General features: G+C 47.2%; 3 protein-coding genes and 1 pseudogene across 3 annotated transcripts in view; 2 read left to right on the forward strand and 2 right to left on the reverse strand.

Annotated features, from left to right (window-relative positions):
• LOC136460669 (protein FAR1-RELATED SEQUENCE 5-like) overlaps window positions 1–1020 on the reverse strand; it is a 1041-nt pseudogene extending 21 nt beyond the window's left edge.
• Window positions 1021–24744: 23724 nt separating this feature from the next.
• LOC136456111 (DCD domain-containing protein NRP-B-like) lies at window positions 24745–26862 on the forward strand. Its single transcript, XM_066455894.1, has 4 exons — window positions 24745–25550; window positions 25743–25843; window positions 25925–26008; window positions 26537–26862. Exons 1-4 carry the CDS (start codon window positions 24857–24859, stop codon window positions 26690–26692), a joined length of 1035 nt encoding a protein of 344 aa, XP_066311991.1. The 5' UTR covers window positions 24745–24856; the 3' UTR covers window positions 26693–26862.
• A 1317-nt stretch (window positions 26863–28179) lies between these two features.
• On the reverse strand, window positions 28180–36237 carry LOC136456112 (F-box protein SKIP8-like). The gene is made up of 3 exons (XM_066455895.1): window positions 35503–36237; window positions 33933–34129; window positions 28180–28751 (listed from the first exon to the last, which is right to left on the reverse strand). Exons 1-3 carry the CDS (start codon window positions 35896–35898, stop codon window positions 28490–28492), a joined length of 855 nt encoding a protein of 284 aa, XP_066311992.1. The 5' UTR covers window positions 35899–36237; the 3' UTR covers window positions 28180–28489.
• A 30310-nt stretch (window positions 36238–66547) lies between these two features.
• LOC136458361 (ubiquitin carboxyl-terminal hydrolase 7-like) overlaps window positions 66548–72089 on the forward strand; it is a 7125-nt gene continuing 1583 nt past the window's right edge. The window contains exons 1-11 of the mRNA XM_066458310.1: window positions 66548–66675; window positions 68466–68611; window positions 68709–68744; window positions 68860–68967; window positions 69460–69560; window positions 69643–69769; window positions 70576–70635; window positions 70718–70782; window positions 70957–71010; window positions 71495–71603; window positions 71995–72083. Coding sequence (XP_066314407.1) covers window positions 66666–66675; window positions 68466–68611; window positions 68709–68744; window positions 68860–68967; window positions 69460–69560; window positions 69643–69769; window positions 70576–70635; window positions 70718–70782; window positions 70957–71010; window positions 71495–71603; window positions 71995–72083 — 905 coding nt within the window. The 5' untranslated portion in view covers window positions 66548–66665. The remainder of the gene's footprint in view (window positions 66676–68465; window positions 68612–68708; window positions 68745–68859; window positions 68968–69459; window positions 69561–69642; window positions 69770–70575; window positions 70636–70717; window positions 70783–70956; window positions 71011–71494; window positions 71604–71994; window positions 72084–72089) is intronic.

A 72089-nucleotide genomic window follows, 5' to 3' on the forward strand; every position in this document is an offset into this window, starting at 1 on the left:
TAAATTAATGGTTGAATGTATGATATTAATCGATTGTAACTTACCACAAGAATAAGAAATTCCCTTCAAATTGCCTTCATCACAAAATTGACATTTGACATAGTACATCATGTCTCCTTTATCCTTCCTGCCAACAATGTACTCACTCATATTATCGCCATCTAGAATGTCAATCGAAAAACACTTCTTGGCTGCCTTTATGCTGAACTGCATCGTGGCAAAAACTGTTGGAGTGAATGATTTCACGGCTTCTATCTCAATAATTGAAGCATCTGGTTCTGTGCATGCCTCAGATTGCAATGCATCAGTGTCCAACTTTGCCTCATTTGTGCGTAGCCCTGAAAGGCAGTGCTCCATGTGCTTTACCATGTCAAGCAGTGTCATTTTACGATCTAGACGCATATGAAGCCTAGAGGTTAGGCTCTCACTCCGTTGGTTACTCCTCAGTCCTAAGTAGCACTTACTAGCATGATACGAAGCACACTAGATTTCCCTCATATCATACATCTGATACAACCATGACTCCTTATTTGTAACCTTATGCTTATCCAAAAATTCCTACCATTTTCTCTCGGTCTCTTCTATGGACCAACAATCATAAAGGAAACTCCTGAATTCATCCTTGACAACATCATCCTTAAGATTACACATAATGTTCTGCTCAATATGCCATATGCAGAGCCTATGCGATGAATTCGGCCACACCAGCCTGATTGCTCTCTGCATAGCAAGGTCTCCATCAGTGATCATGGAGATTGGATGCTTCTGAATCATGGCCTCGGAAAATGTACTCAACAACCACACATATGACTCAATATTCTCATGAGAAATAATTCCACATCTAAAAATAACTGTGCTTCGATGGTGATTCACCCCAACAAAAGGAACAAGGGGTAGGTTGTACCGATTAGTTTTGTAGGTGCTATCAAATACAATGACATCACCAAATGCTTCATAATCAAGCAGACATTGACTATCACACTAGAATAGTCCCTTCAGGTGTCCTTCTCCATCAACCATGTGCTTGAAAAAGAAATCAAGATCTCTACGCTGAAGTTCCGTCAGGTAACTGATGACTGTTTGAGCATCATCGGCAGCAATTGTCTCCGCCTTATAGCGATGGCAGAAATTATACAAGTCCCTTGTTGTACACCCAACCTTATCATACCCACCATACTGCATTTCCAAAATATCCATTATCTTGTGTTTGCGGATCCCAGAACTCTCCATCTCCATGTGGCAGAACCGCCCAAAATAACACACTTACGGAGGCGCTCGTCTTCCACCAGACACTAAGCACCCCGAAAGCAAGCTATAGCGGGCGGTATCCGTCGAGCACACCCCAAGGGAGAACCCGAAAGATCCACATTTTTCCCAAGGATCCAATAATGAGAACGAGTTACAATACTTATCCATTTCATACATCAGAGTTTCTTAAAAGTACATTATTACAATACCAAATATCAGAGTGCGGAATGATAAACAGCAGAATTTAAAAATAAACATCTAGCGATAGGGACGAGGATCCGTCTGAGCCCACCAGAAGAATCCTCCACACAAGGTACTTCTCATGCATCACCTGTAACAGGGGTAAATAAACCCTGAGTACACAATGTACTCGCAAGACTTATCCGACTAGTGGGAATAATTTCCCGACTCCAAGGAATATGATAAGCTATATGGCTTGCTGGTTTCTTTTGGCAGAAAGAAATACTAATAGTGAGTCCTTAGTTATGTATTATTATTATCAGCCGTATTAAGTTATCATCTAGCCAGTCTATATAAGCATCTGTTCTACTTTCAAGCAAGAGTTGAGCAATCAGTTCCATTTCTTCTCCTTTCACTTTCAGTTCTTACTACGGTGCTAAACACGAGACAAGCCGTACCGGATCGCCCGACGATTCGCGAATCAATGTGCCCAGCTAGGTGCCCCGAAGACACACGCCCCGCTTGTACCCCAGGCACAAGCAGGACTAACCCATTACTCTCCTGTCCCGGGTGTCTAGGTCCCCGCCCAAACTTGGACTCCAAGCCCTCACATCATGAGTCCCGGACTCAGTGTGGTGCAAGGACCTCCACCACCTCCTCTTCCCATCAGTCGGTCCGGAAAGAGCTGGATCCGCGACAAGAGAGTAACAAGTCTTCCCTTCGCCCATACCCAATTATGCGCTCGAGACAATAAATCTGTGACTTGCCCACGATGCCTTATGCAACGACCGGTCCTTAATCGACATGGACAGGGGAAAAGTGTAACCGAGCTTTGCCCTGTTGGCCGCAGGACACAACCCTTTACACCCACCAAAACCCAACCATATTCCTGCCCGGTCACCATTTTCCTTTCTATCATTTTATCATGAGTGATCATATTTATCACCTATTTGCGAGTAACGGCAGGTTACTCATGCTACCGATATCCTGAGTGAAAGTGCATCTAGCCCTTTAGTGAGTTTTGGATGATTGAATGACAACGTGATTAAAGAACTAACCTGTTTGCTAAGTGTGGACAGGTAATAGGTTATCTCACAGGTACTTAATGAAAGCCAAAATGATGTGTTATTGTGTAAACAATCTAGTTCAAGCACAAGACAACAATGCAAATAGAATTCATGCAAAGGCTTATTTATTGTGGGATTTCCATGTTCTATGTGAAAGCAAGCTTGTAAGAATTAATTAATGAGACATAAGGGATTGCATATGGATTGGTCTCATATTTGAAGCTTGCTAAATTGAAATGAAAAAGATAATAATACATATGAATGAATGATTCAACACAAGATGTGACTTAATAGCTTGAGATGGTGAAGATAGCAAGCAAAGGCTTCGAGGTACTAAGCAAGGGTGAAGGGCAAGCGATGGCTTGGCGGCCGAAGAACCTAGCTAGGGTGAAGAAGAAAGTACTTGCATTTAGTTGAGGTACTAATCAAGTTAAGATGGTCATATTGATGTGAAGGATCAAATCTATATTGGACAAGTTGATTAAAGTGACTTGATGCATTTAGAGTTATTCATATTTGATGAATAGAATCAAGTCACATGCTCAAGATGGCTATGCTCAAGTGAAAAGATCAATATTGACATGTTGGCACCCTCACTTGATGAAGATTGAAAGACACGGCATCAATTTAAAGAAGATCAACTCAAAAGGTTTAATTTTGTTTTTCTTTTGATCTTGAGTTAATAGGTATGCCGTACTATTAAGAGGGATGCAAGTTTAGATGGTCTGAGGAAGATAGAGTGCTCAAGCATAATAATTAAATCAAAAGAGAAACACTCTAGCACTTCACGAGCACATAGAATAATTTTCTGTGACTGTCGGTGTCGGAAGTCCCGACGTAAGCCGGAACTCCCGACAGTCGGAAGTCATGACTCTTGCCGGAAGTGCTGACTCCCAGTCACTGCTTGTGCGATGACTGTGGACGTCGGAAGTCCCGACGTGAGTCGGAACTCCCGATAGTCGGAAGTCCCGACCCAAGCCGGGAGTCCCGGCATCGATGGTTCTACTGACCTGCTGACTGTGCATGTCGGAAGTCCCGACGTTCGTCGGAAGTTCCAACCGTTGAAAGTCCCGACGTTCGTCGGAAGTCCCGACGTTGGCTGTCTCGAGTGGACTTTGACCTCGCATGAACAGTGTTTTCTTCATACGTCGGAAGTCCCGAGATCTGCGTCGGAACTCCCGACGTAGATCTGAACGGTTAGATTTTGCCTTGGAGTATATATACCCCTCTCCTCATTTCTAACCGTTGCCCACTCATTTCATTGCAACAAACACTCGGCCAAAACAGCCCCCAAGCATTCTAGGCTCGCCACTCTTCTCTCCTTTGCCTCCAACTTCAATTCCTAAAGGGTTTGAGTGATTGGAGAGTGGATTGAGTGAGAAAAACACTTTGAGCAAGCTTGAGCACTTGATTTCTTTGTCAAGCCGGTTTGATTTGCATTTGTTACTCTTGGGGATTTTCCCCTAGCCGGCGAGGCGTCGCCCAAGAGCTTCCATCTTGTGGAAGAGCCTTGGGAAGTTTGTATTACCCTTGTTTTCTAGTGAAGAAACTCAAGTGACCTTTGTGGTATCCTTGAGTGAGGCAAGGAGGTGGAAGAGACTCCGACCAAAGTGGTCACCTCAACAACGAGGACGTAGGAGCTCCTTTGTGGGGCTGCCGAACCTCGGGATAAATTCTTGTCTCCCGCGTGCTTGTTGTTGTTGTGATTTGCTCGAAATTACTTGTATTTGGTTGTCTCCCTCTCTCTAGCTATTTCTTAGGGTTTGGGACTCGATCTACGGAGTGGTGGCTTATCAACATCAAGAGAGTGACCCAACACCTTACCTTACCACTAGGAAGTGGGTTTGTAAGTCATCGGCATCACAAAGTTCATTTTAGCACTTGTAGTTCATTTCCCGTAGGGGTCGGAAGTGCTGACAGTTTGCGTTGGAAGTTCTAACCTAAACTGTCGGGACTTCTGACACGTCGGAAGTTCTGACCCAAACGTCGGGACTTCTGACACGTCGGAAGTTCTGACCCAAACTATCGGGACTTCCGACATTAACTGACTAGTGCATTTTGATTCAACTCTTTGGTTGCCGCTGTTTGGCTCCCTAAGTTTATCTAGTATCTTTTATACACTTTGTGGCTAACTTGTGAGGGGTTGTATTACTCTAATTTGGAGTTTCCATTTTGAAAACTCCTTTTACTAATCGTTTCCGCTTTTAAAGGTGTTGATTTTTTAGAAACGCCTATTCACCCCCCTCTAGGCGACATCCTAGATCCTTTCAATTGGTATCGGAGCAGGTTCTCACCTAAAGCTTCACCGCCGTAAGAAAAGGATGTCGACGCCTATCGAGTTGGAGCCGATGCTTCTCCAAAATGATGGTTCAAACTTTCTATCTTGGTCAATTCATGTACTCAATGCTTTTAGAGATATTAGTCCTCTTGTTGAGCATATTGTGTTTGCAAGCATACCTCTTCCTATAGTTGATTGGAGCAACTATAAGAATTTATCAAAAGAGGAAGAGATATGCGTGCAACTAAATGCTCAAGCTATTAATATCATTTTGAGTACATTGAGTGCAGAGGTTCAAGATGAGGCAATATTCAATGGACAACCACCTCCGGAGAGTGCTCATCTCATTTGGACCAAACTCATTGAGTTATATGGAAAATCCAAATGCGATGATGCACTTGAGGTCGAGTCAATGGAAAATATGTCCATTATGTCTTCATGCAGCGAAGAAGCCTCACAAGATCTCAAGAGCGCCGAGCCGGAGCAAGAGGTGCAAGCCGAGGTGACTGTGCTGTCTGCAAGCGCATGCCGGACGTGTCTGGTATCCCTACCAGACGCGTTCGGTATGGCTGAGGCAGCCGGACAGCAGGCAGTCTATGATGATGAGGCTCAAGCCCAGTGGCGACCAAGTGATGAGTCAACCTCAGTATCTCATGATACTCATCACTTATGTCTCATGGCCAGGAAAAGCAAGAAGAAGGCTAGCAAGAAAGATCAAGCCAAGGAGATAGCACGAGTAGATGATCAAGAAGAGAGTGATATTGAAATTGAAGATAGCTACACTCTTGATCATCTAAGCAACAAAGACAAGCTCATTCTCATGAAGCTAGTTGAGAAGAATGATGAGCTAGAGGAAGAGAATGAGAAACAAGAGCAATCACTTCAAAATCAAGAAAAGTTTCTCATCTCCAAATTGCAAGAGCTAAAGGCCATAAATGAGAGGTATGAAAAATTATCAATTGAGCATGCTTTAGTTACTAACTCCTCTTCTAGTGTTTCACAACTAGAGAAGGAAAACTTTGAGCTCAAGGCAAAATTAGATGAACTCTCAAGCAAATATAATGTGCTACAAGCAAACTATGTTCATCTCAAGTGCTCTCATGAAGAATTAGTAGAATCAAGCATCATGCTTGAGGTGGCTCATGAGGTTGTGATTACAATGGTAAAATCATCTCAACCTCCTACTCACACACTCACTTGTACACAATCTCAATTGAATATTTCTTGTGCTAATGAGTGTGCTTCTCAAGCAAGCCAATCTTCGATTGAGCAAAAATTTATAGAAAACATAGAGCTCAAAGAAGAGGTGAAAACATTAAAGAAAGATGTGATTCGATTGAAGGGTAAGGAGAAAGCACAACCTTCTCAAGATAACCGTGATAACATGGTGAAGAAGCTTGAGAAGGGTTCAAACCTTGCTTCCTTCAAAACCCAACAAAGGAATCACATTTCAAGCAAGGCCAACACAACCAAGAGCAAGAAACATGGAAAAAGTATGTGCTATGGTTGTGGATTGTATGGACATGAGTGGGCTACGTGTCCACATAAGAATTGGGCCGACAAGGTTGAAGCCGCCACTCAAAAGGCTTCAATCAAGGAGGCCAAGCAAGTGAAGAGTGATGGACAAAGCACTTGTCTCATGAGCAAGAAATTGGGGCATCCTACTAAGAAATGCCCAATATATCAAGAGTCAAGAAAGGTAGCCCAAGTTGCAACAAGAAGATGCTATGGATGCAATGAGATGGGCCACAAGGTTGATAGATGTCCATACAAGCAAAACAAGCATAAAGCAAACAAAGGTCGCATATGCTATGCTTGTAAAAGAAAGGGGCATCTAAGCTATGATTGCCCAAATGGTAACATCCCTAAGCCGAACACATTTGTTTATAATAATATGCTTAGGAAGACCACAAAAGGAGTTAGCACTAGCAAGGTGATGTGTTCACCACAAACTAGTACTAAGGCCATTTGGGTGCCTAAGCACTTGTTGACTAACCCAAAAGGACCCAACAAGAGTTGGGTACCAAAATGTGCTTAGGTTGATAATGTAGGTACTTGGTGGTGAGATGAAAGCTTCGGGATGGTTGAGCAAGTAAATTGAAAATATTCACTCAATCTATCAATCAATTCTTATCATAATCTCATATATGGTTGACCCGAAGATAAATCAATGACCATATCATTTACTTCATCTCTACCATTGGTAACAAGTACCTAAAGACCTTATAGGATAGCCACTTTGTGTTTAGTGCTCAATGGCTCACAAATAAGCATATTTGTGAAATAATTAGAAGTGACTAATTAGTTTTATTTAATCATTATCATATTTGCCATGTGATGCTTTTAATGGCTCTCTAGTAGAGCAATGCATTTGTTCAGATGCAGGCATACAAGAAGTACTAGAGCTAAAACAAAGAATCACAAGCAGCGCTTCAATTGTTTCTGTCCTGCGCCTACCAGACATGTCTGGTATGGCCAGGGTAGAAAGGAAAAGTGTTTATGTTCTTCACATGCCGGACGTGTCCGGTATATCTACCGGACGTGTCTGGTATGGTAGGAACCAGAGCACTAATTGGGATGCAATTGAGGTTTGATCCATATGATTTCATATATCCTTAATTTGCTCAGAAGCTTGTGATCTATCAAACCTAAGTGGGTTGTGAGTATGTCTCAACGAAATTTAAATATGGCAAATTACTTTGTGTTGGTCAAAATAGAAAATTGACTCCCAAATTCTTAAAAGAATAAAGTGCTTGTTGAAAGTCAGTCAAATTACTTGTGGTACTTATTTAGGGGGAGCTCAGTTTCTATTTTGCACCATTGTGGACTAACAAATTTATCTAGTATTATTTGTAGTCCTTTGGATGAAAATTGATTTCATATATGGTATGATTATTTGGCAAGTGAGGTCAACATGATGTTGTCATGCCATGTATTATCTCAGTGGTGATATTGTGGACTAACAAATTTATCTAGTATTATTTGTAGTCCTTTGGATGAAAATTGATTTCATATATGGTATGATTATTTGACAAGTGAGGTCAACATGATGTTGTCATGCCATGTATTATCTCAGTGGTGATATTGTGGGCTCAAGACAAAGGTATGTATTTACATACATGCATTGTAAGTGCATCTAAGGCCCTTTATATGCTAGTGTGTGCATTTGTGTGATATAGGATAGATGTTTTTCAAAATCCCTAACTAGCATGTGTAGGTGGTGTGGTTTTTGAAAATCATGTGATTTTTGGGTCTTTGTGACCTAGTCATGTCATATTGTGATTATTGCTACCCTTGGTTGATTATTTGCCTAATCACATGTGACATGGTTCTCTTAAGTCCATAAAACTCCCTATGTCCGTCTAAAATCTCTCTCAAGTTTTTGAAAATCATAATTTTGCCAAATATTCAAAAAAAGAGAAAATCAATTCTTGGCTAATTCATGTCCCCTAAGTGAGAATCCTAAGCCTATTTCAATTGATGCAAATATTATGCCTAGGAAGGTTTGTTATTGTACCTTATTGGTTAGTATTGCAAAAATTCCGCTATTCATACTAAGGCTATGCCTAAGTATATTGCGTCTAACATGAGAGGACCCAAACTAGTTTGGGTACCATCGAAAAGTGGATGATCATTTGTAGGTACCATGGCATTGGAGATTTGATTCAATGAAATTATTATTGTTCATCTTATGTTGAGTCAAGTATTAAAACCTAGTGCAATTCTATCCCAATGCCAAGTCAAAATTGAGTGAAGTCCATATGCTATCAACATACAAGTGTCATATTCAAGTTGTGGGAATTTATTGATATATTTGAATGCCTGCAAATAAGTGGAGTTGAAGCTTGCAAAGATGATCATAAGCTATCAAGGTATATCTCTTGTTGATCAAAGTTTATTTGGGTGCATATGAGTTAATTGAATTGGATATATATGCATATGTTGCTTGCTATGAGATGTTTGAATGGATTAAATGCTTAAGTAATCAAGTTTGAAGTTGGTTTGATTGGATATGTTCATAAGATTTCTTCTAGTAAGTGGTTTGAATGGACACATGTCTTGTGAGAGTATTCAAACAAGTTGATTTCAAATTTGGTTCAAATTGGAGAAAAATAGCTTAATTATTGAAATCTGTCCAATATTGAAAATCTAAGCTAGCAGTGATCATAGACATGATTAAGTAATCAAATCTATTTGTATTGGCTTGAAATTTGGTCTACATGCTCTACACTTATGGTATTAGTTGCTGTGCAAAATTCATGAGATTTGGATAAGTGATACTTCGGATTTGGAGTAGATTTTGTCAGCTATAGTACAGCAGTTTTCAGCATGTAGCAGTGTGGAAAGATGTGAAATCTGGTAGCAAGATAGAAGTCAAAAGAAGCTCAAATTTTTACAGCTACTAGAAGACTTAGTGTGTCACATCTTCACCAAAATTCGTGGTTTTTGGATATGTACTTTGGGAGATATGATTTATTCTTTGAAGAGTACAGAATCTGTCAGGAAAGTGACAATTATTGGATTGATCAAAAGTCACTTAGATTCAAAGGTCCTCAAATTAGAATCATATCTATAAGTGATTGAGGTACCTATGTTTTGGTTTTGGTTTGAGATAGAAGCATGACAAATAATGAGTACAAGACAATTTGTTTGAAGAGTGTATCTGATACACATTTGGTACTCAAGCTAGAGATCAAGACCAAGATCAAGATGAAGATGAAGTTTAAGTTCTAGTGATAATTGGAGATCTTTTGATAGAAACAAAAGGACTTAAACAAGTAGAAAGAAAATGACTTAAAGAAGGATTCAAAGTTATTCATCAAATTAAGTCCAACAATATGGATCAATCAAACAAAATCTTTCAAGTGGATCAAATGATTCTTTTTCAAGTTATTTCAAGTGAGTAACAAGGATGGTTCTTTGGAGAGAGGTCACTTCGCCCTAGGCTTGGATGGCTAAAATCAAAGTGGTAATCTAAAGGGACATTTGAGGTACTTGGTTGAAGAAAATCAAGAGATTGGTCTACAAAGCAAGCAACACCCAAAAGAGAACAAGTCATGAAATTTTAAGTGGTATCATGAAATTTCAAGTGGTATTACAAGTGGTGCATCTTTTAGTTCTCTCAAGCAAGCAATGATCAAAGAAGAAGCAAGCCAACCACAACAAGAAGAGTGCACTTGATCATTAGTGATTCTCAATTCATATGGGTGAAGAATAGGAATTCAAAGAATTAGTATCTATTGGTCTTCACCAAGCTTATAATTGGACTTCATGGTGCTATTGGAGAAATGAATTGAAATCTATATGACTATCTTCCTCTCCAATATAGCAAAGGTATCATTGTATTGTGCATGATCATTTTTCATCCCTTACTAGTATGCGGTTAGTGCATATAGTAAATACTTATAGGATCATGCATTACAAATAAAAATTTTTAGATTCATAGACTACCACTATTGCTTGAATGATTATATAATCTAGTGGTTAGTGTATGAGTTTGTTCATGAGCTAGTAAACCCATGTATTTGATCTATTTTGAATTGCAAACAAGTGACAAGTACAACCTCTTTAAGATGACAAAGGGGGAGAGTTTAATACAAAGGGAGAGATTAGTACAAAGTTTGAACCTTAAGCATTCTTTGTGCTTTGTATGACAGCTTATAGCCCCTTTGTCCTTAGTATGTCGTTGTTGGACCTTTGTGGTGATAGATGGCAAAGGGGGAGAGAGACTGATTAAAGCTTCAGGATAGTTTCATTTGCTTATCTTTGTACCTGAAGATATGTACTGCAGGCTGTCGTTTCTTGTTTTTGAGCTTCATTGATGTATCTTGGATTTGAGATAGATTGTATCATGTGAGAGATGAGACTCACTTATGCTTTATCTATGTATCTCTTGAGATATGATCTTTTTTATATATCGGTGGTTTCTGGACTTGAGAAAATGTGTAATGAGTGCTATGTGTGAATTACATGTGTTATATTTATTTTCATAAGGACTATGCATGCTAGAATGAAAATATTTGATGTGATGCCTTTATATTTATTCTTGTGTGATATATCTTGTCATATGCATCACGGTTTAACTTTGTCACACACATGCACCCCACGGATGCAATGATTTAGGGGGAGTCTCCTATATGTTTTAGTATGTGCAATTGACATTTGAGGTCATTTTGTGAATTCTAATCATAAGCACATATTAAGGGGGAGCCTCTCATAAATCATTGAACTCAAAAGTTTAAATATTTATATCATTTTGTAAGCTTTAATCAAGTTGTCATCAATCACCAAAAAGGGGGAGATTGAAAGTGCATCTAGCCCTTTAGTGAGTTTTGGATGATTGAATGACAACGTGATTAAAGAACTAACCTGTTTGCTAAGTGTGGACAGGTAATAGGTTATCTCACAGGTACTTAATGAAAGCCAAAATGATGTGTTATTGTGTAAACAATCTAGTTCAAGCACAAGACAACAATGCAAATAGAATTCATGCAAAGGCTTATTTATTATGGGATTTCCATGTTCTATGTGAAAGCAAGCTTGTAAGAATTAATTAATGAGACATAAGGGATTGCATATGGATTGGTCTCATATTTGAAGCTTGCTAAATTGAAATGAAAAAGATAATAATACATATGAATGAATGATTCAACACAAGATGTGACTTAATAGCTTGAGATGGTGAAGATAGCAAGGAAAGGCTTCGAGGTACTAAGCAAGGGTGAAGGGCAAGCGACGGCTTGGCGGCCGAAGAACCTAGCTAGGGTGAAGAAGAAAGTACTTGCATTTAGTTGAGGTACTAATCAAGTTAAGATGGTCATATTGATGTGAAGGATCAAATCTATATTGGACAAGTTGATTAAAGTGACTTGATGCATTTAGAGTTATTCATATTTGATGAATGGAATCAAGTCACATGCTCAAGATGGCTATGCTCAAGTGAAAAGATCAATATTGACATGTTGGCACCCTCACTTGATGAAGATTGAAAGACACGGCATCAATTTAAAGAAGATCAACTCAAAAGGTTTAATTTTGTTTTTCTTTTGATCTTGAGTTAATAGGTATGCCGTACTATTAAGAGGGATGCAAGTTTAGGTGGTCTGAGGAAGATAGAGTGCTCAAGCATAATAATTAAATCAAAAGAGAAACACTCTAGCACTTCACGAGCACATAGAATAATTTTCTGTGACTGTCGGTGTTGGAAGTCCCGACGTAAGCCGGAACTCCCGACAGTCGGAAGTCATGACTCTTGCCGGAAGTGCTGACTCCCAGTCACTGCCTGTGCGATGACTGTGGACGTCGGAAGTCCCGACGTGAGTCGGAACTCCCGACAGTCGGAAGTCCTGACCCAAGCCGGGAGTCCCGGCATCGATGGTTCTACTGACCTGCTGACTGTGCATGTCGGAAGTCCCGACGTTCGTCGGAAGTTCCGACCGTCGGAAGTCCCGACGTTCGTCGGAAGTCCCGACGTTAGCTGTCTCGAGTGGACTTTGACCTCGCATGAACAGTGTTTTCTTCATACGTCGGAAGTCCCGAGATCTGCGTCGGAACTCCCGACGTAGATCTGAACGGTTAGATTTTGCCTTGGAGTATATATACCCCTCTCCTCATTTCTAACCGTTGCCCACTCATTTCATTGCAACAAACACTCGGCCAAAACAGCCCCCAAGCATTCTAGGCTCGCCACTCTTCTCTCCTTTGCCTCCAACTTCAATTCCTAAAGGGTTTGAGTGATTGGAGAGTGGATTGAGTGAGAAAGACACTTTGAGCAAGCTTGAGCACTTGATTTCTTCGTCAAGCCGGTTTGATTTGCATTTGTTACTCTTGGGGATTTTCCCCTAGCCGGCGAGGCGTCGCCCAAGAGCTTCCATCTTGTGGAAGAGCCTTGAGAAGTTTGTATTACCCTTGTTTTCTAGTGAAGAAACTCAAGTGACCTTTGTGGTATCCTTGAGTGAGGCAAGGAGGTGGAAGAGACTCCGACCAAAGTGGTCACCTCAACAACGAGGACGTAGGAGCTCCTTTGTGGGGCTGCCGAACCTCGGGATAAATTCTTGTCTCCCGCGTGCTTGTTGTTGTTGTGATTTGCTCGAAATTACTTGTATTTGGTTGTCTCCCTCTCTCTAGCTATTTCTTAGGGTTTGGGACTCGATCTACGGAGTGGTGGCTTATCAACGTCAAGAGAGTGACCCAACACCTTACCTTACCACTAGGAAGTGGGTTTGTAAGTCATCGGCATCACAAAGTTCATTTTAGCACTTGTAGTTCATTTCCCGTAGGGGTCGGAAGTGCTGACAGTTTGCGTTGGAAGTTCTGACCTAAACTGTCGGGACTTCTGACACGTCGGAAGTTCTGACCTAAACGTCGAGACTTCTGACACGTCGGAAGTTCTGACCCAAACTGTCGGGACTTCCGACATTAACTGACTAGTGCATTTTGATTCAACTCTTTGGTTGCCGCTGTTTGGCTCCCTAAGTTTATCTAGTATCTTTTATACACTTTGTGGCTAACTTGTGAGGGGTTGTATTACTCTGATTTGGAGTTTCCATTTTGGAAACTCCTTTTACTAATCGTTTCCGCTTTTAAAGGTGTTGATTTTTCAGAAACGCCTATTCACCCCCCCCCCTCTAGGCGACATCCTAGATCCTTTCACTAAGCATAGCAGCTACTCGACCTATACTAGTAGGACTCATAGGTAGATATATTTATGCATGTAGTTTCCATAAAATGCCTATAACATAAATGCACATCATAGATATATATTTAGTTATTATTCAAAATAAGGGTTATGCACCGGGGCTTGCCTTCAGCGAGCACGGTGTCAGCAAAGTCAGTGACGAGAGGCTCCGGAACGTCCTCCTGTATGAGGATCTCCTCGTACTCTTCAACGACTTCATCGTACTCCTGCTCGCCGAAGGTCACGATCTCCAGGGGCGCGTTCTCTATATGCATGCAGTGATGATGATGCAATGCTTAGTAATACAGCAACAGCAACTCTTAAAATAAGAATACATCAACCAAGCTACTAAGCTAACTCTAATGACTAATACGCAAAGTTACCTATTATTCCCACTAAACAGGTATGAAACATTTCATGTATTATCTTAGCAACTAAAGGCATCCTTATTGCTGATATTAATTTACTATATATATGATAAAACAAGGTGCACTAGCTACCATATTTATCAACCTATTCTAAGGCCACAAAAATTACAGTGAGCACATAATAATACAATGAACCTACTGTAAAAGAATTCTAGGGCTAGCACTTCTACCAATGCATCATAAAAATTCATTCTCTAAATAACCATAATAATAATACGCATCTTGAAATAATAAAGTAATCCTAAAGGTATCACTGAACTATACGAACTAATTACACTAACAGATAGATCATGAATTTAGGAATCTAACAAAATTTATTTCACAATAAATAAATAAATTCAAATGAGCTCTAGAGTTGAAGAAAATGATATTATTAGAGAAGGATAATCATGCTATTGGACTTGTTGACTTGCACATGACTGTGGGTCTAGAAATACTAGATGAGACTGCGGGTCAAGAAAATAATAGAGAAGGAGGATGAAGGAATTCTTGTAGGCTAGCTACCTCGGAATTGAATGAAGTGCCGCCTACGGTGATCAATGTGCGGAGGCAATGCAAGAGGAGAGACACCAGGGAGCTTAGCAATTGCTTGCCCTACGTGGAGCGGAGCAGAACCATATATAGCACTGGTTGTGGGTGGTCATGACAAGCTAGGTAGTCTGGAAGCACGAAATGAGTTGGCAGGGTTGTCCTCTGGCTCCGTGCCGTGTGCGGTGGTGTGGTCTTTGGTCATGAGAGAATTAATTCAATGATGGACTTTGAGTGGTCTTAGACTTACGAGCACATCAGGACTGGAGTGTGCTTTGGGCGAAATGTGCTTGGCGGTGGCGCTGGTTCATTCATGCAGGTCAAGGAATTAATGGGGGAGGAGACCACATGTCAAGGAAATATTAGAGAATGAGAAGATCAATTGCAGACTAGCTACCCTAGCTGATTATTGCTCGGGGAGAAATCAATAGACGCAGCTCTCTCGGGCAAGAACAGAAGAACTTGATTTGAGAGAGGAAGAAACAAGTGAGCAGCGGAGCGGGATGGCTCGGCGGCTCGGCGTGTCCTTTTAAAGACAGGAGACGCAGGAATGGAGAAGCAAAGGCGCGACAGCGACGCGCCGTAAGGTTAGTGGCTAACTAGCTTGCTTAAAGGTAATAAAGCGTCGCGGGAACGACGTGTTGCTGCGGATGGACATTGTTTTTCTGTGGAGCTACAGTGTTTCCACGCGTGAACAGTGTTTTCCGCGGTGGACAGTGATTTTTCTGCGCTGCTACAGTACCGCCGTGTGGAAAAAGGATGTCTGCCCTTCGCTTGCAAAGTAACTGAGCAACGTGCAAGCGGAGTGCTTAGCGGGCCGAGCTTGCGAGTGATATTAATGCGTAGCGTGTGCGACACACTATGGCAGCGGCAGCGCGTCATGCACTGATAATTTTGCAAGGCGATTAGCAAGCGAAGTAAAGGCGGGGTAATTAGAACAACGAGAGATGACAGTGGCGCGTCGCAAGATTGATGGAGATATAAATCTTGTCAAGTGGTATGCTAATAATTAGTGAATGATAATAATTTATCATTTGACTTTGTGGCTATGGAGCTCTCACGTGGAGAGAGATGACGCTAGAAAGACAACTTGGACTTCACGACGCTTGTTGGACTTGATGACCTGGTGGATCCTAGTGAATGTTATTTGGGTACATTAGTGGGGGTCAAGAATAATGGATGACACACAAATTCTACGAGCTGCTGCGATCGGTCATCTTCGTTTGCTGAAGAGCGCGTGCCACACGCTAGAGGCTGCTGCCTAACTCGCCATTCATGACACGGCGAAGTAATGACACTGTGGCGAAACATGCCAGTGAAGGGTACTACAAACGTGCTATGCGGGCTTGCTCTACGAGTGTGCTGAGGCATGCTCCGAGGATCAAGAAGGAGATGAAATAGCGAGAGATGGAGTTGGATCAGGATGACAATAGTGAGTTGAGTTGTGCTGGAGAGTATTTGGATAAGGAATAAATTAGAGCTCAATTCGAGAATTAGTGCAATAAAATTTAATTTCTCATTTACCACATGCAATAATACATAAACATGATGCTCATGATATGGTTTAGTGTTTTGATTAAGGCGTAACACCAAGGGTGTTACACTCCACAATCTCAGCTTTCTGTTCATCGATTATTCTTCTATGTGAACGTAGCAGACAAGTAAGCTCTGTTGGCGCCATTGGATGGTTGTGTTCATCGATAAAATCTTTCACATACCACTGCCCTATGATCTGATCTCGTGCAATCACAAATTTAGCAAGGCATCCAACACGGGTAATATTCCACGGTTTCTGCTTCTTAATCGTCCTCTTCAACTGCTTCTCTTCACGGAAACCTTGACTACTGCAAATGAACTTCCGAAGAGTCATCTCATTGTGGCCATTGTCCCACTCACAATAGCTTCTCCTCACACTAAATCCTTTCTCAAAACCGTAGTTGTTATAGAACTGAAATCCTTCTTCTTTATTAGCAAACAACTTCTTGACAATTTCATTGTACTCCAACAAAGACTCAAGATCTGATATTTCCTCCTGTATAGATGCTTGTATATTATGCAACGGGGAACAGTAAATTCCAACAAGAAAAGAGATGTGCAAAAACAGTTTTCTTCTAAAGAAGTTTTGCATAATAACGTCTAAGCTAGCAATATTATATTTGATGATGATGGTAATCTGAGCAAGTAGATTTTTTTAGAAGCATGTAGGTAGAAGTTTATATGGTTTTGCAGTATTATATTGTGACAGTAGAAGTAGGCTGATCAGCTTAGTCTAGGGCCTCAAAATTTAAAGGGAAAAACAATAACATAAGTGCATAATACAAAACCATTGAACTTGTAAATATAGCCACACTATCAATGTAGCACTAAGTATTGAACACAACTTTGAAAGGCAAAATATCAATAATTTAAATATGGAAAAACAAAGAGCTTTAGTGGGCAGCTACAATCAGTTTGTGGACTGGGAGGTTAATTATACGTAGATACTCACAATAAGTATGCAGATTATATGTAGACTGATGGTGATAGAACTCTAAAAACACAAGCAGTCAGTCCATCCAATCTCGTAGCTAATCCAAATAGGAAAATCAAAGAAAATGGTATCAGTTTAAATATTTATGAAACTTTTGAGTGTGATCATGTTGTAATAGTCCTGAAAAGAATTTTTGTGATATAATATTGAAAGGACTATTATGTTGATCCAACATAAATGTTTTTGTGGAACAAGAAATTTCAATGGCCTATGAAGACACTATATATAGTTCACAGGAAATACTGGCAGGTATGAGCTGTGCTGTGTGACTTCATATGCCAAATAAATAGTAGGAACCGAAGATTTACAACTAAAAAGTTGATTTTAAAATTGTTTGAGTATCAAGTATCCAGCATGAGCATCAACCGATTGAAAGGATGATGGTGTGTGACAATCTGGCTATTGTTTAGTAGAAGAGAAATAGGAGGAAGGTCCATATATTAATTGGGACACGTGGATTATCAGAGCTAAAGCTCAAACGGGTGCATACCTCAGTTACTGGGATTAAAAGAGCACCTCCCATGAACCTACAGCAAAATAGAGAATAGTGAGGCCACAATCTAAAACTATTTCCCCATAAGAAATAGTAGTATAAAGCAATATAAGAGAGTGTGAGACAACCATGTACTAAAACAAAGGATGGAATGAGATTTTGAGAAGCATTACTTCTTACTTTATAAGGTGGGTATTCAGTCGTGAATAGCGAGAACTAAAAATAAAATTGAAATCCAAGAATGCAGGTTGCCAAGGTGGCACTCGTAGAAAACAGCTAACTAATATGATCGGAGTAGGTTACTAAAGTGTAGACCAGATCTTTTAGGACTTCACTAACATATTGAGTAAACTATCTAACACAAGGCAAATCGATCCGGTCAATTTCGATTTGGCACTTTTGGGACCCCACTAACACATTGAGTAAACTATCTAACACAAGGCAAACCGATCTGGCCAATTTTGATCTAGCAACACAGCAACCTATGAGGAACACCAAGTGCCTACCCAAATCAAAATTGCACTGTTTGGATCTGAGTATTGCTTGTGCGTCAATTTTTGCTTTGCTACATGGATTCACGGTAACGGCAAGATTACAAATATAAGACATATCAATCATCACGCGTCAGTGTGAGGAACATGCTAATTTGATATTAGTTATTACAAGCTGGCTTGCAAGGTTTTTTTCTCCGGTTGATCCAGGCATGAATAAGGAACTACAAGCAGCAGATCTACCTAACACTACTATACTGGACGGAGGTCGATCGAACAGGGAGTAGAATTGCCATGAGATCGAGGAAGAAAAGAGAATGAAGAAAACATGCAGATGCAGACCTTGAGAGGCAGGCGGCGGCGCCTTAGAGTCGTGGAGCAGGAGAGGAGCGTCCTTGACGGCGGCGGCGGCGTACAGCGAGAGGAAGTCGTGCTCGTGCGTTGCCGCCTTGTAGTCGTGGAGCAGGAGAGGAGCGTCCTTGGCGGCGGCGGCGGCGTACAACGAGAGGAAGTCATGCGGCGGCGTACAGCGAGAGGAAGTCGTGCGGCGGCGGCGGTGCGCGTGGGCGAGGGAGTGCCGGAGGAGGAGGGAGGAGCGACCGGTGGTGGCGAGGGCAGGCCGGTGGCGGTGGCGCCGCGCGATGGCGAGGTCGAGGGCAAGGCGGCCGCGGCTAAGGCCGAGGGCAAGGAAGCCTCGCGTCCACGAAACTGCTCGCGTCCTTCGGCTGCGCGTGGGCGAGGCGTGCGGGTTCGGGTGCGCGTGGGGGAGGGGAGCCGCAATTACCCTATTAACCTTCCACTCATAAAATTAATTAGCGCTAATTAATTGCTTAGGAACTAAGAGGAACCAGAAGTATCCCAACCACTGTGGGATTCATCTTTGTTGGTTTACTTTCCTGTTCTTTTGTGATTCGTTTGGAGTGCAGATTTTTTTTTCTTTTAAAAAAAAAGAGATCATGTCAGCTTTTATGAAATAGTGTGCCGAATTGTGTGACGGAACTCAGAATGTGGAAGAATGGCCTGCTTTGGCGTTGTACTGTGTCCGAATTTTGAGAAAAAAACACCGTGAAAATTTACAAAAAGGAATATTTCGGGGTTGGAATGATGCGGGGTAAACCTCGCATCGCTACATACAGCCGGATGACTAACGCAGGCAACCAATCACCTGTATAACATTGTTTAACTTTCTATTGAGGTGAACCAAACAACACCAAATTGCATAACCTCTAATCTAGTGCAATACTCACGTGAGTAACCAGTCAGACCATTGGCTGCTGCACGGCGTTCCCACCCACAGCCCGTCCCGGCTACCTACTCGCCGCGTCGTCGTACCTCCCCGGCCGCGCACCCTGCCCGCACCCTCGCCGGGCCGGATGCGGACGGGTTCTTTGAGGTTCACAGTCGTCGTCGCTGGCGTCGTCGTTTGCCACCGAAGCTGTCACGGCCAGTGCCCCCGGCTCTGCATGGCCTCTGCTTCAATTGTTTGGCCAACGACCATGTGAAGGCGGTTTGCGTCTACCCGGCGAGATGCTTCACCTGTCGTCGCGAGGGCCACCGTTCCTTCGACTGCCCGCTCCCTCCGGGGCTCGGCAAGCGCCGTCGCTCGCCGCCGCGAGCTGGGGATGGTCGCCCACGACCAGCTGGTCGACGGCGTGCCGCTTCGGATGATACGGCCACCGCACGGTCAGCTTCCACAGGACGCTCGACGTCAGTCCCAAGGTGCTATGCTCCCCCGACCCCACCACCTCTGGATACGGCGGATTCTCCGTTGGCTACGCATGAGACGATTGCTGAGGGGGCTCCGGAGGACCGCCCAATGCGCCCGTGTCACTCTGGGTTCGTCGTCGTTCCTCGCTCCGCGAGGTTGTTGTCAGCCGAGGATGCGCTCAGCCTTGCTCTGGTCGCCACCGTGGGTGGCACTAGGCCCGCGGTGTCACCCGCCATGGTCAGCTGCTACCTCTTTGAGCGGTTTGGCTTCACTGTGGACGACGCGGCGGTCAGCCGGCATGATCCGGAAGATTTTGTGGTGCGCTTCGGACGTCGCGAAGACAGGGACCGGGTTCTTGCCGCCCCGGCGATGGGAGCTCGGCTTCCTCTGGTCTGGCGCCCGTGGAGGAGAACCTCCATGGCCGGCGGAGGTTCATTCAGGTACACTGTGCTGGTTGGGATGACGCGTGTGCCCCTACACGTGCGGAGTGCCGAAACGGCGCAGACCATCCTCGGCTCGTCGTGCGCAGAGGTCGAGGTCGTGTGGCCGAGGGGGGTGCCGGCCGACGACGACCGTGAGTTCTTCGTTTCGGCTTGGTGCCTGCACCCTCAGTTCATCCCGGACGAGAAGGTCATCTTCGTTCCGGAACCGCGCATTCCTAATCCCGTGGACGGCGCGCTTGTGGAGCTGCCCGGCTTGCGCTACTTGGTGAGGATCAGGCTGGTCGCTTTCCAGGACTGGAACCTGCTGTCGCCGTCCCTGGCCGCTGTTGATCCGGGTCTCGGTGTTGATGACAACAGGTATCACCCGGCCTTCGATGATGGACCGCCACGAAGGTCCCCTACAGATTTCGGCGTTCCAACTGATAACGATGACGGCTCCGGCGACAGTAACTGCAATCGCTTTCACCCGGGCTTGGACTGCTGCCGTGGCGGTATGCCGCCGGGGTACGGCCGAGTCGTCTTCCCCGGTGTGGTCGGCCCATCCGAGTCGTTGGTCGATGGGCCCACGGGAGCCTCTCTGAGGTCGTTGCTGGTGGGCTCGGTACCCTGCCCACTGTGGGGTGGCTGCCTCATGGGTGCTGGGCCCGGGAGCTATGGACGTGGCGCGTCTTGGGTGGGCTCACGCCGCGGGATCCCGGACGTCCCATCGGGGCGTGACACTGCCCCACCTGTCAACGCCGAAAGCTGCGAGACAGGCTTTTCAGGCCGGTGCCTGCCGCGCGCTGCACAGGACTTCGTCGCCCCGATGACTGAGGATGGGTTGGGGGCCCTGCCAATCCGTGTGGACCCGATGGAGTGGGAGGCGGAGTTGGGGACCCCTTGCTAGGCGAACCGCCGTTGCCTCGACCTGCGCTCTCCTGATCTGGACCCGCACCGCTCGGCACAGGGGAGCAGCTCGCATGCTTTGAAAACCTGCATCGATGCTAGTCCACGCCTGAGGGGGGAAACGGTCCTTCTGTGGCCCATCCGGGACCTTGGACCGGTGTTCTGCAGTCAGGATACCGGGACGGAAGGTGCGGAACCGACGATTCGGGAGCCCATGAATCTGGAGCTCGGCAGTCTGGGGTCGCCGTTGGGTTCGCCGGTCGCCGCAACAATGGTCGCAGCGCTGGGTACGCCCAACGTCACGGCGCGGGCGGACGCTACGCAAGGAACGACCGCTGCGGCGCGACTGGACGAAATTGTGGCTAGGGTCTGCATCCCCCTTGACTCGCCCATCATCAAGGCGGGGCCGAGGCTGCGGAAGTCACGGACGCCGGCAACCGTGCTATCTATCAGGAGGAGCAGTCGTATTGCAGCCAAGCCGCGGGCGGCCAACGCCACGCTGCAAGCGCAGTCCGTCCTAATGCGGAAGCTCGGACTGGCGGTCAATGTCACGCCGGCGGATAAGGAGGCCTACGAGAAATATTTGGCGATCTTCGCAGAACCGCTGACACCGTCGAAGCTGGAGGCATTACAGATGCTTTTCGCGCCTGATTTTGATCCCGTGGCCATGAATCTCAACTTGGCCGAGTTGAAGGGGGGCGCGCTGTAGAGGAGCCTGGGACCTTTGTCAGTCGCGCCCTTTGTTTCTCAATGATATCATACGACTGCGTTGTTTGGAATGTGGGCGGGTTGAATGGCCATGCCCGTCGCAATGTCGTTAGGGACCTAGCAAACACCAAGTTCTTTCACCACATGGGCGAGGGAGATGTGCTCGTCAATGAGGAGGATATCATGGAATGCTGGATGCGCAGAAGAAAGCTCGTTGTCAAACCGGCGATGGCTGGAGACTGTGGAAGGAGAGGAACTCGTGCACTTTTGATGGAGTTTCTACTGACGCAGCTGGTCTGGCTTGCTCGATCTTGGGCGAGGTCGAGGAGTGGTGTTTGGCAGGATACAAGCTGCTCTTATCCTTCCCGTCGCAAGCATAGTAGTATGTAAATCAAATTCGCTTGCTGCCCGTGGGCCGTTGTGCTTTGGTAATCGATGGATTACCAGGGCATTTATTTGTAATTTCGAGTAAACTATCTTCTCCTGCTTAATGAAAACCGTGCCTGAGGCACGTTCGGAAAAAAAAATGGACTAGTATCTCCTAGCCCACTACCATACTGAGCTGCATTGGCTTGTGATCCGCTCCCGAGCTGATGGTTTAGCTCGTTTGTAAAGCCTCATCAGAAATGCAAAAGCCTCTACCTTAAATTCAACAGTGCAATCACGAGCACTAGATAGATTGACACTAAATACCGTTATAAAAAATAATTGACCACTGCAATCCACGGGTTAAATGGCTAATGAAATGGCTTAAACGGCATTTAAACAAACATAGGCACTAGCCTCACCTTATAGCATTTAAACGGGTTAAACGGAACTACCTCCATCACGAAAAGGAATTAAATTTCAGATATTATGTTCTTAGTCTAGTTATCTAGAAGTTTACAGGAAAACTTCAGTTATTTGGTATTGTATATTTTGATACTTTTTTAATACCTCCACCACCCCTCCCCTCCAAATACAATTTTAGTTCATTCTTCCCTAGTCAAATTATCTAAAGTTTGGCCAAATTTATAAAAAAAGATATCAATATTTATGACATCAGATAGCTTTATATACTGCTAAGATATATTCAATGAAGAATTATTCTATAACGATATTTTGGTATAATAACTATCGATCGTTTTCACTGAATTACTTACTGGTCAACACTAGCATCAAGTAGTGCGCGTAGTTTATAGTAAAGCAGTATCATCAGTATACCATCAAGAAAGCTGCGCCTGTACGGTACTCCAAGTAGAAGATGCACAACAGCTGTCATTTGTTAAGCGGTGATGTCGAAATTAAGCCAGAAAATGAACCACACACGGGTCATTAGAGAGATGCAGACAGCTGCATCTGCACCGCTACCGCTGCAGCTGTAGTAGAAGCGAGATACGTACGCTCTTTGTGTTTGCAATTTTGTTGTGTGCGACGAGGAAAATGTCCCCGAAAGCTGAATAGGGTGCAAGTGCAAGCAGCGTCTCATCTCACTGTTTGTATACGGCTGAATGCAGTGGCGGAGCCACAGGGTATGCCCGGCATATCCTATAAAACCAGGCGGCAAGTAGTATATATATACTATATAATATAGTGTATACGCTTGTATTTATAAAAAAAATTAAAAAGCATACATGGGCACCATCGCTTGATGACGGGAGGCCATGGCCCACTTGGCAAGTGAACTCATACTGGTATCCGCGTTTTGAGTCTCCGACTCTATACACGACGTTTTAATTTTCTAATTTGAGTACGGAGCAACGGAGGAGCACACCGCCTGCGCCTGACGCTCTGATCGGGTGAGTCGAGTCGGTGCCGCCCTGGTGCCTGCCGACTGCCGCCCTCTGCCCTGCTCTGAATTGGAGGATCGTCGCCTATTTCTCGCACGTCTTGTCTACAATATTTACGATAATTTAATCTTTGCTCTTCATGTTTTTATAGAAAATTATTGTTTAGCCTTTTGAATGATTATCTAGTCACTTTCGTTGAACGAGATTTTTTTTTAAATTGATGAAAATGATATAGTAAGATATTCATGTCCTCTTCGTAAGCGTCGAATAAACCAGTGAGAAAAATAACATTGTAAGTCTCCGATACTATTTTATGCCTATATTTGAACTATTTATATTGTATTTAGTGGATGATCCAAATATAATTCTTGAATTTATCAAATCATATTGTAAAATTTATAATTATTATCGAATTACTAAAATAAATACCTAAGCTAAAATTCTAGATTCGGCGCTGCGCCGATGGATCGGATTCGGATGCGCTGACTGAGACTGATGCTCCCGCTTACCAACTACTCCTACACCTAGAGCCTTTTTCTTTTCTTTTTCTTTTTAAAAGTTATAAATAGAGCCTTTTGTTTGCCACGTGGCAATAGATCACAAGACCAATGCCGTCCTTCTAGAAACTCTTGCCGATTCAAAAGAGTAGGGTTCACTCTCGCCCACCAAGCAGGCAGACACGTACTGTACGGTTGAAAACACAAGGCGACTGATGATAACACAAGGGAAGGCGCGGCAAGATTAAAAAAAAACGCAGAGATTCAGTAGAATTAATTACTCTACTTCTGAATTTAGTTGGACTACGCGTAGAGTTGGGGGCTTGGGGCTAAAGGTAAAACAGCCCCGAGAAAAAAGCCCCTTCGCGGTGAAGGCTCAAAAGATTCGTCTCGTAATTTACAATCAAATTGTGTAATTAGTTTTTTTTATCTATATTTAATATTCTATGTATGTGTCCAAAAATTTAATGTGATGAAGAGAAAGTAAAAAGACTTATAATCTAAACCAGGCCTAAAGATAAAACAGCCCCGAGAAAAAAAGCCCCTTCGCGGTGAAGGCGTAGACTGAGACAGGGGGTGCCCCCGCCACGTCTCGTCGCCAGGGCGCGACGCGGTTTGGCCAGCTTCCCCGAAGCTTCCCTCCCGCCGCTCCCGGCCCCCGTCCTGCCTGCCAACTGACGCCGAACGCACACGATGACGCGGCCCGCTCCAGTCAGCAGTCACACAAGTCCACAATCACCACCGCCACGGGTACGAGACGAGACGCACCACCCACCAAACGAAGCGGCGATAAAACCGCCCTCGGCACACGCGGCAGCACCTCCACACTTCACTTGGTTGGTGCTTCTCCTTTTTCCATTGCTCTGCTTCGCGTCTCCCTCCCTCCTTAACACAGCAGCGCAGGAGCACAGAGAGCGATCGAGGCCATGGAGGAGGGCTACGACCGCGAGTTCTGGCAGTTCAGCGACACGCTGCGCCTGCAGACGGCCGCCTTCTCCGGCCTCTCCCTCGGCGACTCCATCTGGTCCCCGGCCACCGCTGGCGCCGCCGCGGACCGCCACAACAGCAACAACGACCTATTCGCCGCCGCCACCAAGAACAGCGGCGTCGTCGGCCTCAAACTCAACGATGGCGGACCGGGCCTCATCGGCTCCGGGAAGCTCGCCTTCGGCGGCGGCAAGGCCGACCGCTACAACAACCTCCCCACCACCGAGAAGGCCGCGTCCGTGTACAACAACAGCACTGTCAACGGCGGGTACGCCAAGAACAACAACAATGCCCTGGCGTTCAACAAGATGGGGAGCTACGGCGGCTACAACAGCAACAGCAGCGGTAACAACAACAGCGGGGAGGTGAAGAGTTACTTCAACAAGTCCGCCGGACGGGCGGCGAGCAACAACAGCCACGGGCACGCCGGCGGCAAGAAGGGCGGGGAGTACGGCAATAAGAAGAAGCACGCCAAGAACGATGGCAACAACGGCGGCGGCGCGGGGGCCACGGACAGGCGGTTCAAGACGCTGCCGGCGTCGGAGGCGCTGCCGCGGGGCCAGGCCATCGGCGGCTACATCTTCGTCTGCAACAACGACACCATGGACGAGAACCTCAGGAGGGAGCTCTTCGGTGAGTCACAGACCGATGACTGCAGGCACAAGAATCGAATCCATCTATCTGAATAAATAGGACAGCTGAAAAGGAGCAATATTTATTCATATCTAATACTACTAGTATACTACTATCAATTAACTTGTTGATTGATGATGATGAACACCAGCAGCATACTGATTAGTTGTTCTGTTTCATGGTTGGATGCAGGGCTGCCGTCGAGGTACAGGGACTCGGTGCGGGCCATCCGCCCAGGGCTGCCCCTCTTCCTCTACAACTACTCCACCCACCAGCTCCACGGCATCTTCGAGGTACACTACAATACAGTAGGCGATTCGACGAGGGATCCCCGGATCCTCCCTTGTTCATTGATTGATTCCGATCACCTGCAGGCCGCGAGCTTCGGCGGGACCAACATCGACCCGACGGCGTGGGAGGACAAGAAGTGCCCCGGCGAGTCGCGCTTCCCTGCGCAGGTACCTAATCTGCTTCAATCCAGTCCCTCTAGTCATGGCGGATGATCGATCAGCTCAACCACTAGCGTGACTTCTACACTTGTTTGAATTGTCACCGAACAGTACGACAGATCAAAGGCTAGGGTAGCGACCCATTCACATCACATGTGGCGACGACGTGTGGAGTCGCATAAGATTTCAGGCCCCGGGATCACACCTCAAGAAACATTATAAAATTTGTGTACAAACGCCGTGTGGAACCAAACCGATTGGTTAGTTTAAGTGGAGCGATCGGCCTGCCTGGATTAGTCAGCAGAGAGGTTAGGTCAGCTTGCTTGGTTCCTACGGAGTACTCCAGGTTGCTTGGCCAAGCCGGCAGAGGATCTGGTCGCAGGCCGAAAGAGCATGCGTCAGAGCATCTACATGCTGAAACTGCAAGCGGTGTGAGGATGTCACCTGTAGCTGTAGCCTGTATTCCTCATCTAGGAGTAGTACTCTACTCGTAGTCGAGTTGCCCAAGTGGTGACGCATGGTGCTTGTGATGTGCAGGTGCGGGTGGCAACGCGGAAGATCTACGACCCACTGGAGGAGGACGCCTTCCGCCCCATCCTCCACCACTACGACGGGCCCAAGTTCCGGCTCGAGCTCTCCGTCACCGAGGCCCTCGCCCTCCTCGACATCTTCGCCGACAAGGATGACGCCTGAGCCTGATCGGATCGTCAGGCACTCAGGCTTGGATGAATCATGAATGAACAAATAATGCATGGACATGTATCGTCATGCATGTTCTGTCCTACGAGACGGGAGTATACACACCACCACGGTGGAGTAGTATATTAATAATAATTAATATAATATATATCCACCTTTGTTTAGGCTATCTCCAACAGCACAGACCCAAATCAGAAACTCATTTCATAGTTTAGGTCACGCACAGTAAAAGGATCACGCACCCAAAACTCGCATTCTCCAACAGGGCCTACCCAAAAGCCCGTCCCTCTCTCCTCACTCTCTCCCCCACGCCGCCCGTTCCCGTCCCTCTCTCCCTCTCTGCCCCGGCGCCGCCCCTCCCTCTCTCCCCTCCCTCGTTGAGCACGGCGCCCCTCCCTCCCGGATTTGGCCGGCTGCAGCACCCCTCCCTCCCCTCCCTCTCGGATCTGGCGGTCGCAGGCTAGGACCCCGGATCCCCGCTCGCCACCTCGCCGCCGTACCCGCCGGCCGCGCCTCGAGGCAGACCTCGCCGCGCCGGCTCCCCGCAGCGGTCTGCCTGCGCCAAGCTCGAGCTCCACGGGCTCCTCCTCCGCGTCCGACACTGTCAGCGGGTAGCGGTCCGCCAGCCACTAGTAGAACGCCGGGACTCCCATCTTCGACCGACCTGCTCTGCCGCCGGATCTCCTCCTTGCTCTGGCCTCCCTCTCGCGGGGCGGCGCTTCCGCTAGCTCCTAGCGCCGTAGTGGCGTGCGGTGGTTGCTGCCTCCTCTTTGGTTCGATCTGGGGGACGGAGGAAGGGTGAGGCCTACGGGGGAAGGAGGGCGATGGCCTCGCGCGTGCATGCGGGGCTGCAGTCGGATTGGGCTTCCGTCTCGACGACGTAGATTTGCGTTTCGGCGAGCCTTGTATGTAAAATGGAAAATGGGTGATGTGTTTAGGTCTCCTGTTGGAGTGTTGTGTTTTGGAGGCAAAACACTGTGAATGACATATTTTACGTTTGAGTCACGGTTTGCATGCTCTGTTAAGGGCTATGTATGAGGCACGCGTCCCATTGTTTTGTTTTTATATAACACTTGTGCGATGATTGCAGAGGACTAGCCCTCATTTTTTGTAAGACAAACTCGTACCAAGATATCTGTATTATTCAGGTCCAACTGACATGTATAAACTATCTGTGAAATGATCTGTTCTTGTGCTGTACTACAACTGAACGTAAGGAACGGTCTTTGTTACTCTGTTCAAGCACCAGACGTGTTTCTCTTGGATTGGAATTTGTCCCTGGCGACAATTACAATGCGCACCTCGGCTAGTATAACAACACTGTCTGAATGCTCCAGATTCGAAAGCATCAGCTACCTGCCAGACCATGACTCAGTCCAGTCAGTACAGCAGAAACCATTGAGCTTTCAACCGATTCTAGAAGAGAATTGATCAACGCGCAGCGTCTGGAAGCAGATAAAGTAGCTGCACAACAGAGCACGTCGAAGAACATCACAGTTAGCACCAGATAAATCAAGTCAGCCGCGGCCCACAGGGCCCATAACCTTCCATTCACCGATTTAAGTTTTAATAACACCTAAAACACATTTGTACAAAACTGCGGAATGGAGATCCAGAGGAGTAATATATCAACAGCAGATCCACAACGGAGAAAAAAAAGGGTGGGGGACGGAAATCTCTCCTCAAATACATCCTGACAATCTATCTCCGGTCAAGATGCATACCACATCAAACATTCACCGCCGAATTTTCTTCCCAAAGGTTTCTTCTTGCTTTTCTTCTCCTCCAGCTTCAACCAAACATATTATGCGGAGCAGGGTCAGCCATTAGCGAGCTGTGGTGATGGACCATATACCACCTGCCGTTCCAGAGCTCGTACACGTTGGTCACATGGAACAGCACAGGGTCAACCTCAACATTCGCCTTCATGTTGACCCATGCCACCTCACCGAGCACACGGACACGGACATCCCTTATCTGGAAGGCAATGCCCTGCCCTCCACCTTGGCCCCAGTTGAATAGCAGGCCCCAGCTCTCCATCACTGCGTTGTATCTGAGAAAGAACGGAAATGGATTAGCATCTATGCCACAAGTAAGGCCTGTTAGATAACGCCTCTCCAACAGTTCGATTAGAAAATCAATACTCATAAGGGGAATAAAATAAAAAGGTTTTTTACAATTTCAATACAAAACATTCATCCCAAATACAACACAACAATACTGAAGGTGTTAGCATCTATGACCTGACACACCAAGCCTATAGTCGATGGATTTAGTTCTATACTTATATGGTATGGTTAGGTAGTTAATTAAAGCTACTACAAGACAGCAAACAATGGGTCCCGATATTGCCAAAGCATACAAATTTTAGTTCTCAGTTCTCACAAAAGAAACGGATATTTCAATGTGCACATCTTCATTTATGTTCACAGGTACAAAGGTTATTCAAAAGTGTACTTCATAAGATGAAAACTACATGTGTGCACACTGTTTTAAAAGGCAATCCCCCTAGCCCTCCTAATAAGCAACGAGACTACATGTGTGCACACTGTTTTAAAAGGCAATCCCCCTAGCCCTCCTAATATGCGACCAGACGCTAGATACCCTTCAGCTGCCCATGTAGCATCTAGTGATTTTTCAGACATTTGTGTGTATAACTAGAAACTAGCACTTTTGTCAAAAAAAGATAAATAAATCCAACCGATCTTCAGCATAAGTTGCAAGATCTCAACAGTTGGAGAGGAAAGAACAAAATTGAATACGGAGAAACTCTGAGGATAGAAATAACAGAATGGCAGAAATTGGCATACCTATGCATAGGTGTGACTGTCTAATAGTATTATATGTTAATAAATTATACAAATAACTAGACTTCACAAGTCACAAGCCATTTCTCACGGAGATGGCCACAACTCTATGGTATGGAAGCCTTAAAAAACTTCTAATCTAGCCATGGTCTTATATGTTGTGTCTAAGCAAGCATAATTCATAGTGTGTATGTGCGCCATGGTCTTATATGCTGTCAGCAAGGGCGGTTCATAGTGGGCGTGATTGGTTGGCCATTTCCAGCCGGCACAGGCCAGTGAGATGCAGCTCCATAGCGATTGGTTCGCTGCACAACACGTGCCAGAGCCTGGCCTGCGGCATGCAGCAAGCCCTGCCAAGCCTGGCTGTGGGGAAACGAGAACCGATTCCGTTTCCTCTGAGCCTGGCTCGTGGGGGTGTGAGCGTGCGCTGTGACTCTGCGAGAGAGAACCGGTGCAGCTACAAGCCAGAAAGTAGGCAACCAAATAACATGTGTTCATCTAGTATGTACTAATACAGTCAACCAAACAAAATGATGTTGCACACAACAGGCCTGTCCTAGCTCAGCCAGGCTCATAGGAGCGAGCCATGTTCACCTCGGCAGTCGGCACCAAACCAATCAGGCCCAGTGTGTGTTTTTTTCTGAAGAACTATCAGCAGAGCTTGATTTAGTAAAAGAAACAAAATTAATAGTTATAGTAATTGTGGGGGTATGGCCCCCAAGACATGGGCCGCACCATCAGGAGGTGGCCCGGCCCACAAGATCAAGGACGTGCACGGCGCTGCTCGGCGTGCACCGCAAGACATTGTAAAGTACCAAATAGGCTACTTTACTTGTAACCCTGTCCCTCCAGACTATATAAGGAGAGGCAGGAGTCCCCTAGTGGACACAACGATCTATCAAGATCTATCTACTACATCTCAATACAATACACCAAAGACACATGACGTAGGGTATTACGTCGATCAGACGACCCGAACTTGTCTAAATTGTTGTCTCTGCGCCTTGTGTCACCATCTGGTTCCTGATTACGCGCACCCCCACCGACAAATCTACCATCGCGAGATACCCCTCGGTGGACTGCCGAGCATATTCTGTCGACAGTTGGCGCGCCAGGTATGGGTGTGCGCTTGATCCCATGGCGAGCCAAATGGACCTCAAATTAACAGCGCGTTCTCGTCATCAATCTCAGTGGAGATCCATGTCGGTCCACGACGACGATTAATCGCTGGCTACGCCAGCCCCGCGACAGCAGATCCGATCTCGAAACCACCTCCGAGGTCGTCTTCATCAACAACTCACCGCCCGCCAGCTGCCCGCCGTCAACGCCAACCAGATAGCGCCATACGCCGCCGACCAGACGCTCCGTCTAAAGCTAAGTCACGCTTTAGTATTTTTCTAAATATTCTCCAATCTCCGTATATCACCATGATGTTTCTCCGAACTATTTTCTCCATATTTGCTCTCCAAAGGATTTTCCGAATCCCCGAACAGTCATGTTGATGCTCAGACGCCTCCAGAGACGACCCTGTCTCCGGCTCCTCCCTACACGTGCACTAGCGTCTGCCCTCTGCGTTATGGGTGGTCGGCAGCGGTTCCTTGGTGACGCATGTTCCTCCTACACAGTGCACGGGCTCCGCGCTCGACGTTATGGACTATGGGCTAGCTAGGGCTGGAGACTCAGCTACACACTAACTGTTCGGGCGGTTTATATTAAACATAAATACATTTTCACGCTAACTGATCGCCGAACTGCATACGCCGTTTCATCACCATTGCTGATTTTTCTCCGGAGTTTATTTATTTGTGCGTCATGTACTACCCGTTCTACATGTTTGCATTGCATGATCATCGTCCAGGTGATCGAATCACCTGGTGCTCGGGCTTCCCCACCGATCAACTGGTCGGACCGCTCGGTTCATGGAACTCCATCGCCGACCAGTTGATTGGACTGTTCGCCGCTCGTGCTTCATCGCCAGCTACGCCGGTTACTCCTCAGCGCTCGGATTCTTCGTGCTCGAGGACTAAGTGGGCACACTTCACCGCACAAACGTCGCCAGCTACGCCGGGGACTCCTCGATGCTCGGACATCGCCAGCGACGCCAGGGACTCCTCGGTGCTCGGACATCGCCAGCGACATCGGGGACTCCTCGCTCCTCGGTGCTCGAACATCGCCGCCTACGCCGGGGACTCCTCGCTCCTCGGTGCTCGGACATCGCCAGCGACGCTGGGGACTCCTCGCTCCTCGGTGCTCGGTCATCGCCAGCGACGCCGGGGACTCCTCGCTCCTCGATGCTCGAACATCGCCGCCTACGCCGGGGATTCCTCGCTCCTCGGTGCTCGGACATCGCCGCCTATGCCAGGGACTCCTCGCTCCTCGGTGCTCGGACATCGCCAGCGACGCCGGGGACTCCTCGCTCCTCGGTGCTCGGACATCGCCAGCGACGCCGGGGACTCCTCGCTCCTCGGTGCTCGATCATCGCCAGCGACGCTGGGGACTCCTCGCTCCTCGGTGCTCGGACATTGCCAACTTCGCCGGGGACTCCTCGGTGCTCGGACATCGCCGCCTACGCCGGGGACTCCTCGCTCCTCGGTGCTCGCACCTCGCCAGCTTCGTCGGGGATTCCTCGGTGCTCGGACATCGCCGCCTACGCCGGGGACTCCTCGTTCCTCGGTGCTCGGACATCGCCGCCTACACCGGGGACTCATCGATGCTCGGACATCCCCAGCGACGCCGGGGACTCCTCGCTCCTCGGTGCTCAGTCATCGCCAGCGACGCCGGGGACTCCTCGCTCCTCGGTGCTCGGAAATCGCCAGCTTCGCCGGGGACTCCTTGGCTGCTCGGACATCGTCGCCTACGCCGGGGACTCCTCGCTTCTCAGTGCTCGCACCTCGCCAGCTTCGTCGGGGATTCCTCGGTGCTCGGACATCGCCGCCTACGCCGGGGATTCCTCGGTGCTCGGTCATCGCCAACTACGCCGGAGACTCCTCGGTGCTCGGATCTTGCTATGTCTCATCGGTGTGCTATCAAGCTGCTCCATGCTGTTCGGATCAGGGTGCTGATCTTGGGCGGCGCGTCTAGGGTCTTGATACGCGCATGTCAGACGACGTCAGGCAAGCTTTCTTTTTCTTTGACCCTGCTACAAGATTCATTCTTCATCTTTCAGCAGACTCGGGGACTAAGTGGGCACACTTCACCTTGCGGTGAATGTGCTTGTTCTCATCTCGAGGCTACGCCCGGGGACTGGCTGCCTGCTCGGCTGGTCTTCTACTTTCTGACCCTTGCACCACGTGACTTCATCACCTACTGTCAGGCTCGGGGACTAGCTGTGGGGGTATGGCCCCCAAGACATGGGCCGCACCATCGGAGGTGGCTCGGCCCACAGGATCAAGGCGTGCACCGCAAGACATTGTATAGTACCAAATAGGCTACTTTACTTGTAACCCTTGTCCCTCCAGACTATATAAGGAGAGGCAGGGGTCCCCTAGTGGACACAACGATCTATCAAGATTTATCTACTACATCTCAATACAATACACCAAAGACATAGGACGTAGGGTATTACGTCGAATCAGACGGCCCGAAACATGTCTAAATCGCTGTCTCTGCGCCTTGTGTCACCATCCGGCTCCTGATTACGCGCACCCCCACCGACAAATCTACCATCGCGGGATACCCCTCGGTGGACTGCCGAGCATATTCTGTAGACAGTAATGCATTGGTGTGTCTATATAACAAAAAAAATCATGTGTTGACTCAAAACTTATCTGCTTCTCCACCAATGATTCATAGTGTGTATGTTAGCCTTGTCTCATATGCTGTGTCTAAGCAACCACGATTCATAGTGTGTATTTGTTTTTTTCTGAAGAACTATCAGCAGAGCTTAAAGTTTGTAGAAGAAACAACATTAATCATTACAATAATTCATTGATATGTGTGTGTATATACCAAATAATTCAAGTAATGACTCAAAATTTCTCTGCTTCACCAATGCAATGCAAGGATACCTGTCGGTGTCTCTCTAACAGGTATCAAATTGTATCAAACAAAATTTACTTCACACTGACCTAACATATGCAACGAGTTAAAATTAATTTGCTAAGAACCTTATAACATACTCCATCCATTTCGCAATGTGTCCATGGCCACCCATTGGGCACAGAGCAAGGAAACCTAACATCTATGCAAACGAAGCAATAGATCAGCCACAACTAGGTGCACACCCCTTGGAAGATACAAGTCAACAAGTAAGTCTGTACATGCATTGGTTATTCCCTTCCAAATAAACACCTTGCATTTAAAGTCAACAACATAGGAATCATCGAATGGACAGACTTGTAAATAAACCATAGGCCCACAAAGCAGAAGGATTAGAAACCAGAGAATAATTGGAACTTTGAATCGATCGCAGTGAAGTCAAGACATACCCAGTGCAGAACTCCCCAGTTGCATGAATACACTTGACATAGTCTGCATTAAGCCAAAAACGGCTCATTGCTGGCAAGGACCCTTCCCTGATGATATTGTAGAACTCTGCATTAAGGTTAATGATGGCTTTTGTAGCTGCATAGTATGCCTTCCATCCATTAGGAGGATTTATAGTACCCTGCTCCACCGTAAAATCCTGCAAGAGTTGATTTATTAGATTAAAAGGATGCAAAACAAAGTCAGAAATTATTATTAAAAAAATATTTCATCATAACCACAGGAATTGCCGTTTCAAACAGTCAAAATGCACAACTTCACAGTCACATCAAGGAGGGGAACAAAAGGAGAAATTCAACAAGTTACATCAATAACTTCTTATCCAATTAAAAGGTCATGTAAATTCAAATGGAACACAGAAAACTAACCCATATGTTAGGTTGTGCGGAGAGTTAGAAGGGACGACTGTATGATAAACAAACACAGTATTATGATTTGCTGCCTAAAAACCCGGCAAACAAGGGTACATCCGTACATGTACACAATACAAACTTTCTTGCTTGTCATAGGCAGTCCCATGCCTATCAACATGGGAAGATTGTGAAAACACCAGGAAAGATTCGGAAACTGAAACAAGGTGAAGTCCTTCACGTCATATCTGGGTAACTTCCCTTCAGTTCAGAAATGGAAGTAGATGCCATGGCAAAGTTCAGGCCATCCCGTGTGTCCGATGAGAGCTATGGACGTTCACAACGGCTTACCAAAAATTTCAGTTGCTGAGAGTAGGGATGAAAACGACCGGAAACGGTCGGTTCCGATATTTGCTATGCAGAAACGATTCTCGGTCGGTCGGAAACTCACCATATTTTCATTTTAACTATTTATTAACGGCATATAAGAAATTAAAAAATCAAAAGTTGAAATAAGGTAATGGTTAAAAACTGTCATAAAAGATATCACTATTTCGGGAAATGAGTCCCGATAAACGAAATCTTCCATTCTCACTTTCATCCCAAACTGAGAGAAATCCATATGGATTCCGGATAGAATAAGGCCCTCTTTGGCAGGGCTGCGGCGGGCTCCGGCTCCTGCACTATAGCAGGGTGTCGGCCGCCCAGTGGCCGACAGGTGCCTACAGGAGCCGGAGCCACGGAGCCAGAAAAACGAGCTTCTCCGGCTCCAGGTTGTGTCAGTGAGAGAGCAAAGGAGGGGAGAGAAAAACGGCTCTGGTGAACAGTAACCAGGGTGTCGGACCCTGTCGGCCGACAGGGCGGAGCCGGAGCCCTACCAAAGAGGCCCTAACCGTACAAAGAAAATATCCTATCCACATGAGCTTTTGAATTAGGTCGTTCCATATCTCAACCCCTATCCTACCCTCTTCGTCCCTCGATGACCCTAACGATACAATTGTATGCACCAGCAGAAAGGTAATACACCCAAACCTCAAGACAGTGATGGTACATTTACAATGGAAACAAGCAGGGACGGATAGACTACATTGCCAATCAGACAGTAGAGCAGTCAAGGGGAAGTTCAGGGAGGGTTGTGGGCGCATCAGGCCCAGCAGCACACCTTGTGGTACAGTGCCTTCCAGGCGCCGTCGTCGTCGGCCGCGCGGCGCATGGCGGAGTTGGTCATGGAGAGACGGCAGAGGCTGGTGTAGTCGAGGTAGCTGAGCGCGTGGGTGGTGATCTCGGGCACGAGCTGCTCCATCATGGAGGGCGCCTCCGGCGGAGCTGGCTCTGACGCCTTCTTCTTGTTCTCCCCGCCCACAGCCATGTCGCCGTTGGCGGACTTGGCGTCGCGGCAGCCGCAGGAGGCGCAGCCGCAGCAGTTGGCGGGAGGGGATCGGTGCTTCTTTAAGGATGCGGGGGAGGAGGAGGAAGAGGAGCGGAAGACCCAGAAGGCGCAGGCGAGGCAGCAGACGGCGGTGGCACCGGCGGCGATCAGGACTCGGGCGCCGTCCATGCGGATGCGGACATCCAGGTCGCGGGGGCGTCTACGGCGGCGGGGGAAGAAGAGGAGGTCAGGGTGTGGGGGTAGGGTTTGGACGGCATCCCATCACACGGAGGAGGCTAGGGTTTTGTCGTTTGGGTTGGGAGGAGACGAGATGGGGAATGAATGAGCACGGAGCACGGAGCACGCGGGGGAGGGTTTCCGTTTCGGATCGAGGAAGACGAACGGAGAATGGATGCGATGCCACTTGTGAACGGGGTTGGGTTGGCAACTCTGTTGGTTCTTCTGTCAACACTATTCATCTCCCTATATTTTAAGGTGCGTTTAATTTGATGGGTATCCTTGAGGGCTCGTTCGGTAGGCGGGGATTTAGCCCTTGAATCATTCCGGTTTGCTGAAGCTTATATAAATTACATAACTAATCCAACTGGATTCTTTCCGGAAGATGATTTTGTCGAGAACCGAACAAGCCCTAAATGGGAAATGGCAGTCCATAGGCAAACGGTGTTTAGTTCACTAGCGAGTTAAACATGGATATCCTTGACAGGAGAATAATCTTTTAGATGTTGGATATCCTGTCAACAACAAAAATTGTCTGGTTTTCTAATCTATGTAATTAGTAAATAATTAAGGATTATTAGTATGTTATATTATTGCTTAGTAATTATGGGCCTGTTTGGTAGAGCTTCACCAAGAAAAAAGATGAATCTGGATCAGTGATTCACCTGGATCCATCGTGGAGCAGCTCCACCATGGATCTAGGATTCACCAAAGTGTTTGGTACAGCTCCACCAACATCTCTATCTCACTTCCACCTTGACCCCACACGTCAGGGAGCATAATGCAAAAATATAGACTTCATCTTCTTCCTCCCGACATTTCACACGCAGGAAGTACGTGAGCTCGTGGCCACGGCTTGGGCGCGGCCTCGGCGGGCGCGGCCCCAGAGCTCGCTGCCATGGCCATGGCGAGCGCTCGGCCAGGAACTAGCAGCCACGCCATGGAGGGCACGCGGCCCGACAGGCGCGGCGCAGGGAGTGCGGGGAGCACGGGCCAGTAGGGCCGGCGGCGTAGGGCGCGCGTTCGCAGGCGTCTCAGTGGCTCAATGGCATGGCGGCTCAGTGGCAGGCGGCTCAGGCGGCGTAGGGCGCGCGTTCGCAGGCGGCTCAGTGGCACGCGGCCCGACAGGCGCGGCGCAAGGAGTGCGCGTTCGCAGATGGTCGCAACGGAGAAGAACGGGAAAAGAAAGAACGAACCGTTTTTTCCCACTTATCAGTGGCATGGTGGGTAATTTTTCCCAACTCCACAAAACTTGGATTTGGTGGAGCACCCCCTGAGGTGCTCCACCAATTTAGTGAATCTGGGGCCAGATCCACCCTTTTAGTGGATAAGATCCACGGTGAAGTTGGTAGAGCTAGAACCGTTTGGCAAAAAAAAGTGGATCTGAATCTAGTTTTGGTGAATCCGGAGCTGACGAATCTCTACCAAACAGGCCCTATGATGGCAAAGTTAATTTTGATAAGTGTTAATATATTGATTAGTGCATGTTTTGTATGTCAATTAGGATAATAGTGGTGCTAATTAGTATGATATAGTCACTAATTGTCGGGGACCAATACTAGGGTACCCGAAGAGGAGCTAATAACCATCAACATTGATTCGCCCGAGCAGTTAAGAACATGATTACAGCTCCACCGACCCCAGGTGCGCAAACTCCACCTCGCTCGACCCCTAAGGGTTGACTCCGCCTCGCCCAACACCGAGGCCGCGGGCTCCGCCTCGCCCGACACCGAGGTCGCGGGCTCCGCCTCTCCCGACCCCTGAGGATGGCTTCGCCTCGCCCGACACCGAGGCTGTGGGCTCTGCCTTGCTCAACCTCTGAGGGCTGGCTCCGCCTCGCCCGACACCGAGGCTGCGGAGGTCCGCCTCGCCCAACCCATGAGGGCGGGCTCTGCCTCGCTCGACCTCTGGGGGCAGGCTTCGTCTCGCCCGACACTAAGGCCACGGGCTCTGCCTCGCTCGACCTCTAAGGGCTAGCTCCGCCTCGCCCGACCCTTGGGTTTGGGCTCTGCCTCGCTCGAGCCTTGGGTTTGCGCTCCGCCTGGCCCGGCCTCTATGGAGGAACTCCGCCTCGCCCGACCCCGAGGCCAGAGGCTCCGTCTCGCTTGACGGAGACCCATACCACCGTCAACCACCCCAAGTCTAAGCGTATGGGCCTGGGTCAAAGCTCTGACATCAGGGAGGTGATCGGCACGCCCCGATATAACCCGTGGCCATGACGGGCCACACCTGGGGATTCACATTAGGAATAACGTCGGGCATACTGGTGTTGTTCTGACTAACCCTCGTACAAGCACTGACAGGCGCATCAGTTCACCACGATGTCCGCTAGGACGGAGTGAAGCGCCACGACCGGGAGACGACGCCTGCGCATGGCACTAAAGACGGACAGGGCCATGACGTGGAGCTATCCCTGTTGATGTCTACAGGGTTGGCAGGACCCACGTGAAGGAAAAGAAGGACCCGACGATCCTTGGGGACTTCTTCTCCTTATCATTCTTCTCTTTTCCCTCAACTGTAACCCGTGCTTTCCCTTGGCCTATAAAAGAGAAAGTAGGACGTCTCATGAAGGGGACAGGAGTCGGATGAACGATCGCAACACATTGCATCGAACCATCGGACTTGAATCTGATCGATCCATCAAACCCTGAACACGTAGCCAAGCAGTGATCGAGCTCTCAGCACTCATTCGTTCCTTCCACCAGAGACTTGGGACCTGTCCCTCTCCTGACCCTTTGTAACCCCTACTACGAACTTTTCAGTGCTAGTAACATGAGTAGCAGCAATGAACTGGACGTAGGAACATTCTACCCGAACTAGTATAATCCTCGTGTTCTCTTAGCACACCATCCAGACAGACGCGCAATATTAGAAATTTACTAGCCAGTGGCTACTCGAAACACCGATAGTTGGCATGCTAGGTAGGGGGCTTTTGCGTGTCTCGATGTCCACTTCAGGCCTCGGATGGCTAGTCACAACCTCCGCTGGGTCCTAGATGCACATGTGCGCTTCGGGGACCTAGACTTCATCGTCACAACGGAGGGAGAGTTGGCAATGGCTCCCGCCGCCGTCCAACCTCTCCACTCTAACGGCCTCGACGTGATCGCCGAGGCACTTGAGGAGCTACAACTGCACGCACCGGAGGCCCGTGCCTCCAGAAGCAACTAGCCCCTCGACTTCAACTATGGGAGGTTAGAGCACCAGCTCGGCGCCACCACCTCACCTTCTCATTCGCCAACGTCATAGCGCAGCTTACCAGAGGAGAGCCGCTCTCTTCAGAATACCTCATCCGGAGCGCCCCGACAGCGCTCCCGTTCGATCTCTGCAACACTGCAGAGACCGATGGCCACCTTATGCCACGACATACGCCTCCGTCCTCTACGAACGATGAGTTCGTTGGGATGACCGAATATGTCTGGGAGTCTTTCCACGACCTCCTCACAGGAGAATCAGAGTCGCCCTCTAGCTCTGACTCTAGCAGGGGGAGCCATCACCCCTCTCGTGAGTGTTTCATGGTGGGTACCCCCGAGGGACACGTCGAAAGCATCCATGAAGAGGAGGCTACCCCTACAAATGACATCAACGATGAGGTCGAGGGGGAGATAGGGGCCCCACCTTGCCTACGGGTGGAGCATCTCAAGGCCTGGCACCTAGAGCTCAAGGAAGCACGACTCCAGCTCGAGCAGGAACACGTGGAGCTCGATCAGGAGATTGAGCGCCACAGAGACGGTGGACACGCGCATGCCATGGCCCGCGACGTGAACCAGAGGATCATCGTGGATGATGAAGCCCTCCCACACTTCGCTCGAGCGAGCCAGAACATCGCGACCTTACTCCGTGGGCTTCTAGGGCAAGCGACGCCTAAGGATCGTCGGGCCCACCATGAGATTTGCATGCTGCTTGAGCGTGCAGTAGCGTAGCAGGCCAAGAGCTCACTTTCTTGGCGACACAAGCTCGATGCCAGCCAGCGCACGCTCTCAAAGCGACCCAACAAGGATGCGTTAGTCCACCAGGCACCACAAGGCGGCAGGCAGCTCACTGCGGTCCTAGTGCATGAGCGTCTCGACCACAACCGTGACGCACGCGACACCCTCGACGCCCGCAGATGTACCCACGATGATCCGAGAGAGAAAGCTAGCCATGGCTATCACCCTTATTGTGGCAGATGCTACAACAGCGGCAAGGATCGAAGCTCAAGCCCTGGTCTACCGAGGCCTCAGACCTTTGGACGACACATCCTCAACGTCGCCTTCCCACCAAGGTACCGACCACCCACCAATATCCCAAAATACTCTGGGGAAACGAACCCTAGATTGTGGCTCGAGGATTATTGGCTTACCTACCAAGATGGTGGAGCAGATAATGACGACTTCATTATCCACAACTCTCCATTGTTCCTAGCCGATTCGACACGGATATGGTTGAAACACCTTCCGCCCAATAGAATCTAAAGTTAGGCGGACCTAAAAGAGATCTTTGTGAGGAACTTCTAGGGCACATATAAATGCCCTAGGAACCCATGGGATCTCAAGAACGGCCAACAAAAGGCTAGAGAAACCCTTCGTGGGTACATCTGGCGCTTCTCCTGGTAGTGCAACGAGCTGCCTAACATCACCGACATCGACATTATAGGAGCTTTCCTATATAGGACCACCTATGAGTCCCTGATTCACAAGCTAGGATGTAAGGACCTGCTAACCACCAAAGAGCTCATCAACATCGCCACCAGCCACGCCTCGGGTGAGGAGGCAGTCAGAGCGATCTTCAACCGCTTAAAAGGTAAGGCGTGTAACACCCTAGGTGTTTGGCTTCCACAAAATTGCATTTCATTTCATAAACATATGCATCATCTATCTCATCATGTCATTGTCACTGAAACATACATATGCAACATTCGCAAATTCTATTTGTTTCATACTTGATTGCTTATGAATGGTAGTAGTGCAACATGTGAATGAAACATGAGTTTCTTATACCTTGAAACATGGCAACATGGTAGGAATGTGGCAAGTTAAAATTGCAACAAAAGTAATGAAACATGTGAAACATGGAATTGCAACATTTGAGTGAATTGCTTGTTTTGTTGCTTCATCACATGTGATCATTAGAAATTGGTATAGCACTTGTGTAAAGTGGTTGATTATGGTCTAATACACCTTAACTACACTTAGGGTAATTGTTGGAACATTGTTCATGTGGATCAAAATGACAAAAATGCCCTCAAGTGGAGGTTTGACTTTGAATGACCCTTAGAGTGCCACTGTTTGACTGATTCAAAAGACCAACTTAGAGACCTTGCATGGCTGTGCACCCTTTACCAAAGTTGTAGCTAATTTATCAAGGAACAAAAGTTGTTTTATGATCAACTCATGAAAATGTGTGGAACAGCCTCAAACATGGCCCACAAGTCATTATTGATGGTGGATTCAACACTGAAAAATGTTTCTAAGTCCTAACTGCATTTTCAGTTGGATCAAGCCAACTTTGGCTTGATGTAACTTATGATCCATGGCGAATTAGATGATGGTCCTTGAAAAGAAATTGTAGATGGATGGTAGACCTACAATTTTCATGTACACTATTTTTGCAATGGACCAATGGTTTAGCCATATTAAAACGATGAAGTCGCGTTGTCAGGCGATTCCCGTTGTCTGAATGTGAGCTACAGTAACTGACAGTCATTAGACAACGAATGCCATGTGTTCACCACCCATCACCCATCTTCTGCTTGAGCTACCACGCACCGCAGGCATCCTGGCGCTGTTGGCCATGACATGAGCACCCCGCGCGCCTGCTCGACGCACTCATCTACTCCATTTGCTTCTCTTTCGCCTCCACCGCGCGTAGCACTAAAGCCGTAGCCACTCCTCCATTTCCGACCGAGCATCGCTGTTGCATTGCGCGCTCGCCACTACAAAAATGCGTCGACCATCTTGCCCCTAGCTTCGCCGTGATCTCCTCTACCACCTCCACCTCTCAGTCGGGTCGTTTGAGTCTTGGTAAGGGCGTATTCACCATTTCTTCCACTGCCACCATGGCGGGACCTCGCCAGAGTTGGCGCTCCATGCGGCCAACTGCCACCGCAGCCTTACCATCCTCTCTCTCCCTTGCGCTAGCTCCTGTGAGTGCTGCTGATGCTCGTAGGGTCACCCACTAGAGCCGTGACGCCGTCGTCTCACCGGAGCCGGCCAAGCCGTGGTCGTGCGCCGCCATGGCCATCCCTCTAGATACGGTAATAGCCAAAATTGATGGCACCGCTAGATGCGCATGGATGAGGCAAACACCGTAGCACCGATGGACTCGCCGGAGATGTCACCGGCGACGAGTTGCGCTGTCGTCTCTTCTTCCTCCCCTGTCTGTCTCTCTGACGCGTGAGTCCCTTTGTCAGTCGCTGATGCGGAGGCGGGAGCGAGTCTTGGGCCGCGCCAGCGCATGCATGGTGGGCCATCGTTTCTTTCGGGCCGGCCCAGCTGTAGGATTAGGTTTTCCATTTCCTGTTTGTTTTATTCTTTTCACAGATTTGTGTATAGATTCAAAAATATGTATCTCCTAGTTGGTAGATTCAAATGATGTGGTTCCAATTTTGTTGAGTTCATGATAATGTCTAGTTTTTATTAAAAATATAATTTATGCCATGTTCTGTTATGAAAAATGGAGTTGCTAATTATCTCTTTTAATCATGAAGGAAATAGGGGTAATTATATCTTTTTCTATGTAGCTCCAAATGGCATGAAATTTTTATGGTGTACTGCTCATATCATGAATAGCTTGTAGTTAAATTTTCATACATTTTGGACACTGTATGTAGGAGTTAGAAAATTCTCTTGTTTGCATGGATGGATCTTGTGTGAATTTTTATAATTTTTCTATAGATCCAGTAAAGGTAAAATTTGGTGAGTGCTATTCTTATGCTAGAATGATACTAGGAAAAATGTGAAATCTGTTGCTTGACACTTTTCATTAGGGTTTCCTAATTATGCTTGAAATAGACATGCCACCTGTTATTTTGGATACAGCAAGTTCTGCTTGCCCAATGGCTTTGAAAATTTTATGGTAGTCTATGTGAAGCCTGAGATAGCTACTGTAATTTTTGTAGATTTTTCTAAATAGTTTTACTATATATTGGTTTAATCACCTAATTAACTAAATAAATTAGAAAAGGGCATTAAATAATTTATTTAGAAGTTGGCACTATACTTTCTGATGTTCCTCTGGTATGTGCCACAAGTTGGTAAACTTGGTTTGGTCCAATTATGCTTTTGCATCATCACTAAATAATTAATTTAGTAGACCTGTCATTTCTGGATAGATTCTAGGTTTACTTGAATTTGATTTGGTTAACATAAGAATCATGCTTTGATGTTTACAAATGATTTGTAGAGAATTTCATAAGCTTTTCAGAATGTCCTCATGCAAGTCATTTGAATTTATAGAACTCTGGTTGTGATTGAATTAAGGAACTACTCGTTTGCATGTAAAGCCTTAACTTTGATTTAAGTATGCCTTTACTATTGCCTAAGCTTATGGTAATGTTCCTAGGTGTTAGGCCTTTAACTGAAGATGATCACCTTTATCTTAGGTTATGCAAGTTAGGTAAGTAGATCTCGTTCTTCAAGTTAAGTTAGATACATGTTTTAAAGTGATTTGAATAGAGCTATTCTTAATCGGTAAACGAGTGTCCAGTGATGTTTCGTTAAACACTTACTGTGATCCATTCATCATGAGCATCATGTCATTCCTTATGCATCCATGATATTTATCTTGTGCATCGGCATGCAATAGGTGTACCGGAAGGTGTGACACTGCTAGAATTCGAGGAACCGAGCGGGGAGCAGCAGCAGCCAACACTGGAGCTTTAGGAGGTGCAGCCCACGGCTGAGGTGCCAGACGAGGTCGCCGTTGAGTGCCCGGATCATCGTCCGTGCAACTTTGTGAAAGGCAAGCCTCGGAGCATATTAAGCCTCCTAATTTCTGAAATGCAGTTAAAGTATTATTGTTACATATATATATTGTTGCATTAAGTTTAGGTGTTGGATGCAAACATTGCTGCATTGGTTATCCAATCCTTGTCCAGATATTGATACCCTGAATCCTATGTAGCTCAGGTTCGTGTAGTGCTTAGCCCTGCTTAAACGTGGTAGAACGTCGGGTGATTTCCTAGTCACCTGCGAGATATAGGGATATACATGTGGCACAGTTGGCTATATTTGCTATCATGGAAAAGAACCTGTCTTAACTTGAAATGAAGACCGAGCGGAGGCTTACCGGTTTGCAGTGACTCCATCTATGTTGCTTAAGGACTGAATCTTGGAGCCTTTCCTGTTCATGTTGAACGCATGCCTCTCTCTTAGTTGGCTGGGTCTGGAGACCGACCACAGAGCTGAGTAGCTCACCTCAGGCCGGGAGTCGATAAGTATAAAGTACGCCTCGGATGGGAGCCGTAGGCGTGAGTCCGAGGGCAGGTGATTTAAAAGTCCTGATTGTCCTGGCAGAAGGGTAATCCCTGAGAGCATTGGCGCTGATTGAACCTGTGAATTTGGTTCCTAAGTTGTCTCAAAGGTGACCCACAGCTACCCTTGCAAAGTATGCTAGGGTGAGAGTTAGGAATACCCCCTCAGCTGAGTTGTAATTCGATTCGAGTCGCCGTCTCTCTCGGTTAGTGAGAACTTGATGGGCTTATCTCCAAAGTAGATACACTAAATAACATAATGGTTCAGAAATGATGATATGATGATGACAACCTTATTATACCTGATATGGTTAATATTGTTTGCTCCTAATAAGTGAGTGCTCTAGTACAGGTGCAAATCTAGTGGACAGGTAAATGATAATAAACTTGATGCGAAGTTTAAATTGGTTACTTTATTCATAAGCTCTTTTATGCAACTGTGTCCAGCTAGCCCACCTCATAAGCCTTGCATGACCCTTGGTGTCTTTTATTTTTGGTTTTGATGGGTAAGTCTAGCTGAGTACCTTCTCGTACTCAGGGTTTATCTCCCATCTGTTGTAGATGACCAGTTCTACTTTGGTTGCTGCAAGTATTGCCTTCTCCCGGCTGGGGATGAAGACTAGACCATTGGGTGTGGTCTCTCATAGTTCTCGTATCTAAAGATACTTTTGTGGGACATGACTGAGGTCTGTCAATGTATTTGAAACTATGAAGTTATGTACTAAACTATGTTGCTTCCGCAAACTTTGAACTTGGTTTGTAATATTTTATTTGAACTCTGATGGATGTAATCCGAATGCTACTTGTGAAATGTTATAACAAATGATGTGTTGTGTTGAATCACTACGGTCTTGGTTTGTATGTCAAGAGTTGGTTGAAATCCTTCGTGATTTCTAGACTACCGGGATTATGGGAGCTTAAGTACAGGAATTTGATCACTTCGGTGATTATTTTTGTACTTACGTTCTTATGATTTGGTTGGTTCTGTTATAGCGAAGCGGGACAAGGACATCGGTGAAGGCGCCTCCAACTATTCCATCAAGAAGATCTACAAGCGGCAGCACGAGGGCTTGTTTGTGGCCACCGCCGACCGCAACAGGGGCCAGAATCCCATGGAGGGTACTCTGGACCACTTTGAGAAGCTGCTCGAAGGGCCATGCCCAAACCATTCCTTCCCCATGAAGCATCTATACAAGGAGTATGGCCTCATGAAGCGGTTCTTGTCCGAAGGCTTCAACAAGGGGGAGCATGGGAAGGACCCCAACCCAACCATGGACGATGCTGAGGGTACAGACAGTGGCTTTCCGATGTCAGATGGCTGCCTCATGATATTCAGAAGGTTGGCGACCTATGACCCCAAGCATCGCTAGAAGCTCGTGTGTTGTAAGGTCTATACAGCTGAGTCGACCGCGCCTACCTTCCTTCAGTGGTTAGAGTCCGCCATAACCTTTGATCAGACCAACCACCCAGAGAGCGTCCCGCAACCGGGGATGTATCCGCTCATGGTCGACCTGATCATTGGCACAAAGTGGCCCTCTAAGGTACTGATGGATGGAGGCAGCAACCTCAACATCATGTACGCCGAGACGCTCGATGCCATGAGCATCAGCCGATCCCACATCCGACTGACCAGAGCACCTTTCCATGGCATCATACCTAAAAAGTAGGCCATGCCACTTGGGTAGATTGATCTTTCCCATCACCTTTAGGGATCCTTCTAATTATAGGACGGAGACCCTCACCTTCGAGGTGGTTGGGTTCCATGGAATCTACCACGCCATCTTAGGACGTCCATGCTACGCAAAGTCCGTGCCCGTCCCCAACTACACCTACCTCAAGCTAAAGATGCCGGGCCCAAGGTGGGGTCATCACCGTCAGCACCTCATTTCAACGCTCCTATGAGTGTAAGGTCGAATGTTGTGATCACGCCACGATAATCGTCGCCTCCAAGGAGCTTGTGGCCATTAGGAAGGAGGTCGCCGAAGAAACACCTGACCACCAGTGGTCGGCCGGGTCTTTCAAGCTGGTGGAGGGCACTAAGGAGGTCCTCATAGACCCTAGTGGCTCCAAAGGCAAAGTGGTGTGCATTGGCACCGCTGCTTTCCTCCAAATACGAAAGCGTGCTCGTCGACTTCCTCCGCGTCAACAAAGACATCTTTGCGTGGAAACCCTTAGACACGCTAGGCATTTCGAGAGAAGTCACCAAGCATACCATGAAGATCAAGCCAGGCTCCAAGCCGATGAAGCAGCGCTTGTGTCGCTTCAACGAGGGGAAACGCAGAGCCATCGGTGAGGAGATCACAAAACTTTTGGTGTCTAGGTTCATCAAGGAAGTGTACCACCCCGAGTGGTTAGCCAATCCTGTTCTTGTATGAAAGAAGAGTAGGAAATAGAGAATGTGTGCTGACTACACAGGTCTCAACAAAGCGTATCTGAAGGATCCGTTTCCTTTGCCACGTATAGACCAAGTAGTCGACTCTTACCTTACTGTGTGAAACCCCTTACTTCCTTGATGCGTACTTCGAGTACCATCAAATCATGATGAAAGAGTCCGACTAGCTTACAACATCTTTCATCACCCCCTTTGGATTATTCTGCTACGTCACAATGCCATTCGGTCTGAAGAACGCTAGGGCCATATACCAGCGTTGTCTGCTCAAGTGTTTCGAAGACCTCATTGGGCAAACCATTGAGGCCTACGTGGATGACATTGTGGTCAAGTCCAAACGAGCTGACCAAGTCGTAGATGACCTTGAGCAGACCTTTACAAAACTCCAAGCAAATGGCATTAATCTCAACCCCAAGAAGTGTGTTTTTGGGGCCCCGAGGGGTATGCTGCTTGGGTTTCATCGTCTCCGTGCGCAGCATCAAAGCCAACCCAGAGAAGATCTCGGCCATCACAAGGATGAGCCCGATTCAGAACATAAAGGGAGTACAACGAGTTATGGGGTGCCTCGCCAGTGCTCAGCCATTTCATCTCATGCCTCGATGAATGAGGCCTCCTCCTTTATCAACTTCTGAAGAAGGCCGACCATTTCAAATGGACGCCCGAGGCCCAAGAGGCGCTTAACACTGCTCAAGCAACTTCTGATGAAGGCCCCGATCTTGGTTCCTTCGACCGACAGGAGAACCACTTCTGCTCTACATTGTGGCCACCATGTAGGTGGTCAGTGCCCTCAAAGTACAGCACTTAGTGTACTTCATTAGCGAAGGTCCTGTCTAAATCTAAGACCCGCTACCCCTAAATCCAGAAGCTCCTATACGCTGTCCTCATCACCAAGAGGAAGCTGTGCCACTACTTCGAGACATATTCGGTGATAGGTCATGACGTCCTTCCCCCTCGGCAAGGTCATCCAAAAACTAGGATGCTACAGGAAGGATCACGAAGTGGGCACTCGAGCTAATGGGTCAAGGCATTGTGTATGCCTTCTTGAATGACCATCAAGTCCCAAGTGCTGGCTGATTTTGTTAAAGAGTGGACCGAGGTCCAAATGCCACCAGCGGTCATTCGACCAAGAGTACTAGACAGATGTACTTCGACTGGATCACTGATGAAGAAAGGCATAGGTGTAGGGCTAGTCTTTGTTTCGCCCCTTGGGGTACTCATGAGGTACATGGTTCGCATCTATTCCCCCTTATCCAACAATGTGGCCGAATATGAGGAGCTCATCAATGGCCTACGCATCACCATCAAGCTTGGTATCTGATGCCTCGATGTCCGAGGGCGACTCCTAGCTGGTCATCAACCAAGTCATGAAGGAGTCAAGCTACCATAATGCTAAGATTGTTGCGTACTATCGAGAAGTCAGCCAGCTAGAGGACAAGTTCAACGGCCTTGAGCTCAATCACATCCCAAGGCGTCTCAATGAGGCGGTCGACACACTGGCAAAAGCGACATCCAACTGAGAGCTAGTGCTAATAGGTGTCTTTGCCAATGATCAACATAGGCCCTCAGTCAGCTATAAGGAGCCAGAACAAGCCGGTGATGGGCCAGCCCACCCTAGGCTCAGGGGCTGACCAACCATTGGTTCCATCCGTACCCCAAAGTCATAGGAGCTTGACAAGGATCTAGTGACAGGGCCCGACCCTCCAGTCGACTAGAAGACGCCTTACCTCGACTACCTCCTCTGTGAGGCGCTATCGACTGGACAAGATGGAGGCTCGACGGCTCACGCGTCACACCAAGTCCTTCATCCTTATTGAGGATGAACTCTACAAGTGAAGCCACACTAGGATCCTGCTAGTGCTGCATCCCTATCGAATAGGGGAAGCGGCTTTTGAGCGACATCCATGGTGGGGTCTGTGGTCACCATGCTGCGTCGAGACCCCTCGTTAGAAATGCATTCTAACAAGGCTTCTACTAGTCAACCACAGTAGCCGACACCAAACAGATTGTGCGCACCTATGAAGGGTGTCAGTACTATGCTCGATAGACCCACCTACCAGCCCAAGCACTCTAGATGATCCCCATCACATGTTCATTCGTGGTCTAGGGGCTTGATCTAGTTGGGCCTCCCAAAAGAGAGCTTAGGGGGCTATACCCACTTGCTTGTCAGCGTAGACAAGTTTACAAAGTGGATAGAGGCCCGACCGATCTTCGCGATCAAGCTGAGCAGGCTATGCTGTTCTTCCTCGACATCGTCCATTGCTTTGGGGTCCCAAACTCCATCATCATGGACAATAGCACACAATTCACCAGAAAGAAGTTCCTCTGATTCTGCGATGAATACCACATCTACTTCAATTGGGCCACCGTGGCACACCCCTGCACGAACGGGCAGGTCGAGTGCGCGAACGGGATAGTCCTACAGGGCCTCAAGCCTAGGATCTTCAACCGGTTAAACAAGTTTGGTGGATGATGGGTCACCGAGCTTCCCGCGGTGCTCTGGAGCCTGAGGACGATCCCCAGCCAGGCCACCGGCTACATGCCATTCTTCATGGTCTATGGTTCCAAGGCTATCCTCCCGACCGACCTCGACTATGGAGTGCCAAGGGTCAGGGCGTATGACAAACAGGGAGCCAAGGCATCCCTCAAGGACACCATGAACTAGCTAGATGAAGCATGCGACGCTTGCCCTCCTTCGCTTAGCCATGTACCAGTAAGCGTTGTGATAGGTACCACAGCCGTCGAGTGCAAGGTCAGGCCTTCAACATCAGAGACCTAGTCCTCCGCCTCATCCAGAGTAGCAAGGATCGGCACAAGCTCTCTCCGCCATGGGAGAGACCATACGTCATTGCGGAGGTGCTCTGGTCAGGCGCCTACAAGCTTAAGACCATCGACGGCGAGGTCTTCATCAATGCCTAGAACATCGAGTAGCTATGTCGCTTTTACCCTTAATAAATACACACTTTCTATTATCAGCTTCGCTATCTAACTCCCAGACCTTTAGTGACACCCGACCCTAGCAACGGTAGGGGGTCAGGCCACACTCAGGGGCTAATAAGAGCGTACATATCCTGTAGACATTCTCTATGCCCGAACCTCTCTCATGTTAAGGCCTAGAAGTGAGGTTTGCATAAACAAACACTGAGTAAAACTGGTTGGACTATGAGAGACCCAAGCCTCAGTGGCTACGACACCTTTGCTCACCAGCGTGATCAGAGTTTTTTTCCACACCCTGGGTTTTTTGGGCCATAGTCATGAAAAGTGTCGGTGCACATCTAAGAGTTTGTCCACCTAGCCAACTTTCTCTATGCCGAACCCCCTATCACGTCAAGACCTAGGAGCTAGGGTTGCGAGAACAAGCTCTGAGTAAAACTAGTCAGACTATGAGAAACCTATGCCTCGGCGGCTATGGCGCCTTTGCTCATTTGTGTGATCAGAGTTTGCACACCCATGCCCCGAGCTTTACGGCCTTGATGAAGGAAAGGGTCGGAATGCACTAACTTTTTTTATGAAAAGAGGAGAAGGGCTAAAAATCCGTTAGGCCATAACGAAATCTAAGAGCTTGTCCATTTATTACAAGTTTGTCGCCTGACTTATCTACCCAACTAATTTTTTGGGCAGGATGTTATCATCCCCTATCTCCGCAGGTAAGTCCCTTCCCAGCAGGTAACACAAGTCAATCAAATGGCTTGGCCGCTACCAAGAGATGGGTAGGGAGTAGCAGGATGCCCCACGTGGGTTATGCCGACCCTATCATGAACGACAAACCTGGATTCCACTCAAATATGTTCGGTAAGTCCCGTCCCAGCAGGTAACACAAGTCGATCGGATGGCTTGGCCACTGCCAAGAGATGGGTAGGGAGCAGCAGGATGCCCCATGTGGGTTATGCCGACCCCATCACGAATGATGGACCTAGATTCCACTTGAACATGTTCGGTAAGAGCTCCCCGAACCCATCACTCATGCCATCAAGGTAGGTCCTACGCTAGCGGGTCGCCCTTAATTTACGCACGTTTTCTCTTATCAATTTTGCTATCGAGCCCCCAACCCCAGCAATGATAAGGGGTCAGGTCATGCTCGGGGGCTGGCAAGGGTGTCTATTCGGTAGACATTCTCGATGCCCGACCCCTTTTCTCATGCAAAAACCTAAAGGCAAGGTGTGTGGAAACAAATATTGGGTCAAATTGGTCGGACTACAAGAAACCTATGCCCCTAGCGGCTACGACATTTTTTTGCTCACCAGCATGATCAAATTTTGTTCCCCGTAGCCCAAGTTGCAGCCTCCGCCTTCTCGGGAAGAATTCAAAGGGGCCTACCTATGGAATCTCCATTGAGGAGAGGACAGCAGATCGCCCAAATTCGATTGAACGGCTCTGGCCGTAGCCAAGAGATGGGCAAGGAGCAGCGGAATGTCCCATGCAGGTCACACCAACTCCATCACAAACGACGAACCTGGACCCCACACAGACATATCTAGTAAGGGCTCCCCGAACCCATTATTTGAGCCATCGAGGTAGCTTTACCAACCCCCACTTTACTTTTCCAGTATATGAGCATTCATTCATCCATTCTCATGCATGCATTCATGCATTCATTCATACATGCATCCATACATTCATCTCATACATCCAAGCATTGCATATGCAATTATTGCATCACAACGCTTCACATCGCGTCATGAAGCGGTAATTGTCTCATTCGATATGAGCGGCGACCGATCAAGGTTCGAAGGCTAGCCTATGAAGGGCTCAAGGCCACCTCATGTCAAATAGAGCCAGGGAAGAAAAACTGAGATGAGCCCCAATGACCCTTGCCCAACCCTGCTCAGAAGCAGATACAGACATCTTGACCTTTCTTGTTCGATCCTAACCTTGAGCCAAACCCATAGAATCTCCATCGAGAAGAGGCCAGCGGGCCACCCAAGCCAGTCAAATGGCTCAGGCATCTATTGGGAGGTAGGTTAAGGAGTAGTGGAATTCCATATGAGGGCTATGCCGACCCATCAGTGAATGACAGACCCGAATTCCACTCGGACATGCCCGTTAGCGAGCTCACCGAGCATGACACTTGAGCCATCGAGGCAAGTGTCGTTAGCTTAGCCCCTCTAGTTGCAGAAACCGAGGATGGGGTGACGCATGAAATCTGGTTGACCCCTACCAACCCCCATGGGGCTCAAGGGCTTGAGCCGCCCAACCTAAAATTAGGAGTTCAATTGACCGGAGTTCGAAGGTCGGCCCGCGATGGGCCCGAGGCCACCTCGCGTTGAACAGAGCTAGGGGAGAAAACACATATGAGCCTTAGGGGCCTTCGCCCGACTCACTTAGAAGCGGACAGGCTCATCTCAACCTTCTCGTTCGATCTAAAACTTGAGCCAAGCCCATAGAATCCCCATTGACTAGGAGGCCATCGAGCCACCTGAGTCACCCTCCAAAATGGCTTGGGCATCTATCGGGAGGCGGGTTAAGGAGCAGTGGAATGCCACATGAGGGCTATGTTGACCCTGTCATAAATGACGGACCGGATTCCACTCAAACATACCCGTTAGCGAGCTCACCGAGCGCGTCACTCGAGCCATCGAGGCAAGTGACATTAGCTCAACCCCTCTGGTTGCAGAAATCACGGATGGGGCGATGATCACAAAGATGAGCCGACCCTCGACCAGACCTCCTGCTACATGCGGGAGCTCGAGGAAAGTTAGACTCACAAGGAGACTGAACATGTGGTCACCGAACGATGGCTCAGAACCTAGGAAGGGGGTACGTGCGAAAACAAGAGACATTTTCTCCTACGAATTTCGCTATCCTCTCCTCGATCTTTAGTGACACCCGACCCTAGCAATGGCTGATAGGGCCTAATATGGCTAGAGGGGGGGGGTTAAATAGCCTATTAAAAATCTACAAACCAATTAGAGCAATTTGATTAGTATGACAAATAGCGAAAAGCAAACTTGCTCTAGCTCTACAAGGGTTGCAAGCCACCTATCCAATAATTCTAGTCACTATGATCACTAGACACACAATTTACTAAGTCACTACTCACTAAGAGCTCTCACACTTGCTACACTAAAGAGCTCCACTAGATGAACTTAAGCTACAAAGCAAGCTCTCAATTCTAGCTACACTAAAGAGCTTACTACAACTAGTTTGCGGGTATATAAATGAGTAAGTAAGGTGATTATACTGCTGTGTAGAGGAGTAAACCAATCACAAGATGAATACTAAATCAATCACCGAAAGAATACCAATAGGCAAGGGAGAACCAATTTTTCTCTCGAGGTTCATGTGCTTGCCGGCACGCTAGTCCCCATTGTGTCGACCAACACTTGGTGGTTCAGCGGCTAAGAGGTGTTGCATGAACCTCGTCCACATAATTGGACACCATAAGAACCTACCCACAAGTGAGGTAACTCAATGACACGAGCACTTCACTAGAGTTACCTTTTGGTGCTCTACCGGGGAAGGCACAAGACCCCTCACAATGATTGCGATCGAAGTCAGAGACAATCACCGACCTCCGCTCAACGGTCCTTGTTGCTCCAAGCCATCTAGGTGGTGGCAACCACCAAGAGTAACAACCAAATCCAGTAGCAAAACACGAACACTAAGTGCCTCTAGATGCAATCACTCAAGCAATGTACTTAGATTCTCTCCTAATCTCACAAAGATGTTGAATCAGTGATGGAGATGAGTGGGAGGGCTTTGGCTAAGCTCACAAGGTTGCTATGTCAATGCAAATGGCCAAGAGAGTGAGCTAGAGCTAGCCAAACGATATTTATAGACACCCCAAACAATAGAACCGTTGGCTCAATTATTGGGCTAACTACGGGATGACCAGACGCGTAGGTCATGTGCACCAGATGCGTCCGGTGTGGTGATTGGATGCGTCCGGTCACTGTGTCCTGATCGTAGCCTGACTGCCACATGTCCTATTCAAATTGTTTGGCCATTAGCGCCCAATGGCTATCTCTGTGCACAGTAATACTAGTGATCGGACTGCGCTGTTAGAAAATGACCAGGACATGGAAGACATAGCGTCTGGTCGAGTCTAGAGAGATCCCAGAGCCACTCTAGGCTGACCGGACTGTGTCCGGTCACACCGGACCGAACTGCTCCTAGTGTCTGATCATTTATAGCGCTGAAAACCCAAGTCTAGCTAGTTCACATCGGACGCATTCGGTGTGGTGATCGGATGCATCTGGTCACTACATCAGATAGAGTCTTGGGAGCTCCTAGAGCCGCTCAACTATGATCGGACGTGTCCGGTGTCTCTTGACCGGACAGCACCCCTGCGTTCGGTCCTCTCTGGACCAACACCCATGCCCCACAGTCACCTTGACTGGATGCTAAACAATGATTGTTTCAATGTCCGATCACTGCTATGACCTAGAGTCCGGTCACCTCATCGACTCTGCCGTGCCTGACCAAAATACCAGACGCATTCGGTATGGATATTGGATGCTTTCGGACATGTCGGGAAGATACCGGATGCATCTGATCCTCACGTCAGACACATTCGGTCACCCCGTGACCAGCGCATTCAACTCCTTTTCAACTCTATCTTCTTTACCCTTGCTCAAATGTGCCAACCACCAAGTGTATCACCTTGTGCACATGTGTTAGCATATTTTCACAAATGTTTTCAAGTGTGTTAGCACTCCACTAGATCCTAAATGCATATGCAATGAGTTAGAGCATCTAGTGGCACTTTGATAACTGCATTTCGATACAAGTTTCACCCCTCTTAATAGTACGACTATCGATCCTAAATGTGATCACACTAAGTGTCTCGACCACCAAAATGAAAAAGCTCTTATCAAGTTTCACCTTTGCCTTACGCTTTTTGTTTTTCTTTTTCTTCTTTTCCAAGCCCAAGCATTTGATCATCACTATGCCATCACCATCATCATGATTTTCACCATTGCTTTATCACTTGGAGTAGTACTACCTATTTTATAATTACTTTGATAAACTAGGTTAGCACTTAGGGTTTCATCAATTCACCAAAACTAAACTAGAGCTTTCAACGGCAAGGGGTCGGATATCACTCAAGGGCTGATAAGGGTATAAATACACCCTTTCTGAAATAGTCATCGTGTCTGACCTCTTCCTCACGTTAAACCTAGTGGTAGGGTCTGCGAAAACAAATGATTGAGCAAGGCTAGTCGGACTGAAAGAAACCTATGCCCCAGCGGCTATGGCACTCTTGCTTACCAGCGTGATCATAGTTTCCCTCCTACACCTTAGGCCCTACGGTCTTAACAAACGGAAGGGTCAGAACACATAAGCCCCTTTTCACACATAAAAAGGGAGGAAAAACAAATTCGATCAAATGAAACAAAATGATAAGTTTGTTCAGATAGTACAGAGGGGTCAGAGCTTGTCCGCTTGCTACATGAATGACTGCCCAACCTATCTGGCTAACTAACCCCTCTAGGGGAGAACTATGCTCTCTATTCTATCCACCAAGTCCTGCAAAAGGGGAGTCATCATCGTCTCCATCTCCTCCAGCTCGTCTCTAGGTCGATGTTATCCCTATAATGAGAACGAGCAATCATGAAGGATTGATTAACCCTGGCACAAAGGGCATTCCTCTCAAGCTAGCACACCCGAGCCATGATCTCGATGGCACAGGCCGTGAGTGAGCTGGTCCCCTTCGATCACACCACCTCAAGGTCGTCGCATACCACTTCAAGGGCGACACTCAGGATACCGAGCTCATCGCTGTCCACCTGAAGATTCCTCCTCGCCACAGCGAGGTCCATGGCCATCTTGATAGAAACACTCTCGGCCTCTAGCTTCTGGTCTGTCATGTTTCTGAGCTTGGCTTGGAGGGAGCCGACCTTCTGCTATGTGTCGTCGTGCTCTTGGCAGGCCTAGTCATGCTCTCGAAGGGCCTGGTCGTGCTCCTCATGAGCCGCACCATGCTCTGAGCGGAGCCTCTCCATGGTTTGGAGTAGCTCTTCCTGCTCCTTACATAGCCGGGCGACCACTATGGCATCTAGGCTCGCCCTCTTTTCTAGGGCCACGAGCTTCTCCTCAGCCCCTAGCTTTAGTTCCCTTTCCTTCTCAACCTTGGCCAGAAGGTCGAGGATCATCTGGCAGGCCTCGGCATCCTTCTAGAGTAGCTCATCTAGCTCCTTCCTAACCTTGGTGGCCTCCTCCTCGTCCCTCTGAGACCTCACTGATAGGGCCTTGAATGCCCTCCCTGGTCTCATTAATGTGCTGGCGGGCCTCGGCCACCAGCGACCAAAGATTGTTCGCCTCTTCGGTGAGGGGGGTCAGCTCAGCCACCTCTACTGGGCGACAACAAACTGAGCAGTCACCTCCCCGCATAGCCATGCCTCCTTGATGAGGCAGGCCTAGGTTTCCTTCTATTCATAAAGGAACCAAGACTTCCCCCGGCTGCGAGCTATGAGGGACTACAAAAAGACAATGTTAGGATACAAAAAAGCACATAGAGAAGGAAAAAGGCGAGAAGCTAGATCAAGCAAATACCCGGTCATAGGGAACGACAACATCGCATAAGGCACCCCTAGAGTCGTCTAGGGCTTTGAGCATGGATGCGATCCACACGTCGAGGCTCTCCCACTCCATACTCTCGGTGGTGGCATCAAGGGTGAAAAGCATCGATGCTAGATCATCTAGATACATCCACCGGTGTAGAGGCTTGCCCGGTGTAGGTGAGCCACTACCCACCGACATCAGGGCTAGGAATGACTCCCCACCAGCTTCGATCGCCGCCGACCCATCTCGCTGTGATGTCCCCATTGGGACACTCCCTTCAGTGACAGAAGGGGTCAGCAGAACAAACGCTGACTCCTCTCCTAGCACCATGACCTCTAGGGACCCCTCGGCCACATCCCCCTCCATTTGGCCCACGTCAAACGCCATCACCTAGGCTGCTAATGGCGCAAGTCACGCCGGTTCCTCAGGCATCGTCACGATAGCGCCCGACTATGACCTACCTATCACAGCCCCTGCCACCTCCACCTACGTCAATGAGGTCCCAACCGGCTGCGTCGCACCCACCATGGTCGGCGCCACGAGCGCGGTCAGCAACCCCATCTGCCCCATCATCGGTAGTGGTATCGCTGCCAGCATCGGCTATTCCACGACCTCTGAAGGGGTCCCTTGAGCCCCTACATCCGCCTGTCCCACCAAGGGCACGGGTGCCACTATGGGCGGTGTCTGATTGGCTGGTGACGCAGTCACACTAGCGCCATTCCTGCCTGAAATGGGTGCAACACTAGTCGATGGTTGCCGCCTCATTTGAAGGGTGACGCTCTTCTTTGGCACTAGCGCCAAAGGATTACGCTGCTTTCCTGACGCTGCAAGAGACGAAAAGCATAAGTCATGATACAATCCGACCAAAACAGGAAAAAATAGAGGAGCTAATGACTCACCTCAACGCTGTCGGGTGGCAGATATGTTTGGGGGGTGAACCCCCGACCTCTGCTTCGCCTCATCGGGGTGAGGCCATTTCGAGCCCACCTCCTACTCCTGGGCAGAGGGGCTCGCTCCCCTTGGATCTTGGGGTGCGATGGTGGACCCACCCACCCCTGTTGGCTCCTAGGGCAGGCCAACGGTATGGCCGTCGTCACCGGCTCCCTAGATGTGCCCTCCCCTCCATGGAACAGGAAGGGTCCTAACTCCTACAAGGACGAACCTATACCTATCAGCACAACCTTGTTCTTTAGGTCGTCCCACTCGATGTCGTCAACTACCTCATCATCATCTCCATCATCATCGTCATCATCATCATTGCTATCGGTGTCCTCCCCTCGCTCCCATGCCTACAGCCTCTGTTGTTTCTTCTTCCTCTTGTCCTCCTTCGCCTTCCTTAGTCACTCACCCTTGGCACTATTCGCCGCCCTTATGGACGAATCCCTCGGCAACGGTGCCAAGTGATCCGTGAAGATGAGGTCCCTTAGCTGGTCCCTATGGGGAATACACCCCCGAGTACCACAAGATGGTACATGGGCCACACCATCTGAGGTGGCTTGGCCCATAAGATCGAGGCGTGCACGACAAGATTATAAGTTGTACTAGATATTGTAATAGTACCAAATAGGATACTTTACTTGTAACCCTCCTCCTCCAGACTATATAAGGAGAGGCAGGGGTCCCCCTCAGAAAACACCTCAATCAATACAGAATAATGAGACATAGGACATAAGTATTACGCCAACACAGCGGTCGAACCTGTATAAATCTTGTGTCTTGTGCCTCTGTAACCATCTGGTTCCTAATTACATGCACCGTCTACCGATAATCTACCATCATGGGCATATCCCTAGATGGACTGCCGACCATATTTTATTGACAGTGGCACGCCAGGTAGGGGGTGTGCGCGCTGATCCATGGTGAACTAGACGGCAGACCTCGATTCCACCGTACGGCGACAACTCAGGCGATGGAATCAATCTACTACTGGCTACAACTCACGGACCTCCTATTGCATACCGACAGTCCATCTGATCCTCTCCTTGGTTGAACTACATGGTGGTGCTTCATCGAGATCTCATCGGGCTAACGACGGGCACGTAGGGCTCTAGTATGTATGCATCTGCACGACAAGCAAACATGCATGGCTTCGGGATCTAATTCCAAGAGATCGACATAGATACATTTGCTGGCTAGGCCTATGATCTACAGCAACATGCAAGGCTAACTTGCATGTATGGGCATATGCACATATACATCATATGCATATACAAAGGATGCAAGCCAATACAAAACTAAGCAAGCTAGTGACTGCGTGCAAGCCAACTTGCACGTATGTATGCACCATACACGCAAGGCGATTAATCAACCAGTTAGCAATCAAGAGCACATACTCATCTACAAGATCCAACCGGCTAGGAGTCATACTACATGCTTTCACGTACAAGCTAGCAAGCAAGGTCTTGATTAGGATCCAGCGGCCGTGTCTCCCTATCTACCTCACTCATCACTGCGTTTCTGACGCGTCATCTGGAGGACCTGCAACGATGGCCGAGCACTAGCGTGTGTAGTCTCACGGTGCAAAGGCCGTATCTAAGGAGTGCCACACTATCACCGACATCGCAGTCTGGCTCAGGATCACGGTCATGGTGGGCGTGCGGGACTGTACGCTGCAGGACTCTATCTGACTATGTCCGTTCTACTCCAACACGAGATCAACTCTGTTCCAGCCATCAAGCGAGCTACTAACCGAGCTCTGGCCATGTCGACCACGGACCACGTCGACCACATCCCAAGCGGCTCCACTGAGCTCTGACCATGTCGACCACGTCTCGAGTGGCTCCGCTGAGCTCTGACCACATCGACCACGAACCACGTCGACCACGTCTCGAGCGGCTCTGCCGAGCTTCGACCACCTCGACCACCAGACCACGTCGCAATGATGATCATCGCAAAGAATGGCGCTACAACAACCACGACCACCATCATGACGACAGGTCGGAAAGCTCGAGGACCAGACAACTTCATCACCGCCGACCAGATTTCTATCCAAAGATAAGTACACTACTAATATTTATATTTAATATAATTTTCATTACGATGTTTCTCCACAACATTCTCATCACGATTGTTCTTCAAATAATGTTTGTCCATGTATACAATCTTAAATATAACATACAGCTATACTTAATGCAAATCCTCGACCAGTCATGTTGACGCTTGATGTCTCCAGAAATGGCCCTGTCTCTGGCTCCTCCCTACACGTGCACAAGCGTCTACCCTCTGTGTTATGGGTGGTCGGCAGCGGCTCCTTAGCGACGCTTTGTTCTTCCTACACGTGCATGGGCTCCGCGCCCCGCGTTATGGTTAACAGGCTAGCTAGGGCTGGAGACTCAGCTACATACTAACTGGGTGGGCAGTTTATATTAAGTATAAACATAAACTATACATTAACACTGATATTTACAAAGCACCAACTACTTTATCACATCATGCTCATTTACAAGTGACTGCTGAGCGTCATGCACTATTTCTTCACCGCTGATTTTTCTCCATAATTTGTTATTTTATACATCATGTACTACCATTCTACATATTTATATTGTAGGAATTTCGAGCTATGCTCAGGGACTTCATCGCTCGCTTCTCGACCTACGCTCGGGAACTACCTCGATCACTCTCCGACCATAGCTTGGGGACTTCGTCGCTCACTTCTTGACCTACGCACGGGGACTGCCTCGATCACTCTTTGATCATAGCTCGGGGACTTTGTCGCTCGCTCCTCGACCTGTGCTCGGGGACTGCCTTGACCACTCTCCAACCATGGCTCGGGGACTTTGCGTCTCGACTATATGCGACTGGCAACTCACATATAGTTGAGATATTTTTTCTCCTTTAGACCTTGCTACAAGGCTCATACCTCACCTTTCAGCAAGCTCGGGGACTACATCGGTACGATGCACCTACCGGTGTAGCTCATATCGCCTATACGACGATTGGATTCTCAACTTAACGAGGAATTCTTTTTAGACCCTGGCACCACGTGCCTATGTCACCTACTACCAGGCTCGAGAACTAAGTGGGCACACTTCACCTTGCGGTGAATGTGCTTGTTTTTTGACCACTACGCCTCTGACGATCAAAGACGCTACGCTTCAAGACACCCTTACGTTTCTTCACAGAAACCCAAGTGGGCACTCTTCCCAGGACGGAAATCTTTTTCTTTCTTCTTAAGAGCACCATATATTCTTTGGACAACCTACTTCTCCGGCGACAACGGTGGTCGGAGATGTCAAGAACTCAAGCCTCACTGTTCGAAGAAGGTTAAAATGGCGTGTCGCATTAGAATACATGGCGCTCAGGGACTAGCTATGGGGGATACACCCCTGGGTACCACAAGATGGTACATGGGCCACACCATCCGAGGTGACCCAGGCCCAGTAAGATCAAGGCAGTGCACGGCAAGATTATAAGTTGTACTAGATATTGTAATAGTACCAAATATGATACTTTACTTGTAACCCTCCTCCTCCAGACTATATAAGGAGAGGCAGGGGTCCCCCCTCAGAAAACACCTCAATCAATACAGAATAATGAGACACAGGACGTAGGTATTACGCCAACACGGTGGCTGAACCTGTATAAATCTTATGTCTTGTGCCTCTGTAACCATCTGGTTCCTGATTACACGCACCATCTACCGACAATCTACCATCATGGGCATACCCCTAGATGGACTGCTGACCATATTTTGTTGACAGTCCCGTCCCTCTCAAAGTTAGTATCAAGAGGTCGAGAAATCAATTGAAGAGGAGGTATGAAGAGGGGAAACTTACGAAGACGACATGGCCTAGGTTCCAGTCGCATCGGAGGATGTCCCAGCACCTGGTTAGACGAAATCGAGGGGGAGCCCCGCATCATCCTATGAAGGCTCCATCACCTCCTTAATACGTTGCGTGACCTTAGAGTGGGGAAGCGCTCCCTCGGCAAGCATTGTTCCATCGAACGACGCCTTGGGCACCATCGTGTATAGTAGAAGCGTGTGCATCATCAATGGTGCCACCCTCCTTGCGTGGTAGGCCCCGATGATGCCCGACCCCTTTAGGCTGTTCTCCTTGAGGATGTGGATGGCAGGTGATGTGGTCCTAGATCTTCTTATTATCCTTCTCTAGGACGCTCCACTTCCTCTATGACTCCGAGGCCTCTTCGATCAGGCGCCCGGTGAACTCCGGTAGAGGAGCGGCAGTGCTGTTCTTGATGTAGAACCACTAGTGAGTGCCACCCCTTGTTGGACATCGAGAGCTACATGGGCGGGTACTCACCGACCCTATTATTCTAGAGCTAGATGCTGGCGCACTCCATCGGCATATGTAGCTCCTGCCTACCGCTCTTCTCCCTCTTCTTCTGGAGGGTGATAGCGAAGAAGTACCTCCATAGATCGAAGTGGGGGCTAATCCCTAGGAACCCCTTACATAGGGCGACGAACGTTCGCCATGTGCTGGATCCCGTTGGGGTTGAGATGCTGTAGCTCGATCTTGTAATAATGCAGCAGCCCCCCTGAAGAAATTTGTGGGCAGGGGTCACGAACCCACGCTTGTGGAAGTGGGTGAACGACACCACATAGTCGTCAGGCGGCTGATGACATGTCCTCCTCGCTAGGCAGCAGCCACTACTGGGCCACGATCCAGGCACGGAGGAGACCGCGATGGATGAGGCCCTCCATGCATTGGAAGGTGATGTTAGAGCAGGCACCATGGATCCATTAGAGATGGGGCGAGTGGATGCAAGCTCGATGGTAGCGGGAATGCGGAGACAAGGAAACCTGAGCAATTGGCGATGACAGTTGTGGCTGCGGAGGCAAGGATGCAAGGTATGAAATCTGAGGGGTGAACCCTTTGGTATTATAGGGGCTGACGGATGTAAGGAAACCAACATGTCCTGCCTAGATCTCCGCGCCTGCCACGATCTGCCATAACGTCCCACCATGGGATGTGCGCACGCAATGTCTACCCGTTCCCTTGGAAAACTCGCCGGACTGTTTCGCTTCTCTAGACTGGGCCACGACTCATCACGAGTAAGAGGAATACGGATCTAAAAGCACCTCTATGGCCCTACTAGGCCTAGGAGTCCGCAGGTCGGCCCATCGACGGGTTCGACAACCTGCTCCTAGGCACCTTTAGAGTGAGAGATGGAAAGGGATAGGGCCCACTAACGGCCAGAACCCAGGCACACAAGCACCGTGCAGGCATCCCGGTTCATGTTTGAGTCTGACCGGTTACGATTCGTGGTTTTTCTCGAAGAAAGGCACATAGCCCTCGGGACCGGTCGAATGGACACAAGAACTATACAGATCAATCGCTAAGAATCTAGAGTCGATTACCAAACTGACTCAAGCCTAGATCCCCTGCAAATGGGATGCTGGGGACCCCACTCAGACTAGCCCATTAAACAACTCACCGGATGCAATGATTCGTCCTTAGAGGGAAATCATGGCATGGCTCGGCCCCTCTAATTTTATTAGAAAAAACTGCTTGAGGGAAGACAGTCGCAAAGACGAATCGATCCTCGACCATGCCCCTACTATGGGAGGGGGCTTGAGGAAAGGGAATTATTCATCCCTAGGTCACACTGTGGGTGACAAAAGAAGGCCAAGGCCTTTAGAGTCCTCCCATTTCGAAAAAGCCTGCTGAAGAAGTATTCTACTCCTCCGCAGGCTCGGGGGCTACTATCGAGGGATCAATAATAGGGTACCCGAAGAGGAAGCTAATAACCATTCAACACTGATTCATCTGAGCAGTCAAGAGCACGACTACAGCTCCAACCGACCCCCATAGTGTGCAAACTCCACCTCACTTGACCCTGAGGGTTGGATCCGCCTCGCCCAACACCAAGGCCACAGGCTCTGCCTCGCCCAACCCCTGAGGGTTGGATCTACCTCGCTCGACACTGAGGCGTAGGCTCTGCCTCACCTGACCCCTGAGGGTGGCTCTGCCTCACCCGACCTCTGAGGGCTAGCTTTGCCTCGCCCGACTCATGAGAGTTGGCTCTGCCTCGCCTGACACTGAAGGCCACTGGGGGTCTGCCTCGCTCGACCCCTGAGGGCAGACTCTACCTCGCCTGACCTCTAGGGGTAGGCTCTAGTCTGCCCCGACACCAAGGCCACGGGCTCTACCTCGCCCGACCTCTAAGGGCTGGCTCCGCCTCGTTCGACCCTTGGGTTTGGGCTCTGCCTCGCCCAAGCCTTGGGTTTGCTGCTCCGCCTTGCCTGGCCTCTAGGGAGGAACTCCGCCTCGCTCGACCCTGAGGCCAGGGGCTCCATCTCGCCCGACGGAGACTCATACCGCCGCCAACCACCCTATGTCCAAGCTGTATGGGCCTAGGTCAAAGCTCGGATATCAAGGACGGTGTCCTGACTTGTCCTAATAGAACTTGTGGCTGTGATGGGCCATACCTGGGGATTCACATCAGGAACAACATCGGACTGTACCGCTGTACGGATGCTATTCTGCCTAACCCTCATATGGGCACTGATAGGCACGTCAGTTCACCACGATGTCCGCCTAGGACTGGAGTGGAGCGCCACGATCGAGAGACGATGCCTATGCATGACGCTAGTGATGGACAGGGTCGCGACGTGGAGCTATCCCTATTGGCGTCTACAAGGTCGACGAGACCCGCGTGAAGGAAAAGAAGGTCCCGACAATCCTGGAGGACTTCGTCTCTTATTCTCCTCTTTTCGCTCGACTATAACTCGTGCTTTCCCTTGGCCTATAAAAGAGAAAGCAGGGCGTCCCATGAAGGGGACAAGAGTCGGACGAATGATCGCAACACATCACGTCGAACCATCGGACTCGAATCTGATCGATCCATCAAACCCCGAACACACAGCCAAGCAGCGATTGAGCTCTCGGACACCCATTCGTTCCTTCCACGAGAGACTTGGGATCTGTCCCTCTCTCGATCGTTTGTAATACATACTATGAACTTTCAGTGCTAGTAACATGAGCAGCAGCAACAAATTAGACGTAGGGACATTCTGTCCGACCCAGTATAAACCTCGTGTCTTCTTAGCACACCATCTGGGCCAAACACGCAATATTATAAATTTACTAGCCGATGGCAACTCGAAACACCGACACTAATAATATGTCAATTAGTGACTATATCATGACAAGATTAGTGTTAATACATATTATTAGTGTATAATTAGCTGTTATTTTTAAATAATATAAATACAATCAATTAAGTATTCTCATCTCATCTACTCTCATCCATCTAACCAAACAAAAAAATGGACTTTTTCCTATTCATCCAACAAAATAGGGGTGAAAATTGTATGGATATTTTTCGACCGTATTCGAGACCGAATCTGTTTAAATAGGTTCAGATCTGTCCGTTTCCGAGTCTGTATATTCAGCATCCAATACCGTATCCATATCTGAATATTCAAATCATATATTTATGATGTCGAGATTCAATCGTATCCTATCCGACATGATTGACATTATCCGTATTTGAATTTGAATCCGAATAGAGATATGAATCCATCCGTATCCGATCAGTTTTCATCCCTACAACCAAACAAGCAGCATGGATATCCATATCCCTAAATTTATGGTGGTCATATCTCATATGAAAGGTCCTATTTTGGTTTTGATAATTGAGTGACAACTTAGGTGGACTAATATGAGCTTATGTTGAGATACGCAAATATTAGTCCACAAGTATACTGGTGTAAGCAACACTTAAAGCCATGATGGAGAGGCGTCTTGATTGTTGCAAGTGCTCAACTAGTGTGTTGAAGAAACTTATTGCATATGAGCTATAATATGATGTCATGTGGTTAGGTGGAGAAGATCAAGAGGCATAGCTTGGCTACAATTGATCGGGTTGCAAGCATGAATGTCAAGCTAGAGGCTCGGGTGAGATAGGACCATTGAGACGGTAAAGCACGAGTAGAGAGCTCGGCGTCGATGGATTGAGGTAATGGTGAAGAACAAGCGAAATCGCAACCGATGGACCGATAAGGTCACATGATGACATGAAGTGGATGAGAGATCTAGATGGCAAGAGGAGGACGAATAACCTATAAAAAATTTTTCTACAAAAGCACAACAATAGAGCAAAGATGATTAGTACAACAAATGATCTAATCGCCTCTTGTTCCTCTACTTGCTCTAGCTCTACACGTGTACACTCGGTCGCTGTTCTGTCATCAAGTTTTGCTCTAGCTTTTTTATTGAGCTGTTATTATAGCAAATACTTTTTAAATGTATATATGTGCGCACGCTAAATTATTCAAATTCACTACCCTACTTCCATATTTGGTAGTTATGTATCTCAATCAAACGTGGTAATTATAGTCTTTATTTAAATGTAGGGACTTTTTGTAGCTTTTTTATTTTCAATGCAAGGCACGAGCATGTTTACTACTATACGTAAATATATGTGAAATAAAACTTGGCTTCTTAAGAAAAAAGCAAAATACCTGTCGGAGTGCGATTATAAATAAATATGAATATTAAGGAAAAAAGTTTACATTACCTCCCTTAACTTTTGTGAAAGTATGTTTTTTCTCCCTGAACTCTAAAACCAGGTAAACCACCTTCCCTGAACTTTTAAAACCGTTCGTTTTATCTCCCTGACCGGTTATAAGCGGTTTTCAAAGACGGTTTTGTCTTTTTTATTTATTTTGGCCAAATCTTTGAAAAATCATAGTAATCATAGGAAATCATAAAATGGAAAAAAATCTAATTTTGTTGGACTCCACATGAGTAGTCGCCTGTTCGCCTGGCTTATAATCCGTATTTTTTCAAGCGAGAACCATATTTTTCTTTCATAATAAATCAGCCAGCAGTACTTTCAGCTGATGGCTTATCAGCCAAATGAATAGGGCGTAGATCTACAAATTGAAATCAAACATATATTCATTGTGTAGATCTACTCATGTGGAGTCCAACAAAATTACATTTTCTATTTTATAAATTTTCTGTGATTTACTATAACTTTTCAAAGATTCAGCCATAATAAATAAAAAAGAAAAAAGACAAACCGTCATTGAAAACCGCTTATAACCAATTAGGGAGGTAAAATGAACGGTTTTAAAAGTAAGGAGATAGTTTATCCAGTTTTAGAGTTTAGAAATAAAAATAGACTTTCGTAAGAAATTGTCGGAGGTAATTTGAACTTTTTCTAATATTAATATTAATGGCGTGCGTACTCAATGGGCCCTCAGCACTTCACGGCCCACGGGTCGAAGCCACCGGGCAGCAGAATTGCTCTGGCTGGGGCTTACGGCGTCTCCAAGGGAGGAGCGTCCGCATAAAACATCCGCTGCCCCCGTGCGCTCTCGACACTTCTCATTGCCTGCGCCTGTGCTGCCCCCGTTCCTTTCTCCTCCAGCAAGTAAACCCCGTTTCCACAGCGTCACGCACCGCCGCCATGCCGACCGGTGAGCTCCTCTCTCCCCTCCTCCTCTCCCGCCCCGGGCTGTCGATTTCTAGCGCCGCGGTATTGATCTCGTCGCCCACGAGTCCTCCGGTTCTGGGTCGAATCGGCGGTAGGGTATTATTATTTTTTTCCACTAATACGTGCTCCGTGTGCGCCCGTGGAGGGGGCCTCTGCTTCGGTTCGGTTGGTCTCTTAGTCTAGGGGAAGTTCGGGGATCGGATTGCGGCGATGGATTGCTGTTGTGGCGCCGTAGCGTCGCGGGTTGCTTCGGGATTGTTTTGGTGGTTCCGGAAGTTCGCTTGGGAACATAGGGTTTGGTTCTGGATGCCAGACTCCACGCTCACCGAGGTGCTACATGGCGCTCTAGGCTCCCTTGCCGCATTTGCTTTTGCTGCTTGCGGATGTGTGCTCTGGTGTCTTTTGGGTCCATGACAGAGGAACTATAGGTACTACGTTAGAATAATTGTACGTGTTGTGTGTCCCCTCTTGCAAAGTGTTTTTTGATCCATTGTAGTTGGAGGGACCTAGTTTCGGGTAGGGCCATGACAAAGTTGTGTTCCTAATTGCCCATATTCCCTGATGTTTGTTGCTTAATCTAAGTGTTAAACACGCCACCACTTATGACAATGGTTTCTGGCTCACATCCAAAATGGAGACATAGACGACATAAGACTGAGCTACTCTGGCTTGCTTTGATATTGTAGAATACCAACAAATCAACAAACATAACCCTTGTTTTCATTTTTTGGGTTTCTGTTTTTGCCTTTTAGTGTGGGGGCATGCTGTGACTTATTGCTGTATGGTTACATTTGGCTCATGGAGGTGAACACTGCATTTGTCTTTTGTCACCTGCATACGGTTGCACTAGCATGAGGTCCTGAACCCCAGTTGTCTGTGACTGTGACTGAGATATTTAGCTGGAATTGCAATGTGGGACCCTGTGGCATCTTGGTGTTCTGGCTTTGAAACACAGAGGTGGTGGTTGTAGGTGAGGGTGGCGATCAGTTCTAGGCTCAAAGTTATAGGTGTCAATGGTTTAATTCCTCTTTTACGCATTGTGTTAAATGTATTCTCTTTGATGCCATGAATTTTTCACTGCCCACCAAAAGCAGCCAACTGGGCCTTGTACGCTGTCCTTCAGTGGAACCATGCCACTTGTGCTTAGGCTTGTTGCTAGGGCTCACTGAATATGATAAATCCTAGAAAATATAAGACATGTATAGCGAACATAGGCTGAATTGCAAACCTGATGTCTTTGTTTTGCGGTGTGGATTGTTTGTGATTTGTGTGTATAATGCTCCTTGCTCCACCTGTTCCATTATTAATTTATTATAGAAAAATTGAAAACCAGTAAGTTTTACATTCATTTTTGCAAGCTGATTATTCACTTGATGTGCAGTTGTGTGTAGAATTCTGTTATGATAGTGTTGCATCTGTCCATAAGAGTTCCTTGCTCTTATTCTTTTGCTTCCTTTCATATATTGTTATCTGGATCATGCTATATGAATATTTCTGGTGCAATATTTGGCATTCTCTACTAGCTCCTTGTTTTGCTACAGTGCTCAATAATCATTTTGCATGAAACTTCCTGTTGATTTTCTTTACAAGTTGTCTTAATATATTTACAAATCATAGAAGGAAGGCAATTTTATCCATCTCTAATTACTGGAGATAAGCTTCTGTTTTAACACCAGAATTTGGTGTTATGACCTACTTTGTAATATTAGTTCCATGTGTGCGCAGACATATTTTCTTTCATACTATAGCTAATGGTTTTTGAATGATTTCCAGTAAGCGTGAAATGGCAGAAGGAGGTATTTCCAGGCATAGAGATTGACACTAGCCAGCCTCCGATTGTTTTCAAGAGTCAGCTGTACACACTTACTGGTGTGCCACCTGAACGCCAAAAAATTATGGTGAAGGGTGGAATATTGAAGGTATACTATTTTGTTGGGTGCTTATAGATTCATTTGTGTCCATTGGGCATGCATACATTGTAATAACTGGATGACATGTTTGCTGTGCATAATACAGGATGATGCAGATTGGTCTACTTTGGGAGTGAAAGATGTGAGATGCTTGACTTATTTTCTGTGCTCATATTTTGTTGTATCAAGTCATCAAGTGCTCAAATGCTGTATTATGTTGCCTCAAATTAGAACTGAATTTGAAATGCGCTCTGTAGGGCCAAAAGTTGATGATGATAGGCACGGCTGATGAGATTGTGAAAGCTCCAGAGAAAGGTCCAGTGTTTGTTGAGGATCTACCAGAAGAAGAGCAAGTGGTTGCACTGGTACATACTGGATATCATTCTGTGCATGTGCTGCCTATTCTTAGTTTGTTAGTTATTACCTTATCTGTTAAAGAATGAATGGTTAATTTGCTAATCATAGCTGATCGTGTGTACACGTCATGACAGTATGCTTCCTGTGCACGTACATGAAATGGGAGCGTATGCTTTGTGTGTCCCAATGGCATTGGGTGTTGGTAACTTGAAAACATATTCTTTAGCAACTTGGGATTTTTTAATGTATTTATAATAGAACAGTCTAAATTGATATCTAAGAGTAGGAACTTTATGCGCAGGTAAGATCATCCTGATGTACAAGCCAATTTTGTTAAATTTGTGATAGATATTGTCTCTTCTTGCATGATTAGCTGTCAATATTGAAATCATATCTTGTCGTTGCTGTGATTAGTATCAGTGATGTTACTTTTTTTTTATCTTGTTGTTGCTAGTATTTATCATCTTTACTGAAATGAGTTTGCCCCGTCTAATATTTAGGGTCACAGTGCTGGTCTTTATAATCTTGGGAATACATGCTATATGAATTCCACATTGCAATGTCTGCATTCTGTTCCAGAGCTGAAGTCAGCGCTGCTAAGGTTTAACCTAAAATTTCCTATGTATTAATTTTGAAGAGGCTTTCCATTTGGTGTTTGATATCATTCTTTTCTACTTGTCCAGCTATCCAGATACTGTAAGAGGTAATGGCATTGACCAAGCTTCTCATAATTTGACTCTTGCTACTCGTAATACCTTTGGTGATCTTGATCAAAGTGTTCGTCCTGTTGCACCCCTACAATTCTTGCAGGTAAGCTCACCATCATTAAGCTATTGTATCTAGGCTAGTAAAGTATATTTTTTCTTAGTTCTGTAGCAGAAGAGCTCATTTCATCATTGTTGTCCTTGAAATTCTACGAGTCAGATGAGGGGAACTCTCTTGAAAATGTGAATGTCCATGGCATTTGTTTGTTCAGACATTTGAATTTTACTATTAGTTTATGCAAACTAGTGACTGCATCATTAGGCCCTGTTTGGTTCCGCGTCGGCAGCGCGTTTCAGCGGAGAACGCGAAAAAATCCCGCCGAACGGTCCGCGTTCGACGCGCGTTGGACAGGCCGCGCACTACGTGAACCGCAGAAAAATGAACTGCGTGATGAGAAATCGCAAACGCAGCATCCAAGCCGCGTTCGCTTAATCGTGGTCGCGCGTTGGCCGATCGTGGAAACAAACAGGGCCTTAGATTTGTGATTAAATAGACTCACGGTATGATATTACATTTTATTGTTAATAAAATATAGTTAGACCTCCTCATTGAAGATCATGGATATTCTTATAGTTATTGGAGATCATAAAAATTCTAACAACCGCTAATATTTGAAAACAGAGGGAACATAGCTTACTGTTTCAAGTACTCTGTTACTGTTTAGATAGTTCAAGAAAATATGGACTTCAATTTCCTCAGTATAGTATTGCCATGATTATGGAATTGTATGCTTTATGAAGTCCTAATTGAATTATGTTATCTAGTTTGGTTGGTTGGAAGATTTTGAGGGCTCAAGACGGTAAAATATGTATAATACTGACAGTTCTTTTTTTTTGTCTGGTTTTGAGCAGACACTGCGTAAAAAATACCCGCAATTTGCGCAGCAGCATAATAATGTCTACATGCAACAGGTTCCGTCTAATCACCTACGTTCAAGTTTTGTTATCTACTCTTGAATTTCTGTAATGATGTTCATTTAAAAAAAAAATACAGGATGCAGAAGAATGCTGGACACAGTTGGTGTATACACTTTCTCAAACTCTTACCTCAGATTCAAGGTAACCTGTTCGTTGTCAACTAATGGCACTTCACCCTGTCACCATTTATATTTATCGTATTTATCTTTGTGGCCCTTTTTTAAATTCTACAAAGTAGAGTGGACTCCCTGTAATTTTTATGGCAATGTTTGGCTACTTTGCCTTAAACTATTTGCCTACTTTTTTTTCCTATAGTGAATCTGCAGTTCTTCCAATGAAGCAACTATTTGGGATAGATCTCGTGAGCAGGTTCTCTCCCTCCTCCCTTGTATTATATTCCCTATATATTTGTATATGTTACTTTTTGTTGTACAATTGTAGTTTGGTGCGACTGTTTATTTTTTACTCAAACAGGCAGGAGAGGTGCGCATAATAGCATATCATTATAGAAAAAAAATATGGTACAGGGACAGTTCAAACCAGCAAAAGATTACGTGACCACATGCTAATTAGATACCCGCCAAAAAGAACCCTGCTATATTAACACAAGGCTAATGATTCTGTTTTATACATCTTATACAGAACGCAGATGGATCCAACACACATCTTATTTTATGTTTATAATTGGCCTTTATCTTATTGTTAGTAGGTGTTTCATATTCTGTTTCTATGGATAACCATTTGGTATTTGTCATAACATCTGGTAGACTGGTTATGCATATTACAAAGATGAATTGCTTGCAGTGAACTTGTGATATTTCATATTTGTTGATGAATGCTTTTACTTCTATAGGGTCCACTGTGCAGAAAGTGGTGAGGAGAGCACGGAGACAGAATCAGTTTATTCCCTTAAGTGTCATATATCTCAAGATGTGAACCATCTTCATGAGGGAATTAAGCATGTAAGTAATGTTGTGCCACCCCCACCCTATGTTATATCCCAAGTTCTATAACCAGTTTTTTCTGGTTTGTATATCTGAAACTTCAAATTTGTAGAAGTCAGATAATCTAGTTTTTTCAGAAATAACCTGCAACTATCACCTGCCTCCTCCATTCTTTCCTAAAATGAAAGATGATGCTTGTTCAAGCACCTCCAAGAACCCCTTTTTTTGTTATTGATGCATTGAAAGAGTTGGGCGCTGTTGCATTTTGTGCTGTTGTGTCTTCTGTGGGAGGGGAAAGGGAGAATAAAATAGAATATCTTGTCATGTCCTGTCACATTAGTTTCTACAGATTTCCTTCAGAATTTTCATAAGATGAAGGATCTCAATCATTCGCATTTTCTTTGTACAGGGCTTGAAGACAGAACTTGAGAAAGCTTCACCTACACTGGGTCGAACTGCAGTTTATACTAGAGAATCAAGAATAAATGAGCTGCCTAGGCAAGT

Source organism: Miscanthus floridulus, chromosome 6, assembly GCF_019320115.1.
Source record: "Miscanthus floridulus cultivar M001 chromosome 6, ASM1932011v1, whole genome shotgun sequence".
NCBI classification, from domain to species: domain Eukaryota; kingdom Viridiplantae; phylum Streptophyta; class Magnoliopsida; order Poales; family Poaceae; genus Miscanthus; species Miscanthus floridulus.

Coding starts and splice junctions, on each gene's coding strand:
- LOC136456111 (XM_066455894.1), top strand. CDS start 24,857: ATGGAGGAGGGCTACGACCGCGAGTTCTGGCAGTTCAGCGACACGCTG. Junction 25,551..25,742: donor CCTCAGGAGGGAGCTCTTCG/GTGAGTCACAGA, acceptor GGTTGGATGCAG/GGCTGCCGTCGAGGTACAGG. Junction 26,009..26,536: donor AGTCGCGCTTCCCTGCGCAG/GTACCTAATCTG, acceptor TGTGATGTGCAG/GTGCGGGTGGCAACGCGGAA.
- LOC136456112 (XM_066455895.1), bottom strand. CDS start 35,898: ATGGACGGCGCCCGAGTCCTGATCGCCGCCGGTGCCACCGCCGTCTGC. Junction 34,130..35,502: donor GGAAGGCACTGTACCACAAG/GTGTGCTGCTGG, acceptor CAACTCTTGCAG/GATTTTACGGTGGAGCAGGG. Junction 28,752..33,932: donor ACTGGGGAGTTCTGCACTGG/GTATGTCTTGAC, acceptor GTTCTTTCTCAG/ATACAACGCAGTGATGGAGA.